The sequence below is a fragment of the Gossypium hirsutum genome, chromosome A08, assembly GCF_007990345.1.
Source record: "Gossypium hirsutum isolate 1008001.06 chromosome A08, Gossypium_hirsutum_v2.1, whole genome shotgun sequence".
NCBI classification, from domain to species: Eukaryota; Viridiplantae; Streptophyta; class Magnoliopsida; order Malvales; family Malvaceae; genus Gossypium; species Gossypium hirsutum.
This window is the reverse complement of record NC_053431.1, coordinates 2648586-2719786: the sequence shown is the minus strand read 5'-3', so window position 1 is coordinate 2719786 and position 71201 is coordinate 2648586. Positions and strand designations below refer to the sequence as shown.

Genomic DNA, 71201 nt, shown 5'->3' with positions numbered 1-71201 from the left:
AACTCGTCCCTCCGCACAGGCTAGTGAATACTTTTGGGTTACATATGACTTATGCTTTCGTGAGTTAACTTGTCCCTCCGCATAGGCATAAGTAAATGTGAACCCTCGAATTAAACTCGTGAGCCTGTGATGGGCTATGACCGAAGCATCGTACTAATCTTAGCAGATAACAGTACGGACAATTCGAGTACCCATCTAGAATCAAAACCGCATATAGTAAACCATACGAGCTATCCAACTAGAGCCGAGCCAAACCTCCGTCCGTTTACTAGTCACCGAAATAAGTACACGGGAAAAACGCATCTTACCCTCTATTTCTTTTACATTTGTGCTTTCTAAGCAAGAGAATCGAGTCCACTGGACCAAGTAGCTTAATTTGTTAGATTATCCGCAGTTTTTCTCTGTTTATATGTGTTGCGCTAACCAAGGTCATTTGTCTGTATTTTTCATCATGCATCGAAGGCATCTTGTTAGGAAGGTGTTGATTAGAGATTGGTCGCCAAAAACGGGTTTCTAATGGAGGAGTTAATTATACGAGTGACCGAAACGTTGTGTAATAAACTCCTTTGATTAAGGAAATGCCTAAATAGGGGCTATCTTGAAATCAACACCAATTTTTTGCATTCCTTGCATAACTAACATTTTGACATTCATGCATTCATTCATGCATTCATTCATACATTGCATATCCCATACTCGGTCGCTAAAGATAAAATATATAATTCGCAGTTGTAATACCACAAGACTGGAACCACGCCATTCTTATAAAACGCGCCGACAAGCTAGAGTAATGGAAGCTGAATTCAATGAGAGAATTGAAAAGATGGAAAGGGCTCAAAAGGAATTACAAGAGCAACTGGCCAAATCGCAACAAGAGACGAGAGACCTAATGGTGAGATCTCGAGAGGAATCACTAGAGCAAAGAGATCAGATGGCTAAAATGATGGAGATGATAACAACTTTGGTCAAAGGAAAAGGACCCATGCAAAACCCCGATATTATGGAACCTCGGTCAAGAATTCACCACGATCAGGATCCACTCTATCCTCCGGGATTCACTCCACTGCCCGTGTATACAACACAAAGAGGGTATACTCAAGGGGAACCCACAGGCTTGGAACATCGACCTATTCCACCTGCTCCACCCACTAATTTAGGGCAAGGAATATTCGCGTCGAACCCAGGAGCTAGTCCTGCTGATCCACTAGTTCCAGATCTGGATGACCCAGCAGAGGTAGCCAAGTTGAAATTAGATAACCATGACGTAAAATATAGGAGTCTAGAGGAAAGACTCAAAGCAATAGAAGGCACTGAAGTCTTCTCTGCACTAGGTGCCAAGGAACTCAGTTTGGTACCTGATCTAATTTTGCCTCTGAAGTTCAAAGTGCCTGATTTTGAGAAGTATGATGGGACAAGGTGCCCAAAAGCACATCTCATTATGTTCTGTCAAAAAATGACCGGTTATGTGAACGAGGATAAACTACTCATACATTGCTTTCAAGATAGTCTAACAGGGTCAGCTCTTCGGTGGTACAACCAACTTAGTAGAGAAAAGATTCGATCCTGGAATGACTTGGCGTCTGCATTCTGCGAGCAGTACAAGCATGTATCAGACATGGTGCCAGACCGGATGACCTTGCAAATGATGGAGAAAAAGCCATCAGAGACCTTCAGACAGTATGCGCAGAGATGGAGAGACGTCTCGGCCCAAGTGGAGCTCCCACTAACAAAAACGGAGATAACCATTCTCTTTATCAACACCTTAAAGGCGCTGTTTTATGACAAACTAGTGGAAAGTGTCACGAAGGAGTTTGCGGATATTGTAATATCTGGTGAGCTCATAGAGAATGCCGTCAAGAGCGGTAGAATGGAAGGTTCAGAAGGTTCAAAAAGGGCAGCGCCTATGAAGAAGAAAGAACCAGAAGCCCATATGGTGGGAATGGGAAACCGTTATGCCCCTAATCCATATCCAAATCAACCCCGACCTCGAAATTATCCACCTCCAAATTTTTATTATCCTCCTCAAACCCCTTACTACCAAGCACCACATCCGTCCTACCCCGTATACGCCATGAACAACCAAAGACCCGTCATCACTTTTTCACAAAACACTGCACCAGTTCACAACCAACCCAGAAACGAACCAAGACCAACAAGGCCCAACCCCAAGAGGCCACAATTTACTCCTATCCCTGTGTCGTATGGGGAATTGTACCCAAAACTCTTGGAGAAACAATTGATATCTCCCCATTACATGGCCTCCCTTAAACCTCCATACCTGAAATGGTATGATCCAAATGCTAGTTGTGCATACCATGCGGGGAACCAGGGGCACTCTACTGAGAACTGTCTTGCTTTCAAAAGGAGAGTTCAAGGACTCATTGACGCAGGTATCCTACGATTCGATAGTGCCAGTAACGCCACGGGGGACCCGTTCCCTAACCATACCGAAGGAAATGTGAGTACAGTGGGGAAAGAGGATGAATGGAAGGTCAGAAGATGTGTTTCAGAAATAAGGACGCCTCTGCAGAAAATCTGGGAGGTATTGGTTAAGAAAGGATTGCTCTGTCACTCTGATAGAATTTTTGGAGAAGAAGGTCAAAGTTTTTACAATTTTCATGGGATTGTTGGACATGAAATTCAGTCATGTGAGGACTTTAAAAGGTTACTTCAAGACCGGATGGAGAATAAGGAGATCAAGATCCTTAACAAGAGGGAAGATGCCAACAAAAGAGAAGTATACGTCTCTAATAGCCAATCATCAGGTCCCCCTTATAATGCTGATCGACCGTTGGTAATTTATTACGATGCGATGAGAGAGCCGTTGAAACCACAGATGGTAATTGAAGTACCGTCTCCTTTCTCGTATAAGGACAACAAAACAGTAACGTGGAGATATGATGTTAATATCGTTATACCGGAAGTTGAAAAGTCCAAAGCCATAACTGAAGATGTTGGGGAAGTAGGTCATTTCACTCGTAGCGGAAGATGTTATTCGAAAGAGGTCGAATCAGTAAAGAAGAACAGTAACTTGAAACAGAAAGGAAAAGCACCGATGCATGTGACTGAAGATGAGTATGAAATTGTGCCTGAACAAGAAGCTAAAAAGCCTGTGGACGAGGAAGAAGCACAGGAATTTTTAAACTTTATCAAGCACAGTGAGTACAACGTGGTAGAACAATTGAGTAAGCAGCCAGCGCAAATCTCGGTATTATCTCTGCAGTTGAATTCAGAACCACACCGAAACGCTCTGCTGAAAGTGTTAAATCAAGCTTATGTGGCAAACAATGTATCCGTTCAAAAACTGGATAGGTGGGTGAACAACTTGAATGCGGATAATTTCATTTCTTTTAATGATGATGAAATACCGCCCAATGGTAAAGGCTCAGTGAAAGCATTGCATATCACAACCCGTTGTAAGGGCTATATAATATCGAACGTGCTCATCGATAATGGATCGGCACTCAATGTCATGCCTTTGGCCACACTTTCCAAGATTCCGATGGATTTGTCCTATCTAAGGCCCTGCCATTCTACAGTAAGGGCATTCGATGAAACAAGACGAGAAGTTATGGGAAAAATTGAGATCCCTTTAGAAGTGGGTCCCTACATATACGATGTTGAGTTTCAAGTCATGGACATTACACCATCATACAATTGTCTCTTGGGAAGACCTTGGATTCATTCTGCTGGAGTGGTCCCATCATCCCTTCATCAAACGGTGAAATTCATCAAGGATGGCTGTTTGGTCACTGTCGAGGGAGAAGAAGACATTATAGCATCTATTTCTGCCGACGCACCATATATTGAAGTGAGTAAAGATGCTATGGAATGTTCCTTCTGATCTCTTGAATTTGTCAATGCCACATTCGTCGCTGAGGGAAACAGAATTCTCAAGCCAATACTATCGAGAAATACCAAGATGGGTGTCAAGTTGACTGTAGGAAAGGGAGCCCGAGCAAGGAAAGGTTTGAGAAGGTACCTGCAAGGAATAATCAGGGCCCTAAAGCCAGTGCACCACAAGGCCCGATACGGTTTGGGGTTCCAGCCGGACATGCGTCAAAGAAGAAGACAGTGGAAGAAGGATCAAGAGAGAAGAATTGCAAGAACTTTGGGCCGAGAACCAGAATGGGAACCAATAGAGTACCCTCCTTTGTCAAAAATATTTACATCTGCGGGAATGATGTACCCTGGACAAGATGATCCACGAAACATGCTGGGGTTAATTGAAAGGAGTTTTCAGAATGCCAGTATAAATGTCATTGACAAAGGGGCTGGTGCAAGTAAAGATGTCTCGAGGATACGCCCTTGCCCTCCTGTTTCATGTTGAACAATTGGACTGCCGAGGAGCTTCTTGTAGTTTATAAGTCTTCAGAGTAATGCTAAACATTAACCTTCTATTGTGTCATTAGATATAATAGAATTCTTTTGTAAGAGTTTGCATTCGCTCTTTATCATTTAAATGAAGATGCATTTTGTCACGATTTTTCGCATTATCACTAATTTCATAATCATTTTCTCATTTCATAGCCTATCCTTACATTTGCCTCATTGCCATGACATAACATTTTGTTTCCAATACTTAGATGTCCCTCTATAGCTTCCTTTTCCATTCAACTTTCAGGTGCTCAGATATTGACAACATGAATAAGCCCGTTACGAATCTTGAAATTGATTGTGAGAAGGCTGTTTACTTAAGAGAATTTGAAGCCGAAGAAAATGCTAAAGATTATGTCTCGTCTCCTGAATTGTTAAGAATGGTGGAACAAGAGGATAAACAGATTTTGCCTCATGAAGAATCTGTGGGAACAATAAATTTGGGCACTGAAGAGAGGAAATAAGAAGTGAAGATTGGGACTTCTATTTCAGAGAGTACCAGACATAGTTTGATCATTTTACTCCGCGAATACAAAGATGTTTTCGCATGGTCATACCAGGACATGCCAGGGCTAGATGAAGATTTAGTGGTCCATAAGCTCCCATTAAAGCCAGAATGCAAGCCCATCCAGCAAAAATTAAGACGGATGAGACCCAAAATGCTGTTGAAAATAAAAGAGGAAGTCAAGAAGCAATTTGATGCTGGCTTCCTACAAGCCTCCAAATATTCAGAATGGGTGGCTAACATAGTTCCGGTACCAAAGAAAGATGGCAAAGTACGAATGTACGTGGATTACCGTGACCTGAATCGAGCAAGCCCAAAAGATAATTTTCCCCTGCCACATATTGACACGTTGGTGGACAACACAGCAAAACATTCATTGTTTTCTTTCATGGATGGATTCTCGGGGTATAATCAGATCAAGATGGCCCCTGAGAATATGGAGAAAACTACCTTCATAACAATGTGGGGAACGTTCTGCTACAAGGTGATGCCATTCGGGTTAAAGAATGCTGGGGCAACATATCAAAGGGCTATGGTAACGTTATTTCATGACATGATGCATAAAGAAATAGAGGTCTACGTCGACGACATGATTGCTAAATCCCGAGGGGAAGAAGAGCATATAGTGAACCTCAAGAAGTTGTTCGAAAGGCTGAGAAAGTTTCAGCTAAAGCTTAATCCAGCCAAATGTACATTTGGGGCTACCTCGGGAAATTTGCTAGGCTTCATTGTCAGTGAAAGAGGTATCGAAGTTGATCCAGATAAAATAAAAGCCATCCAAGAATTACCACCTCCGCGCACGCAAAAGGAAGTTAGAGGATTTTTAGGGAGATTAAACTACATCACCCGATTTATCGCTCAACTTACCAACCAATGCGACCCAATCTTTCGGCTTCTTCGAAAACATAACCCGGGAGAATGGAACGAGGAATGCCAGGTGGCCTTTGATAAGATAAAGTAATATTTTTCTAGTCCTCCAGTGCTAGTACCGGCAACTCCGGGGAGACCATTGATATTGTATTTGACCGTGTTCGAAAATTCAATGGGTTACGTACTGGGGCAACACGACGAGTTAGGGAAGAAAGAAAAGGTGATCTACTACCTCAGTAAAAAGTTCACTGAATATGAGGCAAAGTATTCGTCCATTGAAAAATACTGTTGCGCTCTGGTTTGGGTAGCTTGGAGACTCAGACAATATATGTTGTATCACACGACATGGCTAATTTCAAAGCTAGACCCAATAAAATACATGATGGAATCACCGGCACTCTCAGGAAGAATGGCACGATGGCAGATCCTCCTATCAGAATATGACATTGCCTATGTAAGTCAGAAGTCGATAAAAGGGAGCGCAATAGCTGATTTCTTAGCGACTCGAACGACGGAGGAATATGAGCCCTTGAAATTTTATTTCCCAGACGAAAACTTAATGTGCATCACAGAAATGGAATCCGAGTCATCAAAGAGAAGTCATGGAAGATGTGCTTTGATGGTGCGTCAAATGCTTTAGGGCATGGAATTGGAGCAATCCTGGTATCACCAGACGGGAATCATTATCCGTTCACTGCAAGACTGAATTTCTTCTGTACCAATAACATAGCAGAATATGAGGCCTGTATCATGGGACTTCGTGCAGCTATTGAACGAAACATCGAAATCTTAGAGGTGTACGGGGACTCAGCCCTAGTGGTTTACCAAATCCGTGGAGAGTGGGAAGTGAGGGACCCAAAATTGATTAAGTACAGTGATTTAGTGGCTGAATTGATCAAAAAATTCAAAGAAATAACTTTTCATTACTTCCCGCGAGAAGAAAACCAATTGGCTGATGCCCTGGCCACCTTGGCTTCAATGTTCAAAGCAAGTAAAGAAGTAGAAATAATGCCCCTCAAAATGAGCATATACGAGGTCCCTGCACACTGTTGTAGCATTGAGAAAGAGGCAGACGGACGGCCATGGTTCCATGATATCTTAGAATATATCAAGAATCAAAGCTATCCCGAACAAGCGAATGAGAACGACAAAAGAACAATCAGAAGAATGGCAGCGGGATTTGTTCTGGATGGGGATATCCTACACAAGAGAGGAAAAGATCAGATGCTTTTGAGATGTGTGGATGATGTTGAAGCCAGAAAAATACTTGAGGAGGTCCATGAGGGAATTTGCGGAACGCATGCCAATGGTTTCAATATGGCCAGAAAGATCATGAGACTCGGTTATTATTGGCTGACAATGGAAAGTGACTGCATCAATTTTGCCAGAAAATGCCACAAATGTCAAATCTACGGTAATAAAATTCATGTAGCCCCTTCACCCCTTCATGTCATGGCTTCTCCGTGGCCTTTTTCTATGTGGGGCATGGATGTCATAGGGCCAATTTCTCCAAAAGCTTCAAATGGACATCGATTCATTTTTGTGGTTATCGATTACTTCACAAAATGGATTGAAGCCGCTTCATTTGCCAATGTGACGAAGACTGCAGTGTGCAAGTTTTTGAAAAAGGAAATCATTTGCCGATATGGTTTGCCTGAAAGAATCATTTCAGATAATGCCATGAATCTGAACAATAAGATGATGGAAGAAGTGTGCGAGCAATTCCAAATAAAGCATCATAACTCCTCGCCCTATCGCCCAAAGATGAACGGGGCTGTGGAAGCAGCCAACAAAAATATTAAAAAGATCATTGGGAAAATGACTGAGACATATAAAGATTGGCACGAGAAACTACCATTTGCTTTGTATGCATATCGCACATCTGTGCGAACATCTACAGAAGCAACTCCTTTCTCTCTGGTTTATGGAATGGAAGCTGTGCTACCTATTGAGGTTGAGATCCCCTCTCTGCGAGTCTTAATGGAATCAAAGTTAGAAGAAGCAGAATGGGTATAAGGTCGATATGATCAGCTGAACCTCATTGAAGAAAAGCGTCTCAGGGCAATTTTTCATGGACAAATGTACCAGAAAAGAATGATCACAGCCCATGACAAGAAGGTACGGCCAAGAGAATTCCATAAAGGAGAACTCGTGCTGAGGAAAATTCTCCCAATACAAAAAGACCTGCGAGGAAAATGGGCACCAAATTGGGAAGGACCATATGTCGTAAAAAAGGCATTCTCAGGAGGAGCTTTGATCCTTACCAAGATGGATGGGAAAGAGTTGTCGAATCCAGTGAACTCAGATGCTGTGAAGAAATATTATGCTTAAGATGAAAACCCGAAAAGGGCATCTTAAAAAAAAAAGGGGGGATCAAGGCGAAAGCCCGAAAAGAGCGTCTTGATTAGTACAAAAAGATTAGGATGAAAACCCGAGAGGGCATCCTAATGAAACAAACCTGGCGGTCGAACGATAGGTCAAGCAGTAAGGCTACAGTATTTGAAGCATTTCTGAAAGCTCGAAATCTTCTACGCAAGAAGCCATACTCGAAAAGATTTTTGATTGAGGAACGAGGAAGAGTTCATGTGTTGAATATCTAGAGCATTTGTATCCGTTGAATACGATCCTTTCTTTCTTTTTGACATTTTTTACTCTCATTGGTTAACTTGCTTTGTTTGCCACATTTGAAATAGATGAATATGAAATATCATTTTTGTCCCTATCTGACCTTTTTCATGCATCTCATTATGTGTTTATTTACATGATAAATGGTGAAATGACGTACTCTAAACAAAAGAAATGTTAAGCATTACCTGGATGAAAATTTGATAAGCACAAGAGTCTCAAAGTAAGAACAAAGTTCAATCGGGGGTAGAAGAGTGATATCTGAGGAACGTCGATTACTCGTGAAGCTTGAAGACAGGTATAAGGCCTAAAGAGAAAGTTGAGAATCAAAGCAATGAACACAGATCCTCAACAATCGTGGCTAAATGGACATACGACAAACATGCTTAAGGAGCACTGCATAATCATGTAGGCATAAAAGCATTTAAGACAAACATGTGCATATCATGATAACATCATACATAGCATATACAGGTACTCCAGCAGATCAAGAAATCTTGAATGAGAGTCGCACTGAATCAAAGGAAAAGACACCCGAGTTCTACCAAAGGACAGGTTTTGGTATTTTGATGTTTTTAATTCATGCTTTTCAAGGAAAATCAACTCATATTGCGAGAGATGAGTTGAGCCTCAAGACACGTTGAGGTATTTTTAATTTTTGTTTTCAAAATCAACTCATATTGCGAGAAGTGAGTTGAGCCTCGGGGCACACTGAGATATTTTTAGTTTATGTTTTAAATTGACTCATATTGCGAGAGGTGAGTTAAGCCTTTTAATTCTTGTTTTTCAAAATCAACTCATATTGCTAGAGGTGAGTTGAGCTTCGGGGCACGCTGAGGTATTTTTAGTTTATGTTTTAAATTGACTCATATTGTGAGAGGTGAGTTAAGCCTTTTAATTCTTGTTTTTCAAAATCAACTCATATTGCTAGAGGTGAGTTGAGCCTCGGGGCACGCTGAGGTATTTTCAATTTTTTTGTTTTGATTTCAACTCATATTGCGAGAGGTGAGTTGAGCCTCAGGACACGCTGAGGTATTTTCAATTTCTGTTTTTTTTCCAATTTCTGCTTTTCAAAATATCAACTTATATTGCGAGAGGTGAGTTGAGCCTCGAGTCACATGCCGGGGTATTTTCAAATTCTGTCTTTCAAACTCTATTTTTAATTTTTACTTTTCAAAAATCAACTCATATTGAGAGAGGTGAGTTGAGCCTTTTAATTTCTGTTTTTCAAAAATCAACTCATATTGCGAGAAGTGAGTTAAACCTTTGCTCACGTGCTGAGCTATTTTCAATTTCTGCTTTTCAAAAGAATCAACTCATATTGTGAGAGGTGAGTTGAGCCTCGGGTCACACGCTGAGGCGTTTCCAATTTCTGTTTTTCAAAATATCAACTTATATTGCGAGAGGTGAGTTGAGCCTCGAGTCACATGCCGAGGTATTTTCAAATTCTGTCTTTCAAACTCTATTTTTAATTTTTACTTTTCAAAAATTAACTCATATTGAGAGAGGTGAGTTGAGCCTTTTAATTTCTATTTTTCAAAAATCAACTCATATTGCGAGAAGTGAGTTGAGCCTTTGCTCACGTGCTGAGCTATTTTCAATTTCTACTTTTCAAAAGAATCAACTCATATTGCGAGAGGTGAGTTGAACCTCGGGTCACACGCTGAGGCGTTTTCAATTTCTGTTTTTCAAAAATCAACTCATATTGCGAGAGATGAGTTGAGTCTCGGGCCACACATTGAGGTCTTTTCAAATTCTGTTTTTAATTTCTGCTTTTCAATTTCTGTTTTTTTCAATTTATATTTTTCAAAAATCAACTCATATTGCGAAATGTGAGTTGAACCTTGGGTTCACATGTCGAGGTATTTTTTAAATCTACTTTTGCGAGAGGTGAGTTGAGCCTTGGCTCACGTGCTGAGCTATTTTCAATTTCTGTTTTTAATGTCTAGTTTTACAGAGTCAATTCATATTGCGAGAAATGAGTTGAGCTCAGGATCACATGCTGAGTAAAGAATCAATATTAGAGCTGATTGAAGACACCAGATTTTGTCTCCCTGAAGTTGCAGTGGAGTTGGTCGAGGATATCAGATCTTGCCTTTCTAAAGTGGCAGAAGAGAAGACCCAAAACCTTATCTCACTGAAGCGATAGAAGAGCATATTGAATTACATTGGAACAGATTGAAGCTACAAGGCATATCTCCGAATTTGCAGTGGATTGAACCAAAGCTACAAGATGTGATGGACTGGAAAGAGACTACCTGGATGAGAAGAGCACCAAAGAAGTCCATACTTAGCAAGACCGGGCAAAATTGGCCTTTCTTTATATCTTTGCTCTATTCTCGTTACACGATAATAAGCAAAGAGGGGCAGCTGTTGTAGGCCAATTTTAGCCCATTTACATCAAAACCCAATTTAGCCTTACCTAACCCACCAAAATTAAACCCAAAACCCAAAATCTTAACTACCCAAAGCCCAATTTACATCAAAACTCCAATGGCCCAAACCCTAAGCCCAAATCAAAATAAAAAAACCTAGCCCACAACTTAAACTTTTCTCAACTAGCCACACCTTTTCCACCACCAACTCCACTAGCCACGCCTTTTCCACCAACTCCACTAGCCACTCCTTTTCCACCACCAACTCCACTAGCCACACCTTCTCCACCACCAAATCCACTAGCCACACTTGCTCCATTACCTACTCCGCTAACCACACTTGCTCCACCACCACTTGTACCTACAAATGAAGACATAAACAATAAAAAAAATATTTTGTAAATGGCTATATAAGCCTTCTCATATTTTGTATATGGGGGGATTTTTTTTTGAGAGTTTTTGGGAGAGAAAGTTATTGTAAAGGATTTTTAGAGAGGTTTCTTTTTAAAGTAATCAAGGAGAAGAGTTATTGTGAAGGCTAGTTTTTGGAGAAGCTAGTTTTTTTTTTAAGATTAATCAAAGATCAAAGCAAAAGAAGTTTCTTTGTCTATTCTCATTTTAAGTTCTTTGTTTACTTATTGTTTTCATTTCAATCTTATTTTGTTTTTTTATACGAAAGTAAAAAAAATAAAAGGAGGAAGCTTACCCATTTTTACCGAAAAAGTTTTTTTGAGGTCCGGCTGCCGTGTACGGTGGCGCCGGCGGCAGTCCGGCGACTGGATGATGGCCGACCTTGTGGCCGAAAATCATCCACCCTCTCCCTCTCTCTCCTTTTTTGTTATTATTATATTTCTTAATATTATATTATATATATTCTTTTAATATATTAGGTATATTTTAAATTCTATATTACGTATATATATATTATACTATTTTATGTATATATCTTTAATATTATATTATTTATATTTTTTTTTACATGTTATCTTATGTATATATCTTAACTATATTATGTATATTTTAACACTTTATTATGTACATATTTTTAATATTATCACGTATTTATTTTTTATATATGTATATATTGATGTAGTATTATTAATAGTATTGATTTTTAAACATCATTATTATTTCTAATATATATTATGTACATTTTTGTTATTTCTATTTTATTTTTTATTTGTCAATATTAATTATTATTATTATTCTAATATTTTGATATTTTAATATTTTATATTTTATATATTTTATTATTCACATCATTATTCGCATTTTTTTGACAATAATATTCTTGGATTTTTTTTACTATCATTTTAAAAACTTTTACATTTTAATTTTAAGAATAAGGCAATGTACCGATTTTAACATTAAGTCATCGATTTCATTGCTATGTTGGGTGAAATTAATCAGCTCGTGTTAAAAACGGGACGTCCTTCTAAAAAACAAAAAAAACTTGCAACTTCTCATTTCCTTTAATCGGATCACACTTAAATGTCAAATTGAATTCGTATTTTTGAAAATCAAGACAACATGTGTTTAATAAGATATCAATTTTGGGCGTCGCGAGGGTGCTAATACCTTTCTCGCGCGTAACCGACTCCCGAACCCTAAATTTTCTCTGGATTTTAACGTAGACCTAAACTTAGCCTTTTATTTGTTTTAATAAGAGATCTAATAGGTGTCCGATCACACCTAGGAAAAAGGATCGGTGGCGACTCCCTGTTTATTTCAAAAATCAAACGTCAAATTTCAAACTTTTTTTCAATAAATCGCCACAATTAGCGACCAAGCTAAGCTAAAATTTTTACGTCGCTACATTTACTATATACTAATTTAAATTTTATAAATTATAAAAGGATTAAAGCTAAAATTTTCCATTTTAAGGGGACCCCTTTGTTAGCCCCTGGCTCTACCCTTGAATTCAAAGTAGATTTTCAAAAAAAGTAGACATTGGGTGGGGTAGTAAGGGCAAGCAAATCTTTTGGATAGTGGGTATATATAGAGCGACAAGGGTAAAGTCTGAAAATTTTTCGAATGGGTCGAAATTAAATTGTACATGTTTATGAGAGCTAAAATGCAATTTTATCATTTTAATAGCTTATATCTTTTTAATTTTTTAAAGGATTAAATCAAAATTTTATTAATTTAGGGGAATGCAATTTTACTATGTACTAACTTATAAATTTTAAAGAGCCAAAAATGATATTTTTCATTTTAAAGAAGGTGAGAGCCCCTGCCAACCTGTCTAGTGCAACATCCATGGAGGGATTATAATAATTTTTTTTTGCCTTGACCCACCCTGCCCACCATATGAAATTATTATTCTATCATTGTATATATATATATAACTATTAAAAGGGCACGAATATAATGACGTGATATAAAAAATTAAAAAAAACTAATATGTTTTATTATTAAATATTTTTTTGAAGAATAATGTTGAAATATTATTACTTGTCTTTAAAAATATTAAAAATAAATAGTAAAAATTAAACTGAAGTAGAGTGGAAGTGAGGTGGGGTGAGATGGGATGGAGATAGATGAACCCAACATTCATAGAGGTGATAATGATTTTCAACATTATACATCCATAATAAAGAAGAGCAACCAATAAAATAGAACATACCAATTGTGGTCCATCCAACCTGCTCTATTGCCATTTCTAATAACTTCCAATAGATTTTAAATATCCGAAGTTTAATTAGATCTCTATAATACATGTAAAATTTCATATGGATTTGGTTTCTTATATAATTAAAAGGGTAAATTACACCCAAGGTCACTAAACTATTAGTAAGTTTATATATTGGTCACTCAATTTGAAAAGTCATAAAATATCACTGAACTATTCAAAAATTTTCATTTAATCATTGAATTGTTAAAATCATCGTTGCATGGCCTTCTTTGTTCGCACAGTCTGCACCAATCGAAAGCTCTTGTTCCCATTCTCTTCTACAATTCAGTTTTTTTTCATTAAACAATTCTGAACGTCACAGATATGCGAATCAAAATCCAAACAAATTTCTTATCCGATCTCCGACACTAACCATCAATGTCATTCATTCAAAGTACTAATCATTAAATCATCCCTTAAAGCTCACTAGCCGAACTTTAAAAAAAAAGTTAACTGTCTAGTGACTTAAAAAAAACCTTTTGAGTTCAGTAACTTTTAACGAAAATATTCAAATAGTTCAGTGACCATTTTGTAACTTTTTAATAGTTTACTGAACTTATTAATAGTTTAGTGAGTTCGGGTATAATTTACCCTAATTAGTTAAAAAAAAAAAGAGAAAAGAAAAACACAAATTGGATAGAGTTTTGAAAAAGAGAAAAATAAAAGAAGCGAAGGTGAAAGAGAAGGTATAGGAGAGACATAGGAGTGAAAAGAGGAAGAGTGGACCGAGGATTTGGGCAATAAACCAGTTACTAAATTATATATTTATAGTAACCTAAAGATTTGCATGGTTTTGAAATTTAATTTCAACAAAATTAATCTCAGACAAACTAGGCTTTTGCTAGAGAGAAAATCTGAAATCTCAGATATAGTGATGATCTTCTCTTTTTTCTCTACCTTAAAACTCGACTCCTTTTAAGGGTTTGTTTGTTCTCTTTGACTTCCATTATCTACGAGATTTTCGCCTTCTTTTTGCTCCAACTTTGTTGCTTTCTTCTTTGTATATTTTCTCTAGATTTTCCCACCTTTTGTTAATTATTTTTATTAGTTAGCAAGTTTTTAAGATCTGGGTGTATCTCTAAATGCTTCATACGTTGTAGTGATAACAATAATGGCACAAGAAGATCAAATGACTCAAAGGTATAGCGATAGTAACAGTAATAGTGGTAGTGGAATTGGGATTGGGATTGGAAGCAATAACAATGGTAGATATTCAAAGAAACAAAGGCCTAAAAAAGTCCCACAAAGAGGGCTTGGTGTAGCCCAGCTTGAGAAGATTAGAATTGAAGAACAACAAAAGAAAGATGCTGCAATTTTGCCTTTTCAATCACCTGTTGTTAATGTTAATCCTCATCATCATCATCAGAAACCATCAGCATCATCATCATCAACATCACCATCATGTTTCCCTTTGCCAATCCCAACTTTCCTTCCTTCAAATCAATCATGTTCATCTTTAGCTTCTGCTGATATTTCACCACCGAATTCAACGTTTAGACCACCAAATGGTGATATTGTCAGCACTGCAAACACTGTTCCATTGACCTGCAATAATGGTCAAAATAAAATCTGGGGTTCTTGTGATTATGAGTACAACAACATTGAAAAAGAGTGTTGTGGGTTGGATCCTGGATTGGCTTTTAGGACAAATTTGAGTTTGCCTTATGAATCTGAACCTATTTGGCCTGTACCTTGTTTGATGCAAAGGGCACAACAACAACAACCATTTCAGCAACCTTCTTCTTCATTGGTAAGAACATTGATTTTGTGTTTGTTTATAACTTGTGTCTTTTATTTATGTCTTTTAATTAATTAATGCAGGTGAATTTGTCATCAAGAACTTCATCAACATCTATATTGAATTTTCAAATGGAGCCTCCTTCGAACCAAAGCTATTATGGAAATTGTACACCTTTATTCCCTGAAGATGATAAGGTATATGTATATATATATATATATAGCCTCAATTTCCGTATCTTTTTTATAGATCCAATGATGCATTATAGTTTTAAATACCTCTTTCCAGCACTCCCATAACATGGTGGTCAAGAATGTTCACCCTATAGATTCCACCCAATTCGAGTCTCTAGTAGAGTAATTGGAAAGTCTAATTTTTAAGGACAATTCCTTGTTAGACATAATGTGTGTACGTGAGTAGCGTGGATATGTCTTTATTGTATGTGTGAGTACTAACATCTAATTGTACATATCAATTGTTGAAAATTAACTGTCAAAGAAACTCAAAGTTTAGTGCTATTAATTTATGTGTCATCCTTAAGACTTAGCATCTAATAGGGTTGAGATTTATATCTTAGCATTTATACTTTCCTATTCTCAAGGTTTTTTTCTTTTTCTTTTTTGGGTAAAAAAAGGTTTAGAAAGAGAATAGGAGAAGAATTTTAGGATTAAAATTTCAATTTTGTTGAATTACATTTTTTAAAGGTGACAGTGACTGCATGAACTAATTTACATGAATTTTAATATAACAAATTGTAGGTGGTTGGCATGAAGAGATCATATCCCTTCTCTCTAGACAATGCTCCAGGCCCTCCTATATATACTAAATATCCTCCCATTGTTCATTCCATTAATGGACAAGTTGAAGCAGCTTCAAGTAGCAATGGTAGCACATTCAATTTCGAGCCTGGTACCCCGAATTTCAGGTTGTTTTTAATCTTTCATCATTCAAGCACAAGAACATCGAGGTTTAAGATTCAAATCTTGATTTCCCTTTCATCGTAAACTCAATATTTATCATAATTGATATAGAGTTTCTCTCATGCAACGTTTTCAGGGAAGGACCTTCATGTTCAACTTCAAATATGGAATCAAAATCCAAGAAAAGCATCAAACAAAATGGGGTCTATGATGGAGATTTTCTCACATTAGCCCCTCCAACAACTACAATATGTTCAAGCTCAAAATTCAAGCACCCTTCATCAATTTTAACCTATTACAATTGCGAATTGCCTGACCTTGAATCATTAGCATATCAAGTGAGCTTAAACAACAAATTATACCATGTCCATTTCCATTAGTTTTATCAATTTGCTCATATATTTATGTGAATGTGTTAAAAGGCAAGCTTCGATGATTCAATCGTCCGGCAAGGAGGAGCTACCGGATTTAACCAGTCGTATCGACCTTACTATAGCTTCTTACCACCGGCACTGGTGCAAATTGACCAAGCAACTACGATATCGATGGCCAATTGTAAAGGTGGAGAAGTAGAACATGTTGATCTTGATTTGAGGCTATAAATATTTCTTTTTCTGTACAGAATTGCAAATATTGAGATTCAAATTTCAAAAATTATTAAATGTTATGCCTTGATTGTATGATCCAATGAAGCTGTATCTCAGGTATCAAGTTATAAGATGTCTATACAAAATGCATTAACCTCTAACATGGCCCAGACACTGTATTTATATGGTGTATTAGCATTAGGTTAAACTCTGTTATTAGTTCATATAGTTTAAGTTATAGATTTAATCATTGTATTTTAGTTTGATCATTTTTAGCCTTTCCATTTTTTAAAATCTGTTAAATTTATTAAGTTTTACTATTTTCGAAATTTAATGCGGGAAATATACTATCATAACTATAATATCATGTTAGCCACTCATTACTCACTAAAAAATCAATTGACGGATTAATGTTCGAAGACTGAAGTTTCAAATTTTGAAAAGTGTGAATATTTAGAATGATCAAATTGAAGAATATGAACTAAATTTACAATTATATACATAGTATAATACTAGTAATTGAAATAATACTAGTAATTGAATTTAACTGTTATTGTTGACTCAAGACTAAAATTTAAAATACGAAAAATATAAGGACTAAAATTGATCAATTCAAAAAGTACAAAAGCTAAAATCAATCGAGTACAAATATTAAATTCATAATTTTCACAAAGTATAGAGACTAATAGCAGAATTTAACATTAATATTATTTGCATTCAGCCCACTACTACATGTGAGCAGTCAATTTATCAAACCCAAAAGTAAAGTAACTAAAAAAGGAAAACACAGCAGCACTCAATGGCCCATTGAACCTAACCTCAAAAGAAACAAACAAAAGATTTGCTAAAGACAAAACATATATTTTTCCTCATCTCTCTCCTTTCATTTTCATTCATTTCATTTCAATGTCACATGCTTTCTTCTCTCTCTCTTCCATTAATCCTCCTCGTACATGTAAATCTTTACAATCCCATCACTTCACCATCAATCAAACAAAAAAACCCTTTTTTTTTCTTATGTTATTTCATTGACTATCAATCAGAAAAAAGAAAGAATCTTTTTCCTTGTGAAATGATGATGTCACAGTGAACCCCCCAAAAACAGATGGATCCAGAGAGATCCCATGGAGGTTCTAGCAGTAGCAGCAGTATGAGTGACCTTTTCATTTGTTTCACTTCAGGTCCTTCTTCTTCTTCTTCTTCTTTTGGTAGGAGATTGATGAGAAGCAATGGTAGCATGAAAGGTGGTCAAGCTTCACCAATGTTCTCTAATGGTAAAAAGAAAAGCTCTGGTTTTGAAAACCCTGAGCCATCTTCCCCTAAGGTAACTTGTATAGGTCAAGTCAGAGTGAAAAGTAAGAAACAAGGCAAAAAGTTTAGAGCTTGTAGATCTAAAAGAACAGGAATGGATCATAACAATGGAAGCAATAATAATAGTCAAGAATGCAAGAAATGGGTGCATTTGCCTTTGACTATTTGTGAAGCATTGAGAGCATTTGGGGCTGAATATTTTTACTGCTTTTTGCCTTCTTGTATGACCAACCAAAGGGAAGATAAACAAGACAAAACAGAAGCAAGATCTGGTGCTAATGATGATGATGATGATGAAAAGAGGAAAAGTAGTGAGAGACATGCTTTTGAGGATATTGAAATAAATGATGATGAAGATGAAGAAGATGAAGCTAGGTTGAGTATTTCATGTATTCCACCAAAGGATGCATTGTTGTTAACGAGATGCAGATCTGATCCTATAAAAATGGCTGCTTTTGCCAACAAGTTTTTGGATTTAGACCCTAAAAATGAAGAACAAAACCCAGAAGCTGAAACAAATGCAGGTGAAAGCAAAGAATTACAAGGAAATGATGAAGATGCTGACCAGCAAGAATCAACCATAAAGGAACAAACTTTGAATCTACATGGTGAAGAAAATGAAAAAGAAAAGGGCTCAACTTCAATGGTGGAGGAAGAAGAGAAAACCCAAGAAAGATCCGAACTTGAATGCACAGAAGCCATGAAAACTGATCAAGAAGGTGATGAGTCAAAGGAGAGTGAAAGTCAACAGAATTTATTGCCTGACTGTTTGCTGTTAATGATGTGTGAGCCAAAGTTGTCAATGGAGGTATCAAAGGAGACATGGGTGTGTAGTAAGGATTTCATCAGGGAGAAGGAAAAGCAACCATTGGTCAAACAAAAGGTCGTTGACTTTAATAATCCTGTTCCAGTTTCGTTACAGCCACCGTCGTCTTCTTGTTCTTTCTCGGCTGCTCCTCCAACGGCGGCGATTACTACTACAGTTGATGAGAAAGTTGTTGGGGGTAAAGGGTGTGAGCCGTTTGTGCTTACGCGCTGCATGTCAGAGCCGATGATGAGATCATCAGCTAAGCTTGCTTCAAATGGTTGTAAATGGAAGAATGAGCCGACTAAGCTTGGAGTTGGTTTTTGATGAGCCGAACATGGTACATGTTTCTGTGTTTTTTCATTTGGATTTTGTTCATCAGTATTTTTGAATTATTCTTTACAATTTTATCACTAGCATTTAGAATAATAAATTAATTAAAAATAATAATATATACTATATTAAAAAATTAAATTAAATTATTTGAGTTAGTTGAGAATCATAATTTTAAAATATACAAAATATTTCAAAATAAAATTTTGATTCAAAGATAAAATTAATATTTTCAGGCTTAACAGTGTTCTCTCAAACTTTTTAAAAAAATAATAATTAAGCTCTTACTTCTTTTGTACGTACTTAAATTGTCAAAATACATCAAAAAAAATTTTGACAATTAACTTTAACCGTTAACCATTAATTAACTACCCCTACGTTTTTTGAGTTAAAAGTCATCTCGTGTCACAACCATAGCATGACATATGACAAAAATTATAAAATTCTATAAAAATCATAAAAAAATAATTATAAAAGATTTCTTTTGGTACGTTAATTTTTATAATTTCTTTACTTTTTTATAATTTTCTTGTGACTATAAAATTTCATAAATTTTTACAATTTTATATTTAATACTTTTTATATTTTTTTTACAATTTTTATAACTTTTTTTCTAACTTTTAATAAATTTTAAATATTTTTACATTTTTTATTAAAATTTAATAATTCTTATAACTTTATTAATTTTTATTTTTTATAATTTTTATTTTTTATAATTTTTTTATCATATGTCATGTCGTGGTAACTTTAACTAAAAAAAGTTAAAAGCAATTAACTTTAACAATCAACTATTAAAATTAATGATCAAAAATTATTTTTGACGCATTTTAACGATTCAAATACTTATTTGAGTACAAAAAAATACAGGGACTTAATTACTTTTTTGAGGACCTTTTTTATACATTTTAAAAGTTTTTAAGTATCCAATTGAGTAAAAAACTAATAAACTTAATTATTTTTTTTAAAATTTGAACTCAAACCATATATTACAAATATCATAAATTCAAATCTCATCCATCTCCATAGTATAACTCTTATATCTTTATTCTATATATGTAAAAAAGATCTTTTAAATTTTTTAAAAAGAATAAATATTGTAAATATAAATCTAGTAAAAATCTATATTTTACTATTTTTGTCGCTATTTTCTTCAGTTTTATTTTATTTTTATTTTATATTAAATCATATAAGATATTGTGTTATTTAACTATTAACTTAACACCTGATTGATATGTAATTAAAATGTTCTGAAGTTTGAAAATCAATTTAGAATAAAGGACATAGTTTGAGGATGTCTAATGCAAATATTATGAACATTTGAAGATATAATGTCTACAATATTGAAAGATTATCTCAAAACTTATCAACCCTGAAATTTTGCATTACTTAAATTGAAAATATCAAAGAATAATTCCCAGAAAGCAAAAAGAATGCAGTAAGATAACAAACTCAGCAAATGGCAAACCTCCATATGAATATATATATATAATCATGTGATGGCCATAAGAGAAACATACTTACAGTACTACCCAGAGCTGCAGAAGAAACCTTGGATGATATTTACATGATATATGGGTTATAGCTTCTTCCCAGGAGAAACAAAATTTGGGGAAGCTATTTGAGTAGGAAACTAAGTAACGACCCTTCGAGTCAAGTATGCCTCTCGGAAGAAGATATGATACGCTGTAAAAACCCGAAATCAATCAGCAGGTTGCTTTGTCATTGATATAGACTCTATAAGAGGGCAAAGGCACAACGTTTCGAATTTACAGTGAAAAGAAACTTCTTGACTAGAATCTATAGGAACCATCATTCCATTTCTGTAAACAAATTTCGGATCAAATTCAACTTGTATGTTCGGAGAACTGGTGCCAACAGAGTGACAGCTACATTCCATGGGAATAACTAAACAATTTGCGGAGCTTTTGCAACGGCATCGACTCCTTTCGGGACAGTTCAATAACTTCCTGTTATTTTCATTACTCGGGTTTTCGTCAAATGCCTTGGTGACAGTTGAAAGATGATCCGCAGACAATAACGCAACTGTTTCATAAACATTATCAACTGTCCAATGGCTCTCATCTGATTTCCATTCCTTAAGCAGAACCTTTTGCATCAAACTCAGGAGGGCATGTAGGCAGCCAGAGCAGCATTGATAAAAGCATGTAACTTCTGATTCAGCTGGGAGAAGAGTTCCACTTGAAGAGAAATTGGGATCCTTTTCGTGTTCATGATCTTCATGCTCAACATCTTCAGATGTGATACTGATCCTTGTTTCAGAAGCATTAATCTGGCTGCAAGATTTCCCAGAACCAGAGAACTTTGCACCATTCAGTTCATCTGAACTACAGAACCCATTCTTAGAAGGAACAGATTCACTGGGTGCAAATCCATTACATTGTTTAGAAGACCGAGGATCTCCCACAAGGGTAGGATTTATAGTAGTTACTGACTCACTTAGAGTAGGCATTGTCCCGTTTTGCTTGCCTACACAAACCAGCTCATCGACCACAGAATAGTTACGATGCTCCATTGAAATAGTATTACCACTGAGACCTACATTCATTACCGCACCTTCCACTGCAACAACTTTACCCTCATCACTAGGAGTACAATCATCATCTATCTTGTTCGTGTCAATGGAATCTATATTTTGAGCACTTAATTCTCCATCAACCATAGGATTTCTAGTACTTCCAGACACACACAAACTAGGATTTGTGGCAGTCTGCTCATCTACATGTGCAACTGGTATGTCAGCCAGAGTACAATTAAGATGTTCTTCGGAATCAGTATTACCACTGAGGCCTATCCCTAGTATGGCTTCTTCAAAAAGTTTCACTTTTCCATCATTGTCATCCTTTTCTTTCAAGTCAATGAAATCGCTATTTTGCACAGTGGATTCATTAATTTTTGCACCTGGACCTTCAGATTCAGGGAAACTTTTCGGTCCATATTCCTTAATTCTATCTGTATCATTCACATGTATAGAATAATTACCTTGAGATCCCAAAGCATATGGATTGGGGCTTGATGCTTTTATTTGAAGATCCTGATCCAAACTGCAAATGAATCAAATCTCTTGTTAGATTATAATCCATACACATATATGAACCAAGACATATATATGTAATGAGAAAAGTGTACCTCTGCAGTGAATAAACCCAGCTGTTGACTATATCTTCCACATAAGCAACTTGAGACAGGATATGAACATACTGACATCTGTCTTTTCCAGTATTAACTTTGCATTAATCCACCCAACTAGTAGCTCAAGAACCTTCCGCACCTCAGAGGAAACTTCTCTGAGTGATGTATATAAGCCTCTGTATGCTGATAAACCAACGGCAACTAGACCTCTGACCAAGCCAAATTTCTCTTTGCTTTTAATGTTGCTGGACCCACAAGTTGCCTTGCCAGATGAGTTGGTGGGACGAATGATACAAGAGTTGAAAGGCCAGCCCTTCCAAGGACCACCTATTTCTGCAGAAGGACCTTCTTTAAGTTTCGATGTCACCCAGCAAAGCTCTGCAAAATGAGGGCATCGCAAAATCTGATACCCAAATGAAGTTATTGCCAGCATCAAGCTTGATTTGCCCTTCAAATTTTTACTGCTGGTTGGTGGTGTCGGCACCGTAACAGACAAATCACCATGAGGGTGTGATCCAACTTCACAAGCCAAACCATGAGATGTATTATCATTTTCTGTAGCTGCACTAGTTTGGACAGAATTTTTTCTTTTGGGACCTTCATGGACATGAGATCTTTGATGAATCAAGTGAACGAAAGATTGAAGGAGATCTCTTGATAACTCTGCAGCAGATAGTTTAACAACCATATCATGGTCGAAATCCCTGCCAAGATGCACAGTAAATCTGGGTACTGCATGCCCTAATGTAGTTTTCCGATTGCAATTTGGTAGATCACTCCTAAAAATTCCCTTATTCTATCAGGGAGCTCCAGATAGGGAGTTTCAGAAGTAGCCTGTTTGGAGATAAGAAGCACTAAGCCTTAGACATGCTTGCAAAGAAATTTACGATTAAACAAGGATCAGCTCAAAATACTAACAAGTTCATAACAATTGGCTTCATAATATCCTAAACCAAGTAAAAGGACCAAGCATGAAGTTTCAAGCACCATGTTTCAAGTTTGTATTTTAGTTTGATAAGTCAATCTATTCATGTCAAGTTTGCAGAGAACGAGCTCTACCTAATACCTTTCTCCAATGCAGTTATGTCAACTCTAAAGTTTATCTGAATCAATCAGCTTAAAAAACTGATAAGCAGTAACTATCAAATTAACCTATACTGTAAAATGGAAGAAGTTCTACTAGATAGCAAGTAGAAAAAGTGCTAATATGTCCCATCTGACACTAGACAAATCAAAGCAACCAAGGAATTGTTGAAGAAAATAGAAATAAGAAAATCAGATATCCAGAGCAAAGCAAAAACTACTTTCATTACAAAGCTCCACAAGTAGAGCCTAGATACTCAAGCAACCAAAAAAAAGAGTATTAGATCTTGCAAATAAGTAAAATGAAAATAACTCGTACCAGAATTATCAACGATGTAGACACACAAATAGATTCCACTGCTCAACAAATGAGCTCCAGCACATGAGATGCCATGAACAGCAGCTGTATCCTCTCCTGTTCTGCCAGCTCAGATTGTTGCTGAGAGGATCCATTTTCCTTTCAACAAGTGAGGATCTTCCTCCATTGGTGCTTGATGTAATGTTGAAGAGGAATTGCTCTCCTCAGCAACTTGGTAAATGGTCTCCACAGCCCACAAATCTATTCTTGGCATAAACACTACACTTGATCCCAGGCTTGCACATTTCACTGCCAATGAATTTGTAGTTTGTAAGGATTTCCCAATGAACAAGATCAACTAAACCTTTAGTCAAACATCACAAAAGAAATTGCTTTTGAGTTTAAAACACGTGGTGTGGAAGGATAGAATAAAAGCAGAAAACATGACACAAGAAGCTGAGTAGTTGCCATACATGCTCTTGAAACCCCTTACACACCACTAAGCTACCAACTAGAAGACGGAAAAGAATGATAGAGAAATATTCCTAGATTACAGAATCACTAAGTAGCCTGAACCATGACCCAAGAAGCATAGATGGCGAAAAGGTGCATCAAAATAGTATATCTCATGTTAATTAAAGAACAAACAGGAATTACTGAAGAAATAATTCTGCCTAGAACATCAAGATGAAGTATGAGGAACATACTCAAAATTTGAGTTACTCCTTGAATTAAGTCACCATGCCCTTCTTGTGCAATTGTAGCCAAATCAACTTTATGTATTTCAACATTCCCAACAAAACAGTGAAGAAGACAGGAAGCAAGATGCTTTTGGCCAGACCCTGGACAACCAGCAATTAATATTCGAAACCCTCTTTTCCTGGTTGAAGTCAAATAGGTACTTCGTGACAAACTGGAGCGTGTGCTGCCATTATGCACTATTGAATGTTCAAACTTGCCAACATCATCACTAATATCACCTACGGATGCATCATAATCAGCAAAGCTAGTCTTTCCAATTAGCATTCCAGCACATGATAGCCTACTTACTATCTGCTTAACAACCTGTCCTTCTTGAAGAAGATCACGAACATGGGACCACCAATGATCCTTGGGCAGTCCCCTTTCATGCAATGTGGAAACAATCGCACTCTCAATCACAGCACCACTTTCAGAAAGAAGGGGTGGCAACCAGAGGCGCTCATCCAAACGTAGAGAAAGAAGCAAATCAGATAATGGTTCTACCAGACAAGGAATGAGATGAGCAGGAAGAGGAGAGGCAACTAAATCTTGAGCAGCCATTCCTGCTTCTCTGCGCGAGCAAGGAGGTGGAGAACATGACAACGCTTCCAACCAATCCCTTTCCTCAACTTTGAAAGTGGGAAGAGGAACACGTTTAGCACCCAGAACTTTCTGTTCAGCAGCAGACAATATTTCCTGCAAAGGAAAATTCCTCTTCAGAGCAATAACAGCTGTTTGAGTACAAAGGGCCTGCAAATCTGCACCAGCAAACCCTACAGTCTTTCTTGCAACCCATTTCAGCAAAGAGCCAGTAACTGGTTTTGGCCATTTTTGAGTATGAAGTTCAAGGATTGCAGCCCTGTCCTCCATTGATGGCAGTGGAAAATAAATTTCTCGATCAAATCTCCCTGGCCTCCTCAATGCAGGATCAACAGCATCAGGGCGATTTGTTGCACCTATCACCACCACTGAGCCTCGGGACTTTAAACCATCCATCAGAGAAAGCAATGTGGACACAACTGAACTATGTGTCTGATCTTGCTGCCTTGTCCGACTAGGTGCTAAGCCATCTATCTCATCAAAGAATATGATTGAAGGTTGACATTTCTCAGCGACCTGGAACAAGAGCCTCAGCTGACGTTCAGCATCACCAACATATTTCCCTAAGCAGTCAGCACCTTTGCGGGCAAAATATGCAATTCGTTTATCCCCACGAGCACAAGAACCAATCAATGCTCGCACTACAAGAGTTTTACCTGTTCCAGGATAGCCATGCAAAAGAACACCTCTGGGTGGTGTAAGCCCCAGATTATCAAAGAACTCAGGATACAACAGCGGTAAGATGACAACTTCCTTCATGCAACGAATAACATCCTGCAAGCCAGCAACAGATTCCCAACCCTCAAAAGATTTTCCACTGTCAGACTCTGAACCTCCAATATAGACAGGTGCTATTCTTAACAAATCCCGATGAAGTCTCTTGCCCTCCCGTTTCAAGAACTCTTCATCCTCACCACAATTCTCCAACCATTTTTCTTCTGCTTCAATATCCTTTCGCCACGCATCATTTGATTCTTTCCTCATTTCCAACTTCATTTTCTTAGCTTTCAGTTTCTTTATCTTAGCTAAATATTGAATACCATGAGGTTGAAAAAGATGTCGATGATCAGTGCAGACTATGAGAAACTTGTGATGATCAAATATACACCCATTAGCCCTTGCACAAGGCTGCAAAAAATAGAATGCTATTGATAAGAAAGTAATATGGACATCTTCATTTGTCTCTAATGAAAACTGAAGCAAGAGAAGGGGAGGCTGTACTGAGGGAGATTCTTTGGAAAAAAGATATCAAGAAACATACCAAGTGGTATGTTTTTGGACATCGATCAACACGACATCCAATTGTTGCTCCAGGCCTCCCACATCTGGTGCATTTTAATGCTCTTCCTCTACAAAGTGCTGCCCTAACATTTTTAAGTGACCCAAGCCAGCAAAATAAACCTACAAAAAGGAACATTAGAAAAAAGGGGATATATATGCAAACAGAGAGAGTGAATATTGTTAAAAGGGGAAGTTTCACAATGGAATGGACAACAAACTATGGTACAAGACCATGGTCTATCAAAAGCCCAAAGAAGCTACAGTAACAATAGTGGACGTCCAAAATACCTTTAAAATCCTAGAGCTTATTGAGGAGGAAACAATAGTTGATAAAATCAGCATAATATGTGTAAATGCATATATGTGCATACTCAAAAATATCACGAAAAGGCAATTAATAAGCTCAAAAAAGAGGTGGAAAATAAAGCTCACCTCAGGACTCCATACAGCACACTGTTGATGAACCCAGATTCGAGCAATACCATAACGATCATTTGTAGGACCCAGGAGACGACCAAGCCACCCAGGTTCATCACCAAACCCATCCCAAATGTCATAGTTAGGTTCCTCAGAAGCTGAAGAGCTGTATGCTTCATTTTCACTATCACCAGCATCATGAACCAGCTTCTTTGGTGGTTTGCCATCAGTTGCACCACCACACAAACCACACCTCCTCCCTTGTTTGATTCGCGGCTTGCTAATTGTCTCAGCAGCTGTTTGATTTGACTCTTCTACCTTCATATCACTTTTATGCTCCAAAGTTTTTTTAGGAACCTTAAACAATCCATTATCTTTTGCATCATGAACACAACAATCTTCAACTTCCTCTGCAACGTTATGTACTTCTATAACATCCTCTCCATTTGCTCCTTCATCCTGACATTTGAACTGTTGAACTTGTTCTTCCGCCGGCTCCATGCTTTCAATTAATTCAATTACCTTAGCATTTTCTTGGTCAATGTAGCCCTCATCCAATTTCATACAATTTGATACTTCTCTATGTTCTTTGTTAATCACCTCAACCAGATTGCCATCCAACCTCTCCTCATTTCTCTGACTTATTTCATTCTCTACAACAGCTGTACCTTCCACAACCTCATCCTCATTATTTTCACTCATTTCACTTTCGAAAGCAGACACACCCTCCACTACTCCATCACCTCTAATTCCTCCTTTTTCCACCTCTCTTTCTTCTTCCTCGCAACAAATATCAACCTTCACTTCACTCCCTGAACCACTAGCCGCCTTAACCCTCCCCAGCCTCTTGGATTTAACAACCACCATTTCCCTATCACTCATTTGACCCTCCTCTTCCATTTCGTCCTCCTCCTCATCATCATCATCATTTTCATCCTCCTCCCCCTCCTCCTCGTCCTCCTCATTCCCACCTACATCCTCAAAAAGCTTCCTGCTACTAGACAGAACTCTGTCCTCCATCTTCACTTTGACACTCGCATTCCTTCTCCTTGTCCTCAACCTTGACGTCCAACTCCCCAGAGTCAGTACCTCCCTCATCCGTTCCTCCTCCTCCTCCTTCACACTTCCTAACCTCCTCTTACCCCGACCAGACCTCCCACTCTTCCCAACCTTTTGCCTTTTCTTCGGAGGCCTAGGTGACACATCCAAAATAACAGGCGCTCTCCTGACCCGTGAGCTCCTACGGAGTTCCAAATCCACACTCTCTGGCCCTTCAACATCATCCCCCTTATTTCCTTCTCTATGGTTCCTATTATACTCTTCTTCACATATTGCATCTAATCTCTTACGCTTCGTTTGAAGCCTAGTACCCGTTTTTTTCCCACAACCCCTCTGTTTCGATGAAGAAACCGAGGTCGGTGTTAATTGCATGACCACCAACCCCCCACAAGTTAATATGTAAAACCTCTAATTTATATACCAAAATATTCCTAAACTTCCATAAAACATTGCATATAATATTAATCGAAAAGATTTAGGCAAATGAGTATTCAACTAATGATCCATATTTCAGTTTTCCCAATTGGGTGCTTCTATAAACCGATGATATTTGAAGACAGATACAAATCGTTGGAACTCGGTACTTAACTCACCAGGGCGTACGCTGAATTGGATCGTTCCGTACTGAAAATCGAAAATAAAGCGAAACCCATTAACTACAATCGCTTAGAAACCAATTTAGTAGAAAATCATTTGCAGTTTGAGGGGCTTCAAGTTTTGGGTTTCTTTTCAGGTGAAGGATGAGACTTAGGGCATAAGGTTTTAGAGAAGGGAAAATACTAAGGCATTTTATACTAGTGAAATTTTTTGTTCTATTAATCTTCACGCGCCTGAAAAGGTAGTGAATTAAATTAAATTAAATTTATAATTATTATATAAAATTAATAATTTACATTATAAAAAATTAATAATATTCCACTATTAATTTAAATACTATACATTAAATAATTAATATAAATATATTTTAAATATGTGAATATATCAAATTTTATATAGAACAAATATTATATGTGAATTTTATAAATATATAACACTTTATATTTTAAAACCACTATATATTTTATTCAATTGAATTAAAATCACGAGTAAATTCAACATTAACTTAATTAGGTAATAATAAAAAATTAATTATTTTATAAAATAAATTGTATTATTTTAAAGGTGTTTTATCATTTTATATATTTTATATAGAAAAATATACACGTATCAAAACCTCATTTATTATTTATATCAATTTCTATAAAAAATCTCAAGATTTTTAAAAAAACAAAAAAAATCTCTATTTTATTAAATTGTTACATAATTTTTAACCATAAAGAAATTCACATTTTTCCAAAAAAACCCAAAAAAAAAAGTAAATTTGATTTATTTTTTATAAAAATATTTAAAAATTGTATCAAATTAAAATTTTCAAATCACATTTTTTATTTATTTATTTATTTATTTATTATTTGATCAAAGAGGCCATTTTGGATTGTTAATTAAATAGGAGTGGGACGTACGCGTTTGATTGATGAGTGGGGATATTTGTAAAATCAGTTATTTTTCTTTTTCATTTTTTTAAATTTTTGCTACCAGAAAGGAAGAATTGCCGCCAAAAATATTAGATTTGTTTTTGATAGAAAATACCAAAAAGTAGGGGAAATATGTAGGTCAAAATATGATATTAGTCCACGTATTTCTATAGATTTTGAGATTTAGTTCGTATATTTTAAAAGTTAAAAAGCTAATCCTTTTATTTTCTCGATTTAAAAATCTTATTCTAATTATTATTGTTGCTGCTAATTTCTATTAAAACTCAACATGTTTATTCTTCGTCAATTATATTTCAGGACTAAATTTCATAGTTTATCAGATTTAATTATCCAAATCTATCACTTGAAAAAGATCTACCAATTATGAATTTTGATTGACTAAATTATAAAACAAAATTATCGCAAGTGATATCCCTCCAAGAGACAACGATATCATGTTAAAGCTCTAGTAAATGTTATTTATAAAAATTTTTAAATATTAAAATTTCTAAAATAAATTGTAATTTTTTAAGATTTTTTGGATGATGATGTCTTGATAACATCATCGTATAACATGTGGCAGTATATGATTGGTTGACTATCCCAATAAACTAACTTTTAAAGGACTAGACTGTGAACATCTTATAACAAGACCAAAATGGGCTAAAAACACTTTAAGGACCAAAGTGGAAAAAGAAGTATACTTTAGGGACTAAAGTATGCATTAAACCCAGAAAAACAAATTCGTGGAGTTCACTGGGAATACGGTTTTAAGGTACAACGGCTCCTTGGAAGAGAATCACTAATTTTAAAAAAATACCTTTTAAAATAGTAAAAATACAATTTTAATTTTCATCATGTGAGACGCACATGTTCATTGTGTTTTATCCAAAATATGTATTTCTTTTATAAATCTTAATATATATAAAAGTAGGAGTTTTAAAAAAATTTCTTTTCAGATTCTTGCTCAGCGATATCAGCCTCCAGGCTGGCTATCGCATGCCTTTTTCCTCTCTCATCACCCCTTTCTTTTTTTTTTTTCTCATTCACTACATACGTCTTATCTCTTTTCAGTTTGCAGATCTATTTTGTGGGTATTTTTGTTGTCTTCACAAGTTGTGATAGACAAATGACGGTGCTTGTCGTCCGTTAAAACTCCATCGGCCACCAGCAATTTTTCTTGGAAAGCGAATGGTTCTTCGTCAACTTCTTGATTTGTTTCTGTTTTGAGAGTATTTCATAATTATAAATAATTTTACGTATGGATTTGGACCAATGTTGTCTAAAGTTTTATATGTTTTTTTGTTTGTTTTTCCATTGTTTAATAAGTCTTCGGTTTTAAAAATTTTTGTTTGCTCTTGTAACACGAGTCTTGCTTATGCATGTAATCTTAGTTTTACAAGTGATTTTAATGATAATTTTGTTTTCGTCCTCTCTAGTTTGGTGAATACTTTTTTTGTCGATTTTTTATCATAACTTTGAGCCATTCGGGGTTGATTTCCTTGTATTAAGTGCTTACAATCACTCCAAATTTATCGTGCTTGAATTGTGACAAAATCAATTGTCAACATGTCATAATGTTCTATTGATGCTAAATCTAAAGCCTTTGTTGTGTTGATTGAACTTGTCATTCACCATATACGACGAGTGTTTGTTATTATTTTCTCTCCGAATTATATGTTACATTCATTAAATGAATTAATAAATTTACCTTCTAAAACAAAAATTCTTTTCATAATATTATTAAATTCATATTTAAAAATAATTATAATATTTAATTTAAAAAAATAACTGTAAAAATTATACATTTAAATAATTACACCGATAATTACATATTTAAAAATAATTAAATTTTAAGTTAATACCCCTTATTTTCCAAAATATGATATTTTTTATATAAATCTATAATCTATAATATATATATAAGTCCTTTGACTGTTGTTTAAAAATTTTGGTGCGATTCATGCCACGTGTTACTTCATTACAGGTCCATATGTTAAACGCGTCATAAATTAACGTGGTTAGGATTGGTACCAAAATATCAAATGGATAGAAAGTACATGTACTAAAATGAATAAATTAAAACTACAGATGCCACATTGACAATTTCATTAAAAGTATAGGGGTAAAACTTGGCTTTATCCCAATCCTTAGTTGCACCTCAGGTTCCCGGTTTCTCTGTTTATGCAAGATAAACCCGCCACGATTTATGTGATAAAGCTTAGTATAAGCAGAAAAATTAAAATGTTATGAATAATATTGAGATAATCTAATAAATTATTTTCTGTGTATAAAAACATTTAAAATTTATTTATGAAAAAGTAAAATGTCGAATTTAGATATGATGTTGTAAAATATAAAATTTAATGGGAGGATAAAAAAGTAACTTCATTGAAAATTAATTTTTTGAAAACCAAAAGCTAAATATTTTAATTTTTTGGTTTGGGTTAAAATTCCAATTTAAAATCAATGTTTGATTTGGAAAGCTCCTTATTCATTAAATTTTTTGATTTAAAATCAAAATTTAAGATGAAAAATATATAAATAGTTGGGTTACTCAAAGTCCAACTCAGCTCGAAATGTGTAATTATTTTTTTGTTTAAGTCTGACCCAATTTAAGAAAAGTAAATCGAGTCCGACTCGGTCTATCTATATTTGATTTTTTTATATTAAGTTTCAAATTGTATTTTACCTCTTCTATTAAAAAATTGATAAATTACTATCTTTATAATTGACCTTATGATAATAATGGAAAGAAGAAAATAAGAAAATATTGTATGTTATGTTTTTGTTTTTGTTTTTATTTTCATGTAATTAATGTGTTATAAATATATAAATTTATATTTTAATAATTTATTTTGTGAATAACTTTAGGAGGATGTCATACGCTTTATTATTATTATTTTGGGGGTTTTTTATTAGGTTAAAATTTGTCATTAGTCCCTATAGTTTGTAAAAATTGTGAATTCATTATTGTACTTTAACTTGGTCACTTTTAGTTTTTATTCAATCATTACTAAACGATAACTAATAAATTTATTAAATTCTATTATTTTTAAAATATGGTACATCAAATATGTTATTTTATGTGTAATACCATGCCAGTTTATTATAGGCTTATTAGTAAAAAAAAGAAGAAGAAGCAATTAAGCTCTTAACAAAATTTAGCACCCAATTGAGCCCTTAAAAATGAAAAATTAGTCTATCAAGCTCCTCCGTTAACATTGATCAAGTTTAATTGTTAAAAGTTGTTGATGTGGCTGACAATTAATCTAATGGTGACATGTAGCGACCACTTATACATCATCAAATGCCACATCAATAACTATTTTTTAAAAGTAAAAAAAAATTCCTAAAAAGATATTTTAAATTTGAATTGCTTTTGACTCAAATTATTGCTTAATAAATATATATTTTTAAAAATAATTTTTAATAAGTTTTCGATACTTTTTAAAATAATTATTAAAAAAATACAATTAGGGTGAACCTAGACAACCATTTTTCCAGGTTCAAGATTTGATTTCTAAATAGTTATTTTCTAAAAAATATATTTATTTTTTAGGATTCTTTATTTTTAAAATATATTTGTTGATGTGGTATAGTAACCACCATATGTCATTGTTCGATTGGTCAGTCAACCGTTAGTAAAACTTAACAACCAAACTTGGTCAACGTTAACGAAGGGGCTTGATTGTTTAATTTTTTTTATCTTTAAGGGCTCAATTAGGTGCTAAATTTGATGAGAGCTTAATTGATTTTTTTGATTTTTCAATGAGCTTTTTTTTACTAATAAACCTTATTTCTATATATTACTCACAAAAAGTCCAATTAATGGATTAATAACCATTGTCATTTGCGTCAATATTGAAATTTCAAAATTTGAAATGTATAGGGATTTAGAATAATTTGATTGAAGAATATGAATCAAACCTATAAGTGTACACATACTGCAAGATAGAGTTGTCCATGGGTTGGGCCCTAACAAAATTTTAGGCCCGAGCTCAGCTTGTATTAGTTTTTTTTATTTTATTTTTTATAGAAAAAATATATAATACACCAAATACACTAAAAATATTAAAATAAATGTTTCCCAACAAATTAAAAATAAATTAAAATAATCTTTATACTTAAATAACATTAAGAAAAGTGAAACTTAACAAGCAAATGCCTCTAAAATAGTAGCAAAATTAACAATAAAACAAATGTTATACAATATCCAAATATTAACAACAATATAATAGTAATATAATAGTGAAATGGTAGTAAAACAGTGACAAAAAGTCGAAAAACATTAGCAAAAACAACAAAATTTTTTAAATGTGGGTTGGGTTGGGCCCGAGCCAAAAAACTTTACCCAAAACTCGATCCGTTTTCTAAACGAGCCTTTTTTTTTACCCAAACCCATTTTTCGCGTCTATATTTTTATTTAACCCCCCCCCATTTTTTAGGCAGTCCAACCCATGGACAACTCTAGTATAAGATAAGCGATTAAATTTAACCAAACAGATTTAATTACTACTATTTGGGTCAAGATTAAAATTTTAAAATTCGAAGAGTACAAAGATTAAATCAACAATTTTCGCAAAATACAGGGACTAATAGCAAATTTAACCTTACTATTATTATTATTTTATTTTATATTTTAATTACTAATGTTTAAAATATTACATTTTCATCACTTACGTTAACGTGTTGTAACATTTTAGTCACTAAGCCATTAATTGTCGTTAACGGTGTAACAATATGACGTGACACGTTAAATCCTTCAAACAAAAAATTTAGATTAAATTATACAATTAGTCCCTATATTTTTTTCGTTTGGAGCTAAAATTTAACCTAAATTTTTTATTCGAAATGACTATTTAACGTGCCATGTTAGCTTACCATTACACTGTTAATGGCATTAACGCTCAGTGACTAAAATGTTACAATATGATAACATAAGTGTCGAAAATGTAAAGTTACAAACATAAGTGACTAAAATATAACTCGAGACAAACAAAAGTGACTATTTTAAAGTTTTCCCTTTTATTTTTACAAAACAATTATGGTAAGTATGGTACAAAAATAGTAATAATATAAATTCTGGATAAGGCAGTCCCTCTATATTTAGCTTCCAAAAACTCTGTCAAAGAAAAAAAAGAGGAAACAGTTGAGAGCTTTCCAGGATCTTATCGTTTACAGACCAGAAAACCAGTTTTGATGGCAACAAATGATTATGAAAGTGTGTTGAAGATGTTGGAGGAAATAACAACAAATGCTCGACAAATCCAAGAGCAGTTATTGGATGAAATACTGAGAAAAAATGCTGAAACTGAGTATTTACAGGGATTCCTCCATGACCAAACCGACAAGCAACTCTTCAAAAAAAATGTACCCATTGTTACTTACGACCATATCAAGCCTTACATTGATCGTATTGCTAATGGGAAGGCATCATCTGATATACTTTTAGTTGAACCCCTCATTGGGTTCTCATTAAGGTATGGATTTTCTGTGATTTCCGTCTCTGTTTTTCCGTTGTGTTTTACCCTTTTTTTTCTTTTTTTCTTCTGTCATGTGTTTGATTAAATGCAGCTCCGGGACTTCGGGTGGGCAGCCAAAGCTGATACCTATCACGGCTGAAAGTGTTAACGTAACGGCGGCATTGGGTAACTTGCACCTATCTTTGATGATCAAGTAAGTATGATTTATGCACTGAAAGTGATAGATTAGTAGATTGAAACATGGAACATAGCTAAGTTATTTCGGGTGCTTGTAAAGTTCATTGATTTCTTCTTGATGAATGAGATTAGAGACATGATTTTTTAAGAAGTTAGTTGTTTTCAATTAGACGAGTCGGGGAGTCGGGACAAAATAAAATTTTAGACTTATTTTCTATGTTAAAACCTAGTCGACTAAAATTTTATCTAAATTTAGATTTAAATAAAAATGCTAAACATTAAAATAAATATTTTTCAATAAATTAAAAATACAATAAAAAAAAGTTTTATTTTAAAATAATAATAAAATTAACAACAAAACAACAATTATACAAAATAAAAACAATAAAAATATAAAAGTAAAATGACAGTAAAAATAAAATTAAGTAAATTCGGGTTAAGTCAGGGCAAAAAATTTTACCCAATGCTAGACCTATTTAGAAAACGGACCTTATTTTTGTTAAAATTCATTTTTTAGTTTTATATTTTTATTTAAATCCTCTCATTTTTCGGATGAATCTTCAAGTCTAGGCGAGTGCGCGGGTGATTATCAAGTCTATATCCAACTCACCCCTGAGTTTGAAAAATATAGGTATCTTATATATGTTATGTTGGTGGCTTGAAATATTGGTGAGTTTGTCTCATCTTCAAAAGAAAATGAAAACAGGAGCCTGTGTAGTGTCTTTATACGGTATAAAAAAAAAAGTTGATGCGGTAAAAGCTCTCAAGTTCAGGCATAAAGTGATTTAACACCAAATGAATTATGTAGCATCAATCGTTTTTGGTTTCCATCCTGTTAGATCTTCCTGATACATTGTTGCTGAAAGCCCCCCCCCCCTTTCCTTTTGGTTACTGGCATAGGAACAGCTCTGAAGAGCTTTTACAACAGCAGAGTCCTAAAACTAACCACTTCGGTTTATCCATTTATAGGCACTTTGGTGACCTAAGCCAAGTTGGTAAAAGAATGGAACTTTTGTTTGCCAAACCAGACGTTGAAACGCCTTGTGGCCTCAAGGCAAGTGCAGTCACAACGAGAGCATTCAAGGAGACTAGCTTTCAAGCCATTTTGCCCAAGCTTTACACTAGCCCTTATGAGACTATCTTTTGCCCGGGCACCAAACAAAGCACGTACTGTCAGTTACTTTTTGGTTTAATACAACGTGATGAGGTCGTGGTGATTGGCTCAATCTTCGCAGCTACGGTTTTAAGAGGTATCAAGTTCATAGAAAATAACTGGCGAGAGCTATGCTCTAATATAAAAACAGGTAAAATAAGTGATTGGATCACCGACTCGGGATGCAGAAAAGCAGCATCATTGATCTTGAAGCCTAATCCCAAATTGGCTGACTTGCTAGAAGACATATGTAGTTGTAAATCATGGGAAGGAATAGTGAGAAAGCTATGGCCTAGAACAAAGTACATTGGTACCGTATGTACAGGTGCCATGCTACAATTTACTGCAGAACTTGAGTTCTATTGTGGTGGGCTACCATTAGTGTCAGGTTTTTATGCTTGCTCGGAAGGTGCCATCGCGATCAACTTAGAACCTCTATCTAAACCTTCAGATGTCTCTTACACAGTCCTCCCCAATACGGTTTACTATGAATTCCTTCCGATCAAAGAAGACTGTGTTACAGATTCTCAAAACCAGGTTCAGTTACACACGTCTCGCCATAAAGATACCGAAACTGTTGATCTTGTAAACGTGAAGCCTGGTCAATGTTATGAAATTCTTGTCACATCTCCTACAGGTAACATTATCCTCAAAACTCTTAAATCACAAGCCGAATTCATTCAAATGCCATGTCCTAACACATGATATAATGATCGAAACTTTTCAGGATTATATCGATATAGAGTCGGAGACATTATTAAGGTGACCGGTTTCCACAACAATACACCTCAGTTCCAATTTGTTGGGAGGCAAAACGTTGCTCTAGGCGTCGATATGGAAAGAATAAGTGAAGCAGACATCTTAAAGGCAGTGGCAGAAGCAAAGGCACTTCTCGAGCCGCTCGGACTCATCTTAACAGAATACACTAGCTACGGTGATACATCTTCAGCACCAGGTCACTATGTCATATTCTGGGAGATTAAGCCAAAAAAAGACAACAAAAACAAGAACGGTAAAGAACTTGACCCAAAGGTAATGGAACAATGTTGCTCTAAAATGGAAGATTCATTGCATTTTACATATAGAATGTATAGGAAGGAAAACATAATTGCAGCTTTGGAGATTAGGGTTGTTAAACAAGGAGCTTTTGAGGCATTACTGGATTACTTTGTGTCCAATGGAGCTTCTTTGAGCCAATACAAGACACCTATTTGCATCAAAACTAAGGAAGCTTTAAATATATTGGATTCAAGAGTTATAGCCAAGTTTTTCAGCCCAAGAACTCCTATACAAGACAACTAATCCTTGCAATGTTTTCCAGAGAAAATAAAAGAACTCATTTCTTCTTAATTTAGATTATGTCTTGTGACATTTTCTTCTTTAGTATTTACTTTCATTCTAGTGTTATTATTATTTTTAAATACCTTGCTTAAAAGAAAATTTTAATTTTGATTTTTAGTACTTGTATTTTTGTTTTCTTCAATGGAAAAGGCATAGAATCAATGCAATTGATATTGTATTAGTATTGGTCATATTGATTTTTATGTTCTTATATCTTATATGTGTAGTTACTTGAAACTCTTACAAGTTAGTATTCGAATTTATATTAAGTATAATACGATACAATTATATAAAATATATAAAAAGATACTTTATATACCACAAAAATATGTGGATATAGATTTGGATATGTCTATGGCGGATATTGAAGTTACTTTATATTGAAATTAGTATGCTCTACTTACCATTCGCATCATGTTGATTACTTTATTTATGTTAAATTATAGAGTAAAAATTTGAAGATTAAAATAAAATTTAAGCAAGATTTTCATAACTAGACCGTAGTTGAATTGGCTAGGTCACTAATTCATACGGTTCAATTAAATAAATCATTAAAAATCAAAAAAATAAAAATCCGGTTCAATTGATTTTTTTAACATTGTTTAATCGGTTTGTACCAGTTTGCAAGTCAATTGATCTGATACCTCTCTTTAGATACGCCGGTCGGTTTCTGGTCTAACAATCGGTTTGGTTCGGTTCAAACATCATAACTCTAAGTTTTTACACTTCGTAAATTTGCAATTTCGTTCTACTTTTAATTTTGAAAATTTAATCTCTCTACTTATTAAATTTAAATCCGCTTTCAATTTATATATATATCATATAATATTTTAATTGAATAAAAAATAAAATTAACTATTTGAGATAATTAATAACATTTTAAAAATAGAAAAATTATATTATATTAAAAATTTAAATTTAAATTTAAAAAGATAAAATGATAAAGAAAAAAGCGTGAGGAAGATACATTGCGCTTCTGTTCACGTGCGGTCCAAAATAGATTTCAAAGTCAGATAAAAACCAAAACAGATAGGGTTTGCCAGGATCTAATCGTTTACAGACCAGAAAACCAGTTTTGATGGCAACAAATGATTATGAAAGTGGGTTGAAGATGTTGGAGGAACTAACAACAGATGCTCAACAAATCCAAGACCAGTTATTGGGTGAAATACTGAGTAAAAATGCTGAAACTGAGTATTTACAGGGATTCCTCCATGGCCAAACCGACAAGCAACTCTTTAAAAAAAATGTACCCATCGTTACTTACGAACATCTCAAGCCTTATATTGATCGGATAGCTAATGGGGAGGCATCATCTGATCTACTTTTAGTTGAACCCCTCATTGGGTTCTCTTTAAGGCATGGATTTCTCTCTGTTTTCCATTGTGTTTCCCTTCTTCTTTCTTTCGTTTCTTTAATCCTAAGTCTATCATGTGTTTGATTAAATGCAGCTCTGGGACTTCGGGTGGGCTGCCGAAGCTGATACCTACCACGGCTGAAAGTGCTCACATAACGGCGACATTTAATAAGTTGTACCGGTCTTTGATGATAAAGTAAGTATAATTTGATTTATACACTGATAGCGTGATAGATTAGTAGATTGAAACATGCGACATTGCCATCTTATTCCAGCTTCTTGTAAAATTCATTGTTTACTTGTTGATGAATAAGTATAGGGTGTAATTGAACCAAATCCAAATATGGGCAAGCTTGAGTTAAATCAAATATCTATCTTAGCTAGGGGTTGGCTTGAGATATAACCATTAAACTAGTTTATCAATTTTTATATTCGAACTGGTATAAATTTGTACCTATTCAAGTTGGAGTTTAAGCTCGACTTGATAATTAAGCTTAGTCTTAATGATGTATAATTAAGCTCAACTTCAGCTCGATCCATAGCTTAATCTACGCTAAATAATTATTGAACCAAGTTCAAGTATTTTTCGAGTTAAACTTGAATAGCATGGTAGTATTAGTGTCTCATTTACACCCCTAAATGAGTCTAGAGAAATGATCCTTTCAAGGCCTTCTAAATATATGAAAATTTTATAAAAATTACTAGTATCCAATTTACACCCGAGTTTGAATAACACAAGTTTCTTAAGCTCTATTTATTTAACTGAAAATGGTTTTTGAAAAATATTTTCTGCATTTTTCCGTATTTATTTCATAGAAAACATTTTGACCAACTGAAAATAACTTGTAGGTCAACAAAAAATAAGCCATCTTTCTTGTAAAATGACTTAGAATTTTTTTTTAAATGAAAGTCATTTTACCAGAAAGAATCTTTCTTGTAAAATGACTTAAAAATTTTTTTTAAATGTAAGTCATTTTACCAGAAAGAACTACTTTATGAATGATTTTATTTTTATATAAAAATTAACCTAAGTCAAACTTAATAATATTATTATAATAATTTTTTATTTTTATTTTAAAAAATATTTAAAATTAATAAAATATTAATATAAAATATTATAATTTTCAATATTATTAAACATACATATTTAATTATCTATATCTAATCATATAAATTATTAATATAAATTATTATTTAAATAAATTATTTAATATTTCAATTTTATTTTAATAATAAATATTTATGATAATTTTAAATATATTAATAATAAATGTTTTATATTATAAAGGTTAAAATATGTCATAAGTCTATGTACTCTTCACAAATTTGGAATTTAGTCTCTGTAATTTTATTTTAAAAAATTTAGTCTTTTTACTTTTCAAATTTGATAATCAAGTCCAATTGTTAACATCGTTAAATTTTTTGTCAATTTTGTTTATGTCACATTTTTAAATAAAAGATACTCGGAACTTTATAGTGAACATGAATTTAACAAAATATTTTTAATAATGGTAACAGTTGAACTTGAATTTTGATATCTAAAAGTAGGACTAACCCAAAAATAAAAGTATATGGACTAAAATTTAAATTTATGAAGAGTACAATAATTTATGACATATTTTAATTTAGTATAAAAATATGATTGTTTTAATTATATAAACTTGAATATTTGTTTAAATAATGCTTAGCTTCATTTGTCCCTTACAACTCTAATCTCTCAATATGTACTCTCATATATGTAATATATATAATTTAAATTAAGTTTTAATTAAGGATTGTTTATTATTAAGTTTATATATGAAATTGATTATCAAATATTTTCGATTGTTAAAAGGAAATTGCAGTGTAATATTTTATAACAAATATATTTATGTCATGTTTGTTTTAAAAAAAACAATGGAAAATATAAATTTATAAATATAAAATAAACTTAATTAAACAATTGAAATATAAGAAAATTTCAAATATATGTTTGTTTCATTGAAAACAACTTTTATGAAATATTTTTAGGAAATCTGTCGAACAACAAAAATATATTTTACACATATTCATTTGAACACCAAAAAATCATTTTTCAGAAGTTATTTTCAATAAATCAAATGGAGGCTTATGTTGGTGGCTTGAAGTATTGGTAACTTTGTCTCATGTTCAAAAGAAAAACGAAAACAGGAGACTGTTTAGTGTCTATATATGGTTGTTGGCTTTGGTTTAGGGCCTAATATATTGGCTGTTAGAATGCATACTGGTACAGTCACTAGTTATTTTCTTTCATTTTCTAGGTACAAAAGCTCTTTAATTTTCATAGATTTGTTGGTTGCTTATACATTGATGAACTTGACTTGAAGATATTTGTGAACTTGAAATTCATGCTTATGCATTTCATTCTCGTAACTTATATGGGAAATGAAATTCAAGTCCAGAATTTCTAAACGTAGCATAAATTGTTTTTGGTTTCCATCCTGCTGGATCTTCCTGAGACATTGTTGCTGAAAGCCCCTCTCGTTTTGGTTATTGGCATAGAAACAGCTCTGAACCGAGTACTAAAACTAACCACTTCGGTTTTATCCATTTACAGGCATTTTGGTGACATAAACCAAGCCAGTAAAAGAATGGAACTTATGTTTGCCAAACCAGATGTCGAAACTCCTTCTGGACTCAAAGCAAGTGCAGTCTCAACACGAGCATTCAAGGGGAGTAGCTTTAAAGCTATTTTACCCAAGCTTTACACTAGCCCTTTTGAGACTATTTTTTGCCCGGACACCAAACAAAGCATGTACTGTCAAATACTTTTTGGCTTAATACAACGTGATGAGGTCGTCATGATTGGTTCAATATTTGCATCTACGGTTGTAAGAAGTATCAAGTTCTTAGAAAATAACTGGAAAGAGCTATGCTCTAATATAAAAACCGGTCAAATAAGTGAATGGATCACTGACTCGGGTTGCAGAAATGCAGCATCATTGATGTTGAAGCCTAATCTAGAATTGGCTGACTTGATAGAAGACGTATGTAGTTGTAAATCATGGGAAGGAATAATCAGAAAGCTATGGCCTAAAACAAAGTACATTGGTACCGTATGTACGGGTGCCATGCTACAATATACTGCAGAACTTGAGTTCTATTGTGGTGGGCTACCATTAGTGTCAGGTTTTTATGCTTGCTCGGAAGGTGCCGTCGGGATCAACTTGGAACCTCTATGTAAACCTTCAGATGTCTCTTACACATTTCTCCCAAATACGGTTTACTATGAATTCCTTTCGATAAAAGAAGACTGTGTTACAGATTCTCAAAACCAGGTTCAGTTAAACGCCATGTCTCATCATGAAGATACCGGACCTGTTGATCTCGTAAACGTGAAGCTTGGTCAATGTTATGAAGTACTTGTCACATCTTCTATGGGTATGATTTCCTCAAACTCTTAAATCATAAGCCGAATTCATTCAAATGCCATGTCCTAACACATGATATAATGATCGAAACTTTTCAGGATTATATCGATATAGAGTCGGAGACATTATTAAGGTGACCGGTTTTCACAACAATACACCTCAGTTCCAATTTGTTGGGAGGCAAAACGTTGCTCTAGGCGTCGATATGGAAAGAACAAGTGAAGCAGACATCTTAAAGGCAGTGGCAGAAGCAAAGGCACTTCTCGATCCGCTTGGACTCATCTTAACAGAATACACTAGCGACGGTGATACATCTTCTACACCAGGTCACTATGTCATATTCTGGGAGATTAAGCCAAAAGAAGGCAACAACAACAACAAGAACGGCAAAGAACTTGACCCAAAGGTAATGGAACAATGTTGCTCTAAAATGGAAGATTCATTGCATTTTACATATAGAATGTATAGGAAGGAAAACATGATTGCAGCTTTGGAGATTAGGGTTGTTAAACAAGGAACTTTTGAGTCATTAATGGAATACTTTGTGACCAAAGGAGCTTCTTTGAGCCAATACAAGACACCTATTTGCATCAAATCTAAAGAAGCTTTAAATATATTGGATTCAAGAGTTATAGCCAAGTTTTTCAGCCCAAGAACTCCTATACAAGACAACTAATCCTTGCAATGTTTTCAAGAGAGAAAAAAACTCCTTTGTTGTTGTTAATTTAGGTTATGCCTTGTGACTTAATATTACTTTGTTTCCATTTTCCAATGTTATTTGTTTTAAGCCTCTAGCTTAAACAATTTTATTGTTATTCTTATTAGTTGTACTTTTGTTTTCTTCAATGGAAAAAGGTAGAGAGTTGGTGCAAGAGGCATTGTATTAGTATCGGTATTGACCGTATTGGTTAGTACATTCTTATATTTAGATTTGTTCATAGGTAAGATTATTTATCCAAGGTTGGCTCGAAATTTGAGAGAGTTTAGGCAAAAACGTTATGCCTAAAATGGGTTTGGGTAAAAACAAACTTATTTTCCATATGGGTCAAATTCAGATTTGAACATTTAAAACTGGAGCCTAGCTTTGATTTGGCCCATTTTTTAAAAGTTTTTAATGTTTTATATTATGTGATTTATAACACATAAAAATTAAATTTGTAGTAATATATAATACTATTATATTGTAAATATTAAAAAAATATTAAGATAATTATATATAATTTTTTAATAAATAAAATATATAAATTTTTAAATATTAAATCAAAATAATATAAATATATATTTTTAAAAATTTAAAAATAATATGGATGGGCTTAAATGGGCTTGTGATTGTCATTTGTAAAAATTGATGGGCTTGGATAAAATATTAGGCCCATATTTCAAGTCAATCCGAGCTAGGGCAAGCATAAACTATATTAATATCATATAGTGGTCCAACTCGAACTTAACTCTGCTCATGAACACCTCTACTTATATCTATAATTTACTTGGAATCTTTACAAGATGATCCTCGAATTTGTATTAAGCAAAATACAAATATATATATATACACTAGGGTGTATAAGTTTATTATTTTAAATCATAATGTCAAATTTAATCTTTAATTTAATTTTTTTAAAAAGATTAAGTGAAAAAATTAACTTAAAAATTATCAAATTAACATGGCAAGTTTTAAATATTAGCTGTATCCTAGTAAGCCGCATAAATTATCAAAACTATGTAATTAAAGTAAATCAACTTTAATTTCGTTAATTTCCATAATATCAGTTTAATTCCTATTGATTTGCTACCGTTTTGATTCCTTTTGATTTCTTTCTCATAATTTAGGGTTTGAAAAAGCTTTCCTTGAAGCTTCTTCCCATAATTTTTCTTTCCGTTTCCTATGCATACTTATAGGTATATATATGCACCCATATATGACTTATCACACAAATCATCATATAATCATTCAATATGAAATCTCATAGATCTCTTAGCCTTTTCGTAGTGTTCATTATTTGTCTCCTCTCTTTCTCTGATGCCTATAGAAACTTCGTTGTTCTTGAATCGTCTGTGTTGCATGGACCAGCACAATCTCCCAATCATCATGGTTCAGTTGCTAGGCCAACCATGGCTCCAACATCACCACCTGTAGTTGAGCCTCCTAAACAATCATCTGTCTTACCTGGACCCTCTCCATGGCCAGCACACTCTCCCAAGCATCATGGCCATGTTGCAGGACCAGCCTTGGCTCCATCATCTCCATCACCTCTAGCTGAACCTCCTAAACAATCATCCCCAGGACCAGCATACTCTCCAAAGCATCATGGTCCGGTTGCAGGGCCAGTTTTGGCTCCTACATATCCACCACCACCACATGTAGCTGAACCTCCTAAACAATCATCTGCATCACCTGCACACTCTCCCAAGCATCATGCTCCAACATTGGCTCCTACAAATCCACCACCACCTCCCCCGAAACAATTATCTCCACCTCTACCGTCAACATCACCCCAAGATTCAACTCCATCCCCGGCCAGCGATCTCACGCCGGCTGTGCCACCTTCCAAGTCATTTGCAACTTCAACTTCTTCAAGTGTGATAGTGTTAGCAGCTAGTGTCTTATTGAGTATGGTATTTAGTACCTTTGTGGGTGTTTTTTAGAAATATTGAGTAGCTTAGTCAAATTATTCTTTCGATATTTGAAGTGTTTTAAAAGCAAATTCAAGTCATTATTATTATTTTGCACATTTATTTGTATTAATTTTAGCACTTAAATTCTATTATATTATAATTTCCTTTTTTAATTTTAATTTGTTAGTCTTGTATTCTTAAATAATATTATTTTATTATAAAAAAATGCTTTGTAATACTTTTTAAAGTAAAGATGTTTAAATCATTTTACATATAATACAGATAAGTTAATTTGAAAAAAGAAAGATATTATAAATTTTTAAAATTTTTAATTTTCATAAATAAAATTAGAATATTTTGAATTTTATAATTTAAAAATAATAATTTTCACATTTTTTTCATATATTTTATACCATAGTTTTGTTTATTAATTTTACCTAAAAATTTCAAATTAATACAATTTCTTTTCCAGTTCCTTTCAATTAAAAATATACATAAACCTTCTAATGACCCAAAAAGAAGTTTTTATACATGAGATTGGATTTTCTTGATCCTTCTTTATCAACCCTACTTATTTGCTAGAGGCAACTAAGTAATTATATCAAAATTTAATCCATTAATATTCATCTCAATTAGACCTGTTCAAAGGTCAGGCTACCCCTTGAAATTTGAGAGGATTTTAACAAAAATATTATGCCCGAAAATAAGCTTGGGCAAAAAAATTAAATTTGCTTGAAATATAAGTCGAGCTCAAACTTGAATATTCAAGGTCTAGTCTAACTCATTTTAAGTTTATAATATTTTATATTATGTTATTTTTATATATTATGTAATTTAAAACACATTAAAAAAATAAACCTATACAATGTAAATATTAAAATAATGTTAATACTATATAAAAATTTATAATAAATAAGAAATGTATAAAATTATTAAATATCAAATAAAACAATATAAATATTTTTAAAAAAATTCAAAAAATAATATAAACGGTTCTAAAATAGGCTTGAATTAGTCTTTGACCCAAACCCAACCCAACTCAACCCATAAATACCTCAAATATCGACTACTCATGAAATATTATAATTTTTTTTTATCTAAGCTAATCTCGGGCCATCCAAATTACCATTCATTAGAATAAAAAGTTATTAATAAATATTTTGTAATTAAATTCAAATAAAAATACTTTTATAATAGTAATTCAACCCAAGTACAAATTACATTATCCAGAGCCGATATGAATAAAGTCTACCGGCTCGTACCTTGAAAAAGTTTATTGAATAATATTCATGCCTAAATCACAAATACAAGATTGGAAAATTTAGTCATAGCCATGGCTATAAATAGATACAAAAATGGGTTGAAATGATTCAGAAGAATAGCCATCTCTTCCTTCTAGCCCTCTGCAACATAAACACAAAGTTACCAACATTATTATTATTTCGCAAGTTTAAAACTTCCGCTGTGCAAAGACTTCACAATAAGCCTATATCATCCTCATTGCTTTCATAATATTTAATCCCAACCGGAGAGTGAGTGTTGGGTACGAGTCTGCTATTGCTTAGAAGGTTTTTCATATATTTGAAGGATTATACTCTCGTGTTCAATACGTATTCAATACATATGTTGAACAAAGTCCATAATCTATTTGTATTGTTAAAAACTAACATGGTTGACAAAATAACCGACAGTGACATGTGGCATGCCATGTGTAACTCATACTGATGTATAAGGACTAGATTATATCAGTAAAAATAAATGGAATTTTTAATAAAAGCACCAGTTTACTCTTTGATTTAAGATACAACGACTAATTTGTCCATTTTTTTAGTAAAGGGGGGTAAAATACAATCCGACTCCTAGTTCGGGCCCTCCATGATACTTTTACCATCAGAGCTGATTATAATTGCATTCAATACAAGACTATAACATAACATTTGTAAGTGAAAAAAGAAAATACAAACCTTTTGATTCCCAGTTTGTGATGGTATTACGATTGGTTGAGGAAGGACGCCATTATCGATGTTCTGAATGTACGGTCGCACCTTCTCCTCCAACATCTCATTTAACTAAACATCAAATATTGGTTATGATAGAAATACACACAAAAATAAGACATACTGAATCCATTATAGAAATAAAGGAAGCAGTCCCTAAGAGAAAATAAGTTTAAACGTATGTGTGTTATGATACTTGGACTTGGGTGGCACAAGTTTGATTAAATACCTTCTCTTGACGCCATTTGGTTTCCCATTGCGCATCTAAAAGTTTATCAGCAATTTCTCGTTGAGCATTAAGAAGAACAGTCATTTCATACAGTTTTGCTGGATCTTTAAGATCATCTTCGCTCCACGAAGATGCATTTAGGGGAAGGTCCAAATTCTGAAAGCACCATCAAAGTTTAATCCGATTATTGCCATTACAGTTTCTTTCTATGAAATATACAAATTATACAATATGACAGCGGAGGATACTAACACCCCAATTTTGTGGCCTTGGAGGAGGATCTAGTCTCATGACTTCGGCCTCCAACGCTTTCTTGGCCTTGTAATAAGGAACATTTTTCACTACAACAGGGTCATCCCTCGCACGAACAGGATCTAGGGTAATCAAGCCCTGTGAATGTTAAACTAGGTCACGTCATGAACTTTCCAAGGAAAGAAACCATATGATATGTTGCTCCGACTATTCAATTTCTTTAAGTACCCATGTGTGACATAACTATCCTACACATATGATCTTCCAAGGACTCATATTGTATTACAAAGTTGTCTTAGACATGTTACTAAAAAATAAATGCCTATATAATACATGATCTTACTTCCTGCAAGTGCTCCCAGCCTGGATTTCTCTTTGCCACTACATCCCGTAGTTGGTCATACCGCATTGATTCCTAAATTCAATAGAAAATAAAGCAATTACAAGAATGCTTTGATTAGATAATAATGAATGTCATTTATTGAGTAGTGAGGTTATACATACATACATGCATATATATTATCATGTAGACTAGATTTCTAACAAATATAGTTCACGTTCAATCTCTGAAATGCTATCCATTTATTGCCATGGATTCTTAGGATATCAATACGAAAAAAACTGAGATCATAGACATCTATACCTTGTATTGCCACCAAATTTTCTGCTTCACATCATCATCATACTCGAATCCACCCACAATCTGAGGCAGGGTAAGCAACCAAAAAGCTGCAATGCTAGGGTCTTTCATGCTGTGAACAATGTGCTGAAATGGCAAGTTTGGCGAAGAGATATCAAATTAAAATAGAAGAAGTATATGACAAGGAATCATTTATGGACACTAATTCTAGTACCTTGAGTATTTTGATGGATCAAAGATATGGCGTGCATGGGAAAACAGAAATAGGACTCTTTTTGCATTCTAGTGAATTTAGATAATAACATATTCATTTTCAATTATTTGATGATACAAAATGTTCTCCATATTTTTCAACATTGAAAAGTACGTAATGGATAAGTTAGGATACTTGCCTCATATGGATAGTCCATCTTCCTTAAGATGTTATAGGCTTTCCATGGAGGTTCCATTATCTACAAAAAGCAAGCTAAATTTAAGGATGGGCAACTTTAGCATGAAACAAACAAGAAAACCCAAACAAAGCTACTAGAAGCACAACTAAAACAAGGTTGTCGAATGTTCTGGAAATATACAATCAATTAAAAAAGTTGACAAAGAAAAAAAAGAAAGAAACTAAGTTGTACTTAAACAAGTAGCCTTTTTTATTCAAGAAAATGTATATCATCAAACGTCCCATACGCTAAGAGTGATAGAAACAACTCACATCATCCGCAGAGATCCTGACTTGTATTTTGTGCTTGCATTCGGGACAGTGCATTACTCCCTACAAGCAACACATGTTTGAACAGAGGATCAAAGCTGAATATTGTCCAGTTAAGAAAATTCTCAAACAAAAGAAAGATAAGACTCACGCTTCCATCACAAGTTGGGCATTCTTTAGATGGCAACGGTGCATTAAGATCAATGGCAGATGGGAGGTGCACTAACTCTGCTCGATTATCAGCAATAGCATCTGCAACACATTCTGCGGTTGCCTTCTCCCCACTGTGAAGATTCAGAAATAGTCAAAATTTCACATTAAAAACAATCATAATTCACATAGCTAAACAAAGTCGGTTATTGAGAATGCGATTCAAATTTCAAACTATAAATAAGAAGACTATATAGTTACGACTTTATAGTAAGAACACAGTGGAGGTCGATTTACCTTCTCAAGGAATGAGTTTTCACTTGATAGTGCACTTTCCCTGATCCTTTGCACATAGTACACCGCAAAGCTTGCCATCCATTGCAAGTACGACAGTTCCTAAACTTGACAGACCAGTCTCATGTAAGAAAAGGTAAAGAAATAAATAGAAGACATGTATTCCTTTCAACAAAACTTGGTTCTTATTTTACTGTCCGATCTACTTCATGACATTGATAAATAATATGGTTAATGATGTGCCAAAAGTTCAGTGTTTCTTTAGTAACAGACCATTGAACATATGCCAGAAAGTATGAAACTTAAGTGTAGAAAATTTGTTTTATTTGTTTCTTTATTAGAAAAACGTAAAAGTTGAAGCCATTCACAAGTTCTACGAAATTTAATCAATGATGAGCAAATCCAGGATTTAACTTCTAAGGATATTGAAATGTACCTTTGACATATCACCTTCTTTCCTAGCTCTAAAGCAATATCATAGGTTCCCAAAGCAGCAATAGCCTGCGATGGACACATTTCAGCAAATCATGATTATTAATAGAGAACAGGTTTGGCTCCTCCTTCATTACTTTTTTGTCCATTATTACATGTTTAATCACGGTTCACAAGTTGACTTTCACATTTAATGAATGAAAAATAATGGACTGATCCTAACCTATAAAGAACATACCAACCACAAAATGATAAGGAAAACTTAGAACCCATAGGAGCAAAAGACATCAAATTTCAAGAAAAGCTCAAAAATTTAAAAGAACAGAAGCTACCCATTTCAGGAGATTACAATTATAACACAAAGAACATACCAGCCAACAAAAAAGGAAGTGAGAGTTAGAACCCATTAAAGCAAAAGACTTAAACTTTCAACAAAAAACTCAAAAACTTAATAGACTTGAATCTACACATTACGGCAAAGTATATTTACGACAGAGAACATACTAACCAACAAAAAGGAAGAAAAACTTAGAACCCATTGGAGCAAACGACATGAAATTTCAAAAAAAGCTCAAAATTTTAGTAGACTTGAATCTACATATTACGGCAAAGTAAAATTATAACAAAGAACATACGAACCAACAAAAAAGGAAGAAAAACTTGGAACCCACTGGAGCAAAAGAGTTAAAACTTTCAACAAAAGCTCAAAAATTCAATAGACTTGAAGATAAACATTACAGCAAAGCACAATTATAACAAAGAACATAGGAGCCAACAAAAAAGGAAGAAAAACTTAGAACCCATTGGAACAAAAGGCTTAAACTTGACATAGATGAAAAACTTACAAAGATAGAAGTATGAGAAAGCTTGGAGATAAACTCGGGGATGCCAAACCCACGAGGAGCAGACCCAGCAATGTCAAAGGCAAGAGTGAAAGGAGAGAGCACTACTTTGATTGGGAACTCCAAAATGTCAATCACTTGTTGTCCATATCTAGTTGAGAAGAACTTGTATTGGGTATCTGCAAATTGCTTTACACTCTTTATAAGCTTCTCTGTTCCTCGGGACATGGCTATCAAAAGTGAAAGAGAAGTGGCAGGTGGGTTTTGGATAACGTCGAAGCTTTCAATTTTGTTTCATCTTTTCTATTGGGGTTTATAGAAGCTTTTGGATATGATTTATTCGATGATGGTGTAAGGAAGGACCCGTCGGGTTACCCGATGCATTCGTAGTACCCGAATTTTGAATTATATTTTGGGTAAACTACACTCCAAGTCACTAAACTATTAGTAGGTTTACATTTTGGTCTCTTTACTTCAAAAAGTTACAAAATGACCATTGAACTATTCGAAATTATTCATTTAAATTATTGGACTGTTAAAATCGTTATTGCATAGCCTTCTTTTTTCACACCACTTGCACCAATCAAAAGCTCTCATTTCCATTCTCTTTTATAATTCAATTTTTTTTTTCATGAAACAGCTTTGAACGTAACAAATCTATGAATTAAAATCTAAACAAATTTTCTTTTCCGATCTTCAACATTGGCTGTTAGATCCACTTGAATCTAAGGTATGTTATTCTACTTATCGATGGATATTGATCCACCATACTAATCGTGAAATCGTTGCTTGAAGCTTACTAGCCAGACTTTTTAAAAAAAATTTAATAGCCCAATGACTTAAATAAAAACTTTTGAATGGTTCATTGACTGTTTTGTAATTTTTTAAAGTTGAATGATCAAAATATAAACTTATTAATAGTTTAGTGACATTGAGTGTAGTTTACCTTATACCCAAAACTCATAAATTTTTTTCAATTTAAGTGAGTTTAATTAAATTCAAAATCTAAGTCGAGAAACATTTCCAACACTATTTTTTTCATCCGCAAAACTCGAACTAAAAACTTCTTACTATCAAATCTAACAAACATTCAGATTCGAGGATCAATCTTAATCATTGAAAAATGAGACTTACAAATATAAATATATGTCTAACACAATATATACTAAATTTGTCACATTTTAATTTTTAATGATGAACACTTTTTCGTTTTTACCTCTTATTCTTTAAAATTAAATATGAATAAAAAAAATTACATAAATTTTAAAAATATATATATTTTTAAAAGTACATAGATTATAAAAAATTTCAATGAAGTAATTTTTAATATATATATATTAGTAAATTTTAATTATGTGTGACTACTATGATGTTTTTATTTATTGGGATAGAGAGAGTATTTAATTTTTTTTCATGCACTCAATTTCTTTTATCATATTTCCATATGATATGAATACTTATTAAATTTTATTTAATAAATTATATAAATATAAAATATCTTAACCATAACAAAAGACGTGAATGGAGAGTTGGTTTGAGAGGTATTTACATAGAGATTTGAGATGCTATTAAAAGTATCCATGGTGGTTTGGTGGTTTGAGAGAATATTTACGTAGAAATTTGGTTTTAAGAATTCTAAAATTATGTAGTCATAAATGGAGTGTTAGTTTTGAACAGACGATGAATGATGCCCAGATTTTCCATACAGCTGCCTTTTAGGTCCAGTTAAGAATGGTTAGCGTCTCTACTTTCGATGAATAACCCAAGTTTTCTAAAGCTACATGTGCTTTTCATTCAACATTAATGCTACTGCAATTACTTCTAGAATTTGCTTCTTTCATTCCTTCTCTTATGGCTACTAATAAGCTCTACAAGAATAATCATAGCTATATATGCCCACTACCCATCTGCCTAGGGGCTGAAAATAAAAACTATACAAAAATATAAAGGCCACCCAACAACTAGGAACACAGCAACCAAAATTATTTGCAATGATCATCTTGAGATGCAAAATTCAGCTCCACGACCTGAAACAAATAACGGTTTAGTTGATATTTGGTCGTACTCTTGTAACTGAACTTCCTTCATCTTTGCCTTGTCGAGGCGTGCTCGACGAACAGCTTCTCCGATTTGGCGATTGTGATCCTTGAGAAACTGATCGGTGTTGCTTGATGATGGAACTAATAGTGGACCGGAATAGTGAAGCTTGTTACCCTTAGATCCATAACCAAGCTGGAAAAGCAAACATCATTCAGAAGCATGTATCAGGTGCTTGAAATTGATAGATGTTAATTGCAATGCAAGCAACCGAAAACCGGAATAAATGAAATAGAAGAACCATAAATACCCTTAGTTTACTACTTACCGGAACCGCATCTTTGTTGTTACTTCTTCCATATTCTTTCTGCTGCACATTATGGTTTTGCGATTTTTCTTTGTGATCTTCTGATACAAGATTACTTCTCCTTGCTGCAACTAAACTCGACATCATTGACAAGTCAGTAGCAGCAGTAGAAAATTTAGGAGCATCATCAAGGTTATTCCCTGAGTTCATCCATGCAGCCCGGTGAGCCAGTGGCCCTGAATGGGAAGCTCTCTTCTGACAATTCCCATCTGCATCTGCATTTGATGCTACTGCTTGTGAAGGTCTAGATGGACCTATAGGAAAGCCTGAGGCAACTTCCTCGGGATGAGGATTAAACTTCTCACTCCGGCTCTTCGTAATGTTTAAAACAGAGTCTAAAATGGGCCTAATCACCTAAAACAAATTACAATTGAGGTCATTAACCTTGAAAATGAATCCTATGTATGAACTTAGAGATCTTGCGAGTTGTGACATTGAAGACCAAATTGATATCATGATGCAATCACTATTTAACGATGCCCATCACCAAACATATTGAGCAAAAAGGGGATGGGATATTATTAACCAAATCGTAAGTTACCTGCATTGACGATACTAATTCAGCATCAGCATCAGGTGCTGGGATAGCTTGAGACTCTCCTGTTGTTCTCCTGTCAAGTTCCAGTTTCTGGCCTTTTGTTCCTGCTGCTCCTTGTCTGTCAATACCAACAAGAGTAATTTATTAGCACCTATAGTGACCATTCAAGTTTTCAGGCTATTACGGAAGCAGTGGCAGAACATGAAAGATAATAATAGCTCAACTAGTAAAAAGCAAACTCCATTACTGAAGAGATAAATTTATTTAATCGTTGGGCCAACATGCAATTACAAGTTAAAAGAAACGCCCAAAGAGTCTAAAGAATATTTATATTTTCTAGTGATTAAATATGCTATATGCACCTTCGAGCTTCATTGTCCCTTTTCTTTGCATCAAGCTCTTTGCTTGGAGGATACTTTGGCAAGCTTGAAAGATCACAGGGAAGAGGTTCGGTTGTAAAGAACTGAAAACCACCAAAAAGATTACGTCATGACAATAATATTGATAAGCAATTATCGTAACCATTTTTTTGGAAAACGGGTATCAACTTGAAGAAAAACGAAAACGGGAGTCGCCACCAATCTTTTTAGGTGTGATTGGATCATCTTGTAAAAGTGGTTGTTTTTAATAAATGGTTTAATTTATTTAAACAACGATTTTGGTCCACGTAAATCAAGAAAACAAGTTCGGGAGTCGGTTACGCACGAGGAAAGATTAGTACCCTCGCAACGCCCAAAAATTGATACCTAGTTGATTAATTAGTGTCTTAGTGTCGAAAAAAATGAAAACTTGAAAGACATTGAAATACGATCCCTCTTCGTAAAAATGCTAATTTGAAAATGACCGAATAAATTAAAAAATGTTAAAGACTCCATAATAATAGTAGTAATTATAATGAAAGTAAAAATAATACTAAATATAACAATAGTAATATTAGTAATAAAAATAATAGCTATAAAAATATTAACCATGACAATAAAGAATAATAGTAATAATAATAATATAGATAATAATATATATAAAATAATAATAATAGTTAGAGATAAAAGATAATGGAAGTAGTAATAATAATGGTATTAAAACAAAATATATATAGATACAAGTATAATAACAATAATGGTAATAAAAAAAATAGTAATAATATTTAAAATATATGTATATAAAAACAGTAGTAAAAGGATATGTATATATATAATAATAATAAAATGACATTAGGATAAAATAAATATAAGTATAAATATGATAATAATAATGATAATGATAATAATAATAATAATATAGTAGTAATAATAAAAGTAAAATTAATAGTAAATTGATAATAATAATGTACGTTAATAACAATAATAATATATAAAGGATAGGAAATAATGATTGATAAAAAAATGACAATAATATGATAATAAAAATAATGGTGATGGTAATAATGATTATAGTAAGAATATACAATACATAATATTAGAAGTATATATAGTTTGAAAAACATAAACATAAGATGATATGAAAAATAAAAATAAAAATGATATAGTATTAAAGTATATGCATAACAATAAAAATAATATTAAAATATATATACAAGTAATAAAAAATATATCCGTATTAAAAATATATACATAATAAAAATACAATATTTAAAATATTTATACAGTATATGCATAATAATATTAAAAAATAACTATTAATGATATTACATAGATATATACATATGTAAAAAATAAATACATGATAATATTAAAAGTATGTACATAACATAAATATCATACATATAATATCTAAATATATACATACATATATATATAGTATTTAAAAAAAAGAAATATACATAATATAATATTGATATATAAATATGTGTGATATGGAACATATATATTTATAGAGTACATAGGTGACATAGAAAAATAAAAACAATAATAGTAAAACTATTAATAATACTATATAATATATATAATATACATATATATAAGTATAACAAAAATATAACAGTAATTAAAATATAATAGCATGAATAAAATTAAAATTAAAGTAAAATAATGAGAAAGAGTAGAAGAGGGACGAAAATCGAAGCAAAAACGAATTTTGGGGTGAATTTCAAAGAAAACAAAAAGAAAAACAACCAAATTGCAAGATGCGCATATCCTAGAAGTACTGAGAACGCGATATTCCCCATCCTAAAAAGCAGCGCGTGGTCGAGGACCAAATTGAAAAACGGGACATATTCTAGGGCCGAATTTAAAGTAGCAATAACTTGATTATAGAGACATAAAAAAGCGGAAGGGCTAAATGTGCAAATAACCCTTCCGCCTAAAAAAATGCACGGATCCTCTTTCTAGGCGGGTCGGGTCGCTAGTTCCCTCCCCAAAACGACGTCGTTTTGCGTCTGGGGAGGGAACCCCAAAACGCTGCCGTTTCCTAAGGCTATGAAAGCCAAGTTTTGGGGCTAAATTCATTTCTGCTATCTTCATTTGAAAAGAAATCAGTTGCTCTCTCTCATTCCCTCTCTCTCGCCCCCTAGCCAGAGTTAAAGTCCGGTGAACAAGCCGCCATATGCCCCGCCAGTGGCCGGATTTCCGAAGGTACATTTTTTACTTTTTTTTTATTTTTTTATGTCCTTATGATATATGATATGTAGAGGTAAGCAAATTCGAAAATAAAATAAAAAGGAAAAAAATAATAAATAGAAAGAAAATAATAATAATTTAATATCACATTTTGTTTTAGATTTTGATTCTTGATATTTCAATTTTTATTTTCCTGTTTCTTTGGTGTTGCTTGGATCTCTGCTTTCTTTTGTGCTTAAATCTAAAAATTGTCAAATGCTTTTTTTTTTGTATTTGCTCCAAAAAAAAATTCTTCTTTTCGCTACAATGGTTTTAGTATGGCCTTTTTATAGTCATTTACAAACTTTATATATATATATACTTAATGTCTTTTCTTCTTTTTGTATGGCAGGCAAACGGTGGTGAAGACAAGTACTATTTGCACTATCAATGCAACTAAGACAATGGGATTAGGTGATTTAGGGTTTCTTTTTCTTTTTCTTTTTTTTTTGGGTATTAGGCTAGGGTTAGGTATTAGGTTTGGGTTTAGTGGGTCATTTGGTTTAATCTGGGCCTGTAAATTGAGCTTGTACAGCAATTACAATAGAAAAGTACAAGAATGGTCACTAAACTATTGACTTCGTTCTATTTTGGTCACTATACGTCACTCTTGAGAGCAGAAGCTGCAGATCCACGACCAGCAGGGTCAACGGAAAGTAATGTTTCCAAGAGTGCTAAAGCTGGAGCTGTGAATTCCTGAAATATTTCTGCAACACGAGGCCTATAAGGCTGTTGGGGTTTAAAAATGGATGCATTAGGCAACTTCGATTTTCTCCAATAGTCTTCAGAAGGTGAGCCACAAAGCTTTGAAAATTTTACGCAACTGCTCCACCTACAAAAGCAGAAAGGCTACAACCTTGATCATTTAATTTTGCAACCAAACTATTCCAATTTAATTACCACAAATTAGACGAACGAGACAAAGCACAATTCAAGAGAACGTCATAGCTACCTCAGGTAGCCACAATAATTGTTATGCATCTACCACTTAAATGCTTAGTAGGAAACATGTCATTGAATAACAAAAGCATACCTCGGTTCTTCCAGGCATAATAGGCTTGCCAGCGTATAGCTCAGCTAGTATGCAACCAGTACTCCATAAATCCACGGCAGTACCGTAGCAAGTAGGTCCAAGTAAAAGCTCTGGTGGTCTATACCAAAGAGTTACAACACGACTTGTGAAGGGTTGACTTTGATTCGGATCATAAAAACTAGCCAGTCCAAAGTCTGCAATCTTCAAGATGCCATTATTGTCAATTAGAAGATTGGGACCCTCCCAATGTAGGACACCGCGACCGTGACAATGGTCAAGTCCACGCAAAAGTTGCTTCATGTAGCACTTAACCTGTCCAAAAGTCCAATAAATTGAATGTCAAGACAATAAATTTTTGCCAACAAAAAATATAAAAGCAAAAGAATCCGAAGTACCCGAGATTCTGAAAATTCGAGACCAGAGTGTAAAGCAAGACCAGCCAAAACATATTCCATGAACTCAAAAACAAGGTACAAGCTGCAAGACATCCTTGAAGTAACCAGGTCTTCTAGCTTTACAACATTCGGATGATCAAGTCTTCGTAGAATATGAATTTCCCTTGCCATAAACTGAACACTCTCTTGATCATGGTTATCAAATCTTACTTTTTTCAGAGAAACAACTTTTTTCTGATCCAAAACGGGAGCCCTATAAACACTAGCTTAAGTTCCCTGGCCAATCTGCATAAAAAAATATAAGTTCGGGAAGCATATTAACCCGTATCTAGTTTTTTATTGAGTTTATGAAACTAACAAAGAACTATGATTCCAAATACAGTAGCAAAATGGTGAATCTTGGCGATCAATCCACACAAACATGAAACCGCAAAAAATAACCCATAAGCCGCTTACGAAATTAACAATGTTATTCAAAACATGAGAATCAAGCAAATAAAAACATCATTGTAACTATCGAAACCATTTTTTTAAAACGGAAATCAACTTTGTTTGAAAGCGAAGATAAAAACGGAAGTCGCCACCGATCTTTATTAGATGTGATCGGATCACCTTTATTTTAATAAAACATTTTAGTTTATTAAAACGGTGTTTTTGGTCTACAAAACTCGAGAGAATGGGTTCGGGAATCGGATACGTGCGAGGAAGGATTAGCACCCTCGTCACGCCCAAAATTGGTACCAAATGGATTAGTTAGTGTTTTAATGTCGAAAGTTGAAAAATCGGGAACAGATTTAAGATACGATCTTTTTTATCAACGTCGTTTTTTTAAAAACGCTTGAATTAGCTCAAAACGATTGTTAAAGATTTCCTCGTCTCAAGATCAGAGTATCACATCTCGTAAGTTAGGACACGATGCTATGAATTCCCGAGCTTAAGTTTGTCTTTAATTTTAATTAGAATTCCGTGTATTTTAAAACTCAAAAAGATATTTGGCTATTTAGAATCAACGAAAGAACCGAAACCCCGTAAGTTAGGGCACAACTCGTCAATGTTCCAAAACGCAAAACATTGCCTTATTTTGAAATTTTTGTTTTTGAATAATAGCAAATACAATATTTAAACGACGTACGTTATTTGTTTGGATTAAGATAAAACGATTTATTGGATAAATATGTTGGGATTAAATTCATGATGCGATGACAGGAAAATAAAAATATAGTAATGAGCGTGGACAATAGTACATGAACATAACATTATACGAATGAACAACAGCAATATAAAAATACGAAATAATCAAATTAAAATACACACAATGGCAGCAACCATACAACATATATCATTTCAATATTCACATAAAAAATGAAATAAATCATATGAAACAATTTAAAATAAACAATACTATTTAAAATAAGTAATATATGTATATAAAAACAATTCAAAATAATAATAAAAAAACAGTTTAAAATAAACAATATGAAACCCTTTTTAAAAAAACATATAAAACAGTTTACTAAGTAACCTATAAAAATGTAAAATGGATAATATATACAAAAGTTTAAAATAGATAATAGATATATATAAAAAAATAAATAACTAAAAAGGTTTTTTTTTTTTAATTTAACGAATTTTAGAATAACATATATAACAGTTTAGACTAACTAATATATATATAAAGTTTAAAATAGATAATATATATAATAACTTAAAATAATATATAATAAGTTTAAAATAAACAATGTGTAAAAGAAATTCAAAATAGATAGTATATGAAAATACAAAACAGTTTAATACAAAATAATTTTTAAAAATAAAATAAATAAATATGTAATAATAAAACGGTTTTTGAAAAAGAAATAAATAAATAAATAAACAAACTAAGGATGAGATTAAAATTGGGTCGAAATTCAGGGTATAAATCGTAAAAAGAAATAAAAGTTGCCAAGGACTATATTAGAATGTGCGCGAGAGAACAAGGATCAAAGAGCATATGTCCCAGACCCTTTGTACGCAACATTCCAAGGGTCTATCTCTTCGAATGATCGGAGGACCAAAATGAAATAGAGGCAAAATTCTGGGGAAAAAATCGAAATAAAAAGGTAAGGCGAGACCACATTGAAACGCACTAAGAAAGCGGAGGGATCCAATGCGGAAATAGACCATTAGGTCAAAATGCGCGGATCCTCCGCTGGGTACGGGTCGGGTCGGGTCACGCTCTCCCCTAAACGACGTCGTTTTGAGGCGTGGGGGGGTTTTGCAAAACGGTGACGTTTTGCTTGGCTATTTAAGCCAAATTTTTTTATTTCCCTTTCATTTCAGCCCCCCCCCCTTTTTTTAAAAAAAAGCAGAGAGCCTCTTTGCTCTCTCTTCCTCTCCCTTTCTCCCTTGCGGCTAGGGTTTTGAAACCCATCATCGCCGCCGTTGTCACGGTGCCACCACGGGCGGTAGTTGGGAGGTGCGAGCCGGGCTTTCTAGCCCCTGTTTAAGCCATTCAAGGGCCACAATCTTTTCAGCCCAAAAACAAGAGAAGGAGGTCCTTTTACCCCCTTTTTGCAATCAACTCTGTCGACGGAGATGAGGCTTTGACAACGCGACTCCAGGGCGGTCCAAGTAAGTGTTTCCTTCCCTTTTTTTGTGTGTTTAAAATTGATTTTTAAATAAAAAATAAAAGATAAAAAATAAAATAAAATAAAAGGGGGAGGCAAAGAACAGTATAAACAGAATAAAAAATCAACCTTTTCGAGCTTTTGTTCTGCTTTTTTTATTAATGGTGCGTGTGAAAAACTTACAAAGAGGATCCTCAGGCTTTTAAAGCCGAATTACAACCCTTTACCTCCATTTTGTTTGTCGTTTTGCTATTATGCCTTGTATTAATTTCTCTCTACAGGTGTCAAAGGCGTGGAAGCCGGTGGTGGCGTGCGGGGAAGGCTCTGCGCGAGTTGGCCAATGGTTGGCCTAGCATGCGGCAGCTGGTGGCTTGGCAGCTAGGATTGCTGCTGTTCTATTTGTAATGGGCTAGGGTTAGAATTGGGCTTGGATAGTTTGAATTTGTATTTGGTTTTGAAATGAGCCTTATGTTGTTGGGCCATACATATGTTGTAAATGGACTTAAAGAACAATTAGACTTTCATTATTCATTTGGGTTTAATTTTGTTTTATAGGCCTGGCCAAAATTGGCTATTAAAGTATCCAACGAATTAATTTGAGTAAGCATATAACTACTTTATCTATTTTCTCAAACGAGTCTGCACGCCGTGGTATCCATCCCCTGATTGCTTCTCCCGCTACCACAGCTAACCACGCAGGCCACCTTGCAGCCACCTGTTCTCCTTCAGTTGCTTTTGGAACAGTACCGATCCTAGGCTGTTGACTAGCAATAAACTCCTGCTTCTCCCTCTTCCTATCCAAAATTTGACAATGTAACAAAACCGAAACATTCACTTGTTTATCTATCAACATCGTCCTCACGTCATCATTATCACACTGATCCTTTTCTCTATATGCTTCCTCCCTACGCGAAGAAGTAGCCCTCAATACCCTAACATCTAACGAGGCTTTGCTTGAAGTCCTATCTATGGGACTGTCCTTACTATCTTCAATGGCAGAAGGCTTACAACAAATGCAACCCATCATACATACACTAAAACCTTCTAGAATTCTATTTTCCAATATTATCATCTTCATCCATTCCCATTACACTTAAAAAGCTTACTCTTAACTTTAAAATATAAAGTTCCAACATTCCATTCAAATTTCAACATAATAAAAATCTCATTTCTTCACCACCTTTCAACCAAATGAATATAACCAAGAACCCATTTTCTTTTTTAAAAAAATAAATAAAACTACAGACTTTACCAAAAATCCAATTCAATGTAATTATAAAAAATAAAACCTTAACTTTTATATATATATTATATATATGTGTGTGTCACTTACAAAAGCAAGCTTGCTAGATGAACAAACTAATACAAATTCAATACCAGCCTTGAAATGACAGTTCTTTGTACACTCCAAAAAAAAAGATTAACTCTCCTTGTCAAACCAGATGGTTCAAAATCCACAATTCTAAACTGCCTAAAAGCTTAAAAAACCCAGAAAAACCAACAAAAACCCACTGGAAATCAAGTTTTTTTGTGTTGGTAAAAGAAAATCAAGTACCTTTTAGAAAAAAGCTTGATCCTTTGCAGTATAATTATTGACTCTAAAAACCTAAAGAGAATTATATGATCTAAAGATTTTGCAAGTGAAAAACGGAAGGGAAAAAAGAATTTTAAAAAGAAATTTGAGAGTTTTCATTTTTTTTTTATAAATCCCAAAGCTATATATCAATTTTGATTTTGTGGAACATAAAATTTTGATTTATTAATATAATTATTGATATAATTGTATATCTAAATAATTATATTTATTAATAAAAAAATACATTGATCTATTTATTTATTTAAATGTGTATTATTACATTCAAATTAAAGTCTCAATTGTACTTGTCTATGGGCAGGGTCGGGTCTTGATAAAACTTTAGGCCTGTTTGATAGTTTTGAGCCCGACTCAACCCGAAAAATGAATCTAAAATTTTGTCCAAATTCGATCCGATAAAAATACTAAAACTCGGGCCAGGCCTGTATTTATTAAAATTTTTAATACAATTTTTATAAAAAAATATAATACATTAAAAATACTAAAAACATTAAAATAAATATTTCTCAACAAATTGAAAATAAATTAAAAAATTTATACTTAAATAACACTAACATAAGTGCAAGTGCAATGTAACAAGCAAATGCCTTTAAAATAGTAGCAAAATTAATAATAAAATAAGAGTTATACTATATCCAAACAATAACAACAAATAGTCGCAATATAATAGTGAGATACCAGCAAAACTGTGAGAAAATAGCAAGAAAACAACATTTTTTTCTTCTTACAAATTCAGGTCAAGCCAGACCCAAGCAAAAAAACTTTATTCGAGGCCCGACTCATTTTTCTAAAAAGGCCTTATTTTTTTGCCTAATCCTATTTTTCGAGTCTATATTTTTGCCCAACCCTCCCACTTTTCGGACAAACTTTTTAACTGAGTCGGGCCAGAGACTGATCTAACTATAATTCGAACTAAAATTATTTTGAGAATACTAACATCAAACTAATAAATCACAACTTAAGTTTCATTTAATATCTATATTTTAATTCATAATCCAAATAATAAAAAACCCTTAACTATTCTTGTTAAATTGTCACTTCAAATTATCATACTGAAAAAAAAAACTTCTTTTTTCATTAAGAAAATGTTTTTAAAAAATTAACATCCGAAATAATTAAACTAATATCATTCTAAAATTAAAAAACCAAATTATAACATAATTTGGTACTTGAATTCAACTTAAATAATAAAAAAATATTTAAATTTATATCGAAAAATGTACATATTAGTTCATGTATCAAACTTGTAACACCACAATCTAAACTCGAGTCATGCTAAATACAAACAGTTTTTTCATATATTTAGAAGATTAAACGCGTATACCTATATGTTGTATACAAATGTTAGATACGAATACTTTTAAAAATTAAAAATCCGAACAACAATAATTATGATCCGCAAATCTAATAATTATTGCTTTGTTATTCACTTTATGTCCCTATACCTAAAATTATTACACATGTAGTTTTGTGTCATTTTGGCATAGAAGATGATCTTTGGAAATCTTCCTTTTGAAGTTTAGAGATTGTCGATGCCGAAACGGAAGAAGACGGCCTAAGTAACGGTGTACCAACCCGGCTCGAACTTTCGTTAGCAAATGCTGGGGAAGGAGTGGATGTAACGTTTGGTGGCGGTTGCAACTCTACCTCATTGTATGTGTCCTTGTCATCTTCGTGAATATCGATCAACCGGTGGTCATCTTCCTCGAGTGACATTACCGTGCTTGTTTCCGTATGTATGGTTGAATCGTCGGTGAAACGTCCGAGCCTCCTCTTTCTCCTTGCTGCTTTGCCCCATCCATGGATTGTCTCCCGTATCCTTTGCGGAATTAGCGCTGCCTTATAGTTCGTTCCCATCTGAAATAAATGAAACCGTTCATAAATAGAGATCAAAGGCATAAACGAAGCTGTTTAGATGTTTTTTCTCCGTTGAAACAATTTGATTCGGATATTGAGGTAGCCTTTAATATCGAAAAATTTACTATGAAAGCCTATTTGCAGTTAACCATGGTAGATACGAGGACATGATCTTTCAAAGATTCTCAATACACGGAAGGATCTTTAAAAAGTAAAAATAACTGATTACATTTTGCACTCTCTACTAAAAAATTGGGTAAATTAGCCCTTGGATCCATTTCTACTGATTAAAACTGATTCCTCTACATCAACATGAAGTACATGTGGCACAACATGTGTTACTATCTAGTTATTCCGTCAACCACACCAATTTTTAAGAGTACAAATAGATGAAACTTTTAACGGAAATAACCGGTTTACTCTTTTGATTTATCATATAGGGATTAATTTACCCATTTTTAATAGAGAGCAAAATGCAATTTGACTCTTAATACATGAGCCTCCATGGTACTTTTACCAAAAATACCCTTGTGAGAAGCATACTTATATCCGAAACTCATACCCAGAGTTTGAATTTTGCTTTGATTCTTTTCCTCGAGTGAATGGGATGTAAACAAACAAATATAATACCTGAGTGACCAAAGCATAGAGTGGAAGAGTGATGTAGCTACAAATAAATTGCCCAGCAAACCTACGAGTTTAAAGGACAATCAAGTAAGGACACATGACCGATGAAATCCGCACATTAAACTAGAGAGTCAATAAAAACACTCATACCCCAAAATCAGTCTTATGTAAACAAGCGTATGGTTACGGATGAAGCATGAATCGTAGCCGAATTGCCACTGCAAAGATATCAACAAACACTAACTAACACATGTCTATAATATCAAAGTCTCATCATCGATCAAGTCAGAGAACAGAAGGTACCCAGAACCAGAAAAACGAAGCCAGTTCGAATGCATTCTGCAGAGAAATGAGAGGAGAATATAATAGTCCGATGAAATGTAAGTTGTGAGTAATTCAAAATCTTTTTACTCGAATGCATTGTCGTAAACAACAACCTGGAATAGAATGAAATGTATAAGGGACAACAACCATTCCGGCTTCTTGAACCAGAAAAGTTCATCTCGAGGCCTCAGCTTTGCTCCAGTAACATAACCAGTCATGTCGGCAGTCTCTAGTGCCAAGGTTGCGATGACATGTTGTAGCTTTGCGCCCACAAGAAGAACAAGCTGCACATGAAATCTCTTCAAGTGTTAGTTTTTCAATGCATATGCAAGCACCAAACCAAACATATATTCTTGTATGACACTTGTATTTAAGTCCTAGTAAAAAGGGCGGTGAATCCCGAAAATAATACCCAGCAATAAAAGGGAGAAGACTTACAGTAATGGGAAGGATTGCTATCCAGAAATACAGATTAGACCCTGTAAGAATGGAAAATAGCCAATAAATCATGAATACGGTGAGTCGATGGAATTGCCTAATAAATGAACACACCACTCGAAACTCCTTCGTGCTTTCAACAATCAGGAAAAATGCATTGATTGGAACGTAATAACCATGAATAACATACTCATGATAAAGCATTATAATTCAATCTCAATTTTCAATGTACAATACCTTTCACGTTGAACAGCATAAACGCGACAACGAATCCCCAAAGCGGAGCACTGCAAAAGATTAAACATAAGAACTTTAGCAATCCACAATCTAAAAATCAACTCAACCATGAAGCCCGTGATGACATCTGAGCATAGAAATGGCCGTGATGACATCCGAGCATAGAAATGCGCGAGTTACATTATCTTTTATGGTAGTTTCAAGTATGGCATATCCGAAAACAAGATACATAGTTTCCATGTAATGGCACATACCCACAATAAAAGCAAAAACCAATAGATACAACAACCCCGACAAGTGAAAAATAGGGGTCAATTATACTAGTAGTCATCCAACTATCGGTAAGTTTTTTTTGATCACCTAACTATGAAAAGTTACAAAATGATCACTCAACTATTCAATTTTGTCTTTTTTGGTCACCAGCCATTAAATGGCAATGGAAAAATGATGTGATAGGTTTTAAAACTAGCATAGTAGCAACTTTAACTCTCAACATTTATACATTGTGTCAACTTAGTCTTTATTCTAAAAAAATTAACTCTCAACATCTCCGCATGGTGTAATTTAGTCCTTTTTGCAATTCTGTATTTTCATTTTTTTCATTAAAATTAAAGAGAAGCAAAACTACAGAAAAAGACCAAATTACACAATGTGTAAATGTAGAGGGTGAAATTTTTCAGAATCAAAACTAAATTGACACAATGTATAGATATTGAAGTAAAAGTTACTATTATACCAATTTTAAAAGCTGCCAAGTTATCTTTCTATTAGCTATTTAACGACAGGTGACCAAAAAGACAAAACCAAATACTTGGATAACCATTTTGTAACTTTTCATAATTGAGTGATCAAAAAGAAACTTACCAATAGTTAGGCGGCTCCCAGTGTAATTTACCCTAAAACTAGATAAGGGTGATAAAGCAGCTAGAATTTTCACTTTGGCACGGGTCATTTGATGTTTTAATCCATTTCACAGTTAAAAAGAAACGAGTTACTCCACAATCCATAGGAACAAACAGGGGCTTTTGGCACAATATGACCGAGAAACAATAAGATAGTTCCTTATGAAAACATTACTTGCCTAACACCAACAATCCGTTGAAATTCTTCCTCCACAGAACGAATCATATAGCCATGAAAATCGTACTTCGATGTCAGGTTGTGATTCTGCCATGAATACAAAAAAAAAAACAAAAGGTGCAAGGGATGAACAGATATACGTCGTACAATGGACAAAGAAATAATAGTAACTTTGCAATTACAAGGAAAATCTGATTGTTACCATGATGAAGCCCTTGCGGAGAGTCAAATAGTCAGCACGAACCACTGAATATCCGAATTGCTGGAAGAAACATTTCTGCCAGTTGAAAATAAGAACAGCAAGCAATTATGTAAATAATAAACAATTAAAAATGAGTAAAATAAATGAACCCGATTTTCAAAGTATACACGTTGATGGTACCTACCACCCAAATAAAAAGACTGTTTTTGGTCAAGTTGTTCGACTCGCGGTTTACGACAAAAGCTGTTTGTCTTTGCATTATCAACTCTCTTGCTTTTGCTGAAGCAAGTAAATTCCAATCATCATTTAATATCTTTAAAACAAATCCTATAGTTACAACATCCTATTAACTCAGGCTCAGTCTAAGTATTGGATACTGGTATGCAACTAATACGGTCCTTAGAGGATCATATCCGCACACCATATCAAAGAATGTGTCAAACACGGGTATTATCTAAACCAGCCGATAATATAACATTGAACTTACCATTTAATATATCATGTCGATCCATATGAGCGTCATCCTCCCATGCCCTCCAACTATGTATCTACCAAATAGTTAATATCAAAATGTAAGGAAATAATCAACCTAAAACTGAAAATTTCAAGATTTCATCGTATCTATTGGACACAGATAACTGAAACAAAATTAATAGTCCGAGCAATATAACCTAAACAAAATTCAAAGGCCTAACCTTCACAATTGCAAGTAACATTGTTAAGCAACTATATGATACATGCGTGATTGCCATGACAAAAATGAAGCGATGCAACTGCTCAAGACCTTCGTATGAAACAAATGGCTCATGATCCTTAAAAACCAAATAACTTCGAGATGTTAGATCATATACAAAAAAGAAAAAGAATAAATCAAACTAAAATAGCAGAATCTCGAGTCAAATAAATGGATTAGTTACATGCCTTTGCGCAGGTATTCCGGTTCATGCCATTCAACATTCTCCTAAATAAATGAAAATTGGTAGCCATCAAAAGCTTACGTTCCTTAGAAGAATCATCTTCAAGGTCTTCATCAATCTCGGACTTGGTGCATGGTGCAAAGGTACTATCGTAGAACTTCGATGGAATACAAATATTGGCTATTGTGCTTGAGGTTGCTATTAGAAGGAGTGATATAAAACCAAGCAGCATTAACTCTGAAGACACAAGTCGGACCATAAATACGACAATACAAAATAAAAGGGAGCTAAAGTTAGTTTATGAAAAATTTAGTGAAACCCCAAATCAAGATATACCATCCGTTTCGATTAGAAATATACGAAAATACCTTCTTTCATCTTCTCCACTGCCGCAAGCAGAGGTTTCCGATTAGTTTTCCGTAACCACTGTAACAAATTAGTACAACAAGTCATATAAGATGTCAGCATAGCAAAAACTCTAAATTCCGAATTACTTACTATGTTCATATCATATTTATGAATTTGAACCTGTTCTTGCCCACATAATTTCATGAAACTTAAAAACTACCATCAACACTAGTAATCTCTTAAAAAAAATTTCGAATTCAAATCAAAAATAAATTGAGAACATGCTAGAAATACCAAAACTTTCGAGCCAAAAGCATACATAGACGAGATGAACAACACAAATTACATTGCTTTTGTGGCAAAGAAACTAAAACAAGGCTTGTCAATACATTATAATTTGCTACTTAAACACAACTACTAGCAACCAACAACATATTTACTCATCAAATTAACACAATAAATAATCAAAATTTTATTGAGAAACTAATAGATTTCTACCTAAAGACTCATAACTGCATAATCTCATTCAAGAAAAGCTACAAACATGATAAAGGCAACAAAAAAGGGGCTTTGCTCACCTTGCTTAACCGGTGAATCGACCGTTCAACGATCAAAGATACCACAACAAAGATTGTCAAAACAGTGGCAACTGACCATGTTGGTGTTAATGCTAATGATCTCATTTCTTTATCATTTTTCTCATCTTCCACCATATTTGAATACAACCCTTTTAAAACCTTCCTTTCAAACCTAATCCCACCACCAAAATCATTCAAACGAATGCTGCAACTATGTCTAGAATTACAATAATCCTACATAAATTTAAACACAAAAAAAAACAGAAATCTATGTCTTGAATATCATCCTGTCTCAGAAGTTTATCCCACTAAATCTTCAAAAAGAACAAACTAAATATCAACATATCATGTTCTTTTACTTCAAAGAACTATCCAAATCTCCACTCACTCTCTTAAACTACAGCATATGAACACTTGAATCAAGAACAAGGATTTAAAAGAAGGGTACTTCTAGTTTCAACTTAAAACAACAAAAATACACTAAAAGAAAAGCCTTTTTCCCCCTACTTTGAAGCTTCTGAACAATAAAATCAAGGCAGAAGCTTGATTTGAGCTATGAGACTTTGAAAAAAACACCAAAAAAGGGGTATTTGGTGGCTTTTTCTTAAATGCAATAATGGGGTTTGATCCAGGTACTGAGTAATTAAACTACTACCCTTATAAACTAAGAAAAAAACAAAACTTTTAAAGGCAAGAGTTACTATTTTCAACAGCTCTTTGCCACTCAAATACTAAGCACGGCTTCTATGTCTAAAGTTTGAACACTCTTTTGTAATAAATGCGTAATTTTTTTTGCACTTTTTTTACAGACTAAAATAGATGGAAGAAAACTAGAAAAGACAAGAGGGACTGAAGTGAAAAATAGTAATATCAGATCTCTTTTTTATAGCAAAAAGAAGAGATTTGGAATAAACTTGAAAAACCCAGAGTGGAAATCACAAACTTAAAAATAAAATAAAATAAAAAACTTTTTTAAAATTTCTGCACTTTAGTGAACCATAAAATTGGAGTTTTCAGCTTTTGGAAATGAAAAACTTTAATGAAGAGGTTGGCAACTGGCAATGCTGATGCACATGGACCTACGCTAGGAGAGATCTCACTGTTCACTTTTATAATTTTTTTTATATTTGTATATTTTAAATTTATTTATATTAAATAGAATGAATAAATATTTTACTTTTGGAAAAAGGTCCCTAAAGTATGCTCCAATTTTCAGATTGGCCCCTAAAGTTTTTCGGTCATAAGTAATCTTTTAAGTTGTATCTCGTCCCGTGTTTTGGTCCAATTAGTAATCTTGTCAAAAAACTATGGACAATGATTAGGGATCAGCATTCAATCCAATTGAGTAAAAAAATTTCGAGTTGACGAGACATATTTTATCATCCTAACTCTATTTATATTTTTTTATTCGAGTTAAATTAAAAACGTCAAATTTGACATATTTTAGAGCCTTTTTACTATTAAAACCTTCACTTTTTTATACCTAATCTACATCAATCAAATTTAAATAATTATTTCACTAAAAATTTATATAATTTTAATTTTAATCATTTTATTATGTCAAAATTTAATATTTAATTTTTCTTACTTTTTTCATAATTTAATCATTCTATTTTGTAATATTATTAGTAATTTCAAATTAATAACACCGTTAATCGTTGTTTATTAAATTAGTAACATGATTTTTTTTTTGTGATTATTTGATTGAGCATATAAAAATTCAATAAATCATATTCAATTAATAATAAAATTACATGTTTCTCACTGATACGTTAATACTAGCAATTAACATTATTATTGATTTAAATATACTAATAACATTATAAAATTAAATGATTAAATTATATCAAATTAAAATAAATAAAGGGTTAATATAACATTTGATATCTGAACTTAAGACATTTTTTTTTCTTAATTTGGTATCTAAGCTTCTTATTTTTTTGTCTAATTTGGTACATAAGCTTTTGTCGGGTCCAATTTGGTACATAAACTTGACATTTTTTTCTAATTTGGTACTCGAACTTTTTTGTTCAACTTGGTACTTCAAGTTGTCAAACTTTATATATTTTACTCAAATATACTAATAGTGTTATTTTTTTTGAAGTAGCAAAAATAATCGATGTATGATTATTATATGATAGATGACATGGATTTTTTTTGTATTTTAAATGTTCAGTTATTTTTAGTTTAATTTAATTTATTTTTAATTTAATATAATAAATTTCTTTTATTTTGGATTTTAAAACTCTTGTTTTCTTCTTCAATATCCATTCATTGAGTATAACTCAAAGTACAATTTTAGAACATGAATTTCATATTGGCAATATTTTTTTTGTGGAATTGAAGGATCGAGTCATGCATGAAGCATTTTGTCCCCCTCAAATCATTCTTGAAAATAGTCAGAGTAATTTCGATCCCAATAAAAAGTATAATTTGAATATACTATTTAGCGAAAAAGAAGATTCCAAATAAATACAATCATTATTGCCATTAAATTTTATGTCATTCGGCATAAGTCGATCATCCATTAGTTGTTTCTATCCCCTCATAAAAAAACTAAAACAATTGTTGTTTTGCGTCACTTGTATACCATTTGGCAAGTTTAAATATCAAAATAGAAAAAAAATATCAAAAATCAAATAACGAATGTTACATTAATTCATAAGTAAATAGATAACTAATACCATAATTTAACTTTTTTTTTAACATTAATCTCATTATATGCTCTTATCATATCTACTTTTTTTATACAAAGTCTAGAACTATCTATAGCCATTCCCTAACCCTTAAATAGGAGGATAATGCATTTCAGTGCACTTGAACTAGAGGTGCTCATGGGCCGGGTTGGGTTCGGGCCTAAGCATGATATTAACATATTTTATGTTTTTCTAAGTCCGGCCCTGTACATACCCAATTTTGCTAACTAAAACCCATTTTTTAAGCCCAAACCCGGTTGGCCCATTACAGTACCCAAATCCTTTAACCCATTCCTAAATACAAACCCAAACCCTTACAAACCCATCAGACCCAACAAATTACATAGCCCAATACATTTAAGCCCTAACCTGTTAACCCAATAGAGGCCCAAAATCTATACAACAGCAAACCCTAACC

General features: G+C 33.6%; 7 protein-coding genes, 1 long non-coding RNA gene, 1 other non-coding gene and 1 pseudogene across 9 annotated transcripts; 6 read left to right on the top strand and 4 right to left on the bottom strand.

Annotated features, from left to right (window-relative positions):
• The first annotated feature begins 14460 nt into the window (after positions 1-14460).
• On the top strand, positions 14461-16829 carry LOC107926178 (uncharacterized). The gene is made up of 5 exons (XM_041075608.1): positions 14461-15176; positions 15248-15361; positions 15923-16089; positions 16221-16422; positions 16507-16829. The coding sequence occupies exons 1-5, from the start codon at positions 14538-14540 to the stop codon at positions 16684-16686; spliced, it is 1302 nt and encodes a 433-aa protein (XP_040931542.1). The 5' UTR covers positions 14461-14537; the 3' UTR covers positions 16687-16829.
• Positions 16830-17418: 589 nt separating this feature from the next.
• On the top strand, positions 17419-19179 carry LOC107926151 (suppressor protein SRP40). The gene has a single exon (XM_016856954.2). The coding sequence runs from the start codon at positions 17777-17779 to the stop codon at positions 19112-19114; it is 1338 nt and encodes a 445-aa protein (XP_016712443.2). The 5' UTR covers positions 17419-17776; the 3' UTR covers positions 19115-19179.
• Positions 19180-20478: 1299 nt separating this feature from the next.
• On the bottom strand, positions 20479-28520 carry LOC107926279 (uncharacterized). Its single transcript, XR_005900028.1, has 7 exons — positions 26706-28520; positions 26254-26393; positions 24359-26120; positions 23673-23960; positions 22268-23104; positions 22121-22182; positions 20479-22045 (listed from the first exon to the last, which is right to left on the bottom strand). It is a non-coding gene; the product is annotated as an uncharacterized protein (transcript).
• A 5840-nt stretch (positions 28521-34360) lies between these two features.
• LOC107926146 (indole-3-acetic acid-amido synthetase GH3.17) lies at positions 34361-37611 on the top strand. The gene is made up of 4 exons (XM_016856950.2): positions 34361-34746; positions 34841-34942; positions 35896-36716; positions 36807-37611. The coding sequence occupies exons 1-4, from the start codon at positions 34466-34468 to the stop codon at positions 37379-37381; spliced, it is 1779 nt and encodes a 592-aa protein (XP_016712439.1). The 5' UTR covers positions 34361-34465; the 3' UTR covers positions 37382-37611.
• A 751-nt stretch (positions 37612-38362) lies between these two features.
• On the top strand, positions 38363-43038 carry LOC107926328 (indole-3-acetic acid-amido synthetase GH3.17). The gene is made up of 4 exons (XM_016857160.2): positions 38363-38779; positions 38872-38973; positions 41353-42176; positions 42265-43038. Exons 1-4 carry the CDS (start codon positions 38499-38501, stop codon positions 42840-42842), a joined length of 1785 nt encoding a protein of 594 aa, XP_016712649.2. The 5' UTR covers positions 38363-38498; the 3' UTR covers positions 42843-43038.
• Positions 43039-44119: 1081 nt separating this feature from the next.
• Positions 44120-44809, top strand: LOC107926220 (lysine-rich arabinogalactan protein 19). Its single transcript, XM_016857007.2, has one exon. It carries the CDS (start codon positions 44120-44122, stop codon positions 44807-44809), a length of 690 nt encoding a protein of 229 aa, XP_016712496.1.
• Positions 44810-45950: 1141 nt separating this feature from the next.
• LOC107926103 (uncharacterized) lies at positions 45951-50633 on the bottom strand. Its single transcript, XM_016856902.2, has 12 exons — positions 50319-50633; positions 49478-49542; positions 49045-49143; positions 48749-48881; positions 48601-48660; positions 48290-48349; positions 47901-48023; positions 47601-47672; positions 47258-47395; positions 47006-47161; positions 46744-46848; positions 45951-46182 (listed from the first exon to the last, which is right to left on the bottom strand). Exons 1-12 carry the CDS (start codon positions 50541-50543, stop codon positions 46150-46152), a joined length of 1269 nt encoding a protein of 422 aa, XP_016712391.2. The 5' UTR covers positions 50544-50633; the 3' UTR covers positions 45951-46149.
• A 1604-nt stretch (positions 50634-52237) lies between these two features.
• LOC107926142 (probable serine/threonine-protein kinase At1g54610) lies at positions 52238-61010 on the bottom strand (annotated as a pseudogene).
• On the top strand, positions 59085-60412 carry LOC107926143 (uncharacterized). The gene is made up of 2 exons (XR_001692158.2): positions 59085-59889; positions 60167-60412. It is a non-coding gene; the product is annotated as an uncharacterized lncRNA (long non-coding RNA).
• Positions 61011-62757: 1747 nt separating the features above from the next.
• Positions 62758-69170, bottom strand: LOC107926316 (MLO-like protein 11). The gene is made up of 15 exons (XM_016857149.2): positions 68088-69170; positions 67530-67587; positions 67166-67398; positions 66940-67056; positions 66732-66792; positions 66429-66523; positions 66245-66319; positions 66044-66129; positions 64963-65012; positions 64726-64766; positions 64401-64571; positions 64267-64302; positions 64114-64181; positions 63967-64027; positions 62758-63336 (listed from the first exon to the last, which is right to left on the bottom strand). Exons 1-15 carry the CDS (start codon positions 68220-68222, stop codon positions 62953-62955), a joined length of 1671 nt encoding a protein of 556 aa, XP_016712638.2. The 5' UTR covers positions 68223-69170; the 3' UTR covers positions 62758-62952.
• Positions 69171-71201: the final 2031 nt, after the last annotated feature.

Excerpts from the sequence above, each read along its gene's own strand:
- LOC107926178 (XM_041075608.1), top strand. The coding sequence starts at position 14,538 with ATGGCACAAGAAGATCAAATGACTCAAAGGTATAGCGATAGTAACAGT. Across the intron at positions 15,362-15,922 it reads TATTCCCTGAAGATGATAAG|GTGGTTGGCATGAAGAGATC; the intron begins GTATATGTATAT and ends AACAAATTGTAG. Across the intron at positions 16,090-16,220 it reads CCTGGTACCCCGAATTTCAG|GGAAGGACCTTCATGTTCAA; the intron begins GTTGTTTTTAAT and ends CAACGTTTTCAG.
- LOC107926151 (XM_016856954.2), top strand. The coding sequence starts at position 17,777 with ATGGATCCAGAGAGATCCCATGGAGGTTCTAGCAGTAGCAGCAGTATG.
- LOC107926146 (XM_016856950.2), top strand. The coding sequence starts at position 34,466 with ATGGCAACAAATGATTATGAAAGTGTGTTGAAGATGTTGGAGGAAATA. Across the intron at positions 34,747-34,840 it reads CTCATTGGGTTCTCATTAAG|CTCCGGGACTTCGGGTGGGC; the intron begins GTATGGATTTTC and ends GATTAAATGCAG. Across the intron at positions 34,943-35,895 it reads CACCTATCTTTGATGATCAA|GCACTTTGGTGACCTAAGCC; the intron begins GTAAGTATGATT and ends ATCCATTTATAG.
- LOC107926328 (XM_016857160.2), top strand. The coding sequence starts at position 38,499 with ATGGCAACAAATGATTATGAAAGTGGGTTGAAGATGTTGGAGGAACTA. Across the intron at positions 38,780-38,871 it reads CTCATTGGGTTCTCTTTAAG|CTCTGGGACTTCGGGTGGGC; the intron begins GCATGGATTTCT and ends GATTAAATGCAG. Across the intron at positions 38,974-41,352 it reads TACCGGTCTTTGATGATAAA|GCATTTTGGTGACATAAACC; the intron begins GTAAGTATAATT and ends ATCCATTTACAG.
- LOC107926220 (XM_016857007.2), top strand. The coding sequence starts at position 44,120 with ATGAAATCTCATAGATCTCTTAGCCTTTTCGTAGTGTTCATTATTTGT.
- LOC107926103 (XM_016856902.2), bottom strand. The coding sequence starts at position 50,543 with ATGTCCCGAGGAACAGAGAAGCTTATAAAGAGTGTAAAGCAATTTGCA. Across the intron at positions 48,350-48,600 it reads TCAGGATCTCTGCGGATGAT|ATAATGGAACCTCCATGGAA; the intron begins GTGAGTTGTTTC and ends TGCTTTTTGTAG. Across the intron at positions 47,162-47,257 it reads CAAGGCCACAAAATTGGGGT|AATTTGGACCTTCCCCTAAA; the intron begins GTTAGTATCCTC and ends TGGTGCTTTCAG.
- LOC107926316 (XM_016857149.2), bottom strand. The coding sequence starts at position 68,222 with ATGGTGGAAGATGAGAAAAATGATAAAGAAATGAGATCATTAGCATTA. Across the intron at positions 64,767-64,962 it reads TATGCTGTTCAACGTGAAAG|GGTCTAATCTGTATTTCTGG; the intron begins GTATTGTACATT and ends CCATTCTTACAG. Across the intron at positions 63,337-63,966 it reads TCTATGCTTTGGTCACTCAG|ATGGGAACGAACTATAAGGC; the intron begins GTATTATATTTG and ends CATTTATTTCAG.